This window comes from Homalodisca vitripennis, chromosome 7 (genome assembly GCF_021130785.1).
Source record: "Homalodisca vitripennis isolate AUS2020 chromosome 7, UT_GWSS_2.1, whole genome shotgun sequence".
Classification (NCBI taxonomy): Eukaryota; Metazoa; Arthropoda; class Insecta; order Hemiptera; family Cicadellidae; genus Homalodisca; species Homalodisca vitripennis.
In genome coordinates, this window is record NC_060213.1 from 104,095,922 (window position 1) to 104,168,010 (window position 72,089).

Genomic DNA, 72,089 nt, shown 5'->3' on the forward strand with positions numbered 1-72,089 from the left:
AGCATTCAAATTCTATGTTGCTTTATATAAATTTAGTATCATGAGAAGAAGTTTATATGTCGTTTAGTTCTTGAGATATAGTGCAGACAGACATAGAAGTAACTTTATCCAGCAACTTGGATTATAAGCATTGCTGTCACTCAACTAAGGATTAAATCCAATAACTCTTTGAAGAGTCGGTGTCCGCGCAGTCCAAGACGTAGGATCCTAGATGTTAGTTAAATCGTGTATGTCACCGTTGCACTTTGTATCCGTGCCATCAACTTTGTACCCTATTGAATATATTGCCTATTGTGTTACAATAGTGTCAAAATTGATGAATAAAGTTAACAATCATTTCGACTTATTTTTAAAAAAGAAAGTGTAAAATGATTGTGGAAGATTATAGGGTATTTAAATAAATAGTAATACAAGTAACTAGCGAGACAGAGTGGTTGTAGTTTAGATGGAACATAAATTAAGTATAACAGATTAAATACATCAGGTGTTGCACTAAAAGTATTGGTTCAATATTTTGTTCAAATTACAAAAACTTAATACAGGCATTAGCAGTAAGTCTTGGACAGGAACCGCTGAGTTTGCAGCAAATGGTCATTCATTAATATCCAGTTCGCATTGAAGATATATTCTCTAATAGCTCAAACCTGACTCACAAATCATGTAACTTCTAATCTTTTAGGTAATTTACCTGTAGCTTAGGTCAGATCTTCTATAACTATTTTCTCGAAGTTTATTTGATTTTTCTTCACTTATCTTCACATTATCTTCGTTACTCTTTTATAAATAAGAAAATTAATTTTACCACTTAAGGGTAGTATGCTCTCATAGTTCTTACTTTATTTTTAGTACTCTGGTTTTATTTTTAAACTTGATTTAGCTAGGATTCAGCACTGTAATGCGACATTAACATGTTTTCTTTTTTAATAATCCTTTTTAATAACACAATTTGCAAATGAAATCTTAGAGACACTGTATATAAGTAAGTTAAGTTTAAGAAAATGATAACTGTATTGTTATAATTACATGCCTTTTATTGCGTTCATACGCGTTATTACGTGTTTTAAAACAAGCAATGTGTAAGAGAATGGTTTGGTATGATTGCTATGCAGTATGCTAATTGATATTCATTTATGTCAAATAAATATTTTCAAATATGTACAATGTATATATAAATATGTATCATGCATCCAATTTTGTACAAAACTAGTAACAAAAATGATTCTTATTATTTTAAAATTATTAAAAATATACTTTAGATAACATCCTCTTTAGCAAACCTGACAATTATTATTACAGAACAGTGTTGTAAAACGACCACGAACATGCACCGATACTCGTAGGCAACAAAAGTCTGAATTAAAATGTGATTTTTAAAGGGAACGGAACAATAACTATCTAATCATTGTTTACTCACCATGTTAAGCTACTCCTGTCACCTCAGTATTGTTTTAACTTAACTGTGGGTTCTGATAAATTCAACTCAACCCAACTTCTCTATCCTATGAGTTACGTTGCAAAATCAATAAAACAATCCTTTATTATCTATTAACTAAGTGAAATAGTGTGTCGTTTAAGTGTTATTATGTAACCTAATAGTATGATAAGCCTTAGTAATGATAGGTAGTAATACAATAAACCACGTGTTGTGTAACAGGTTACGCTGATATTATATGCTATATTTCAAGTTTTAGGTCCATTTCGTCCTGATAGTGTGGCATCATTTGTTTCTATCTCACATGTCCTGATATTGCATGATTTAATCAGTATTTTAACATATAACTATTCATTAATGTTCTCATTTCCATCATAGTTACTTTCCAGGACTTTAGAACTAATACCCAGGATGTCTGCACGCATCATCCATATGAATGATTAGTCTCTTATGTAACAAATAAAAGTAAATATACAATTATAAGTACTGTATTTATTCAAAATGTTGAATATTGTGATGACTATTAACATAATTAAAATATTAGTTACCAGAAAGTTACCTTAGGAAATCTTTGAATATCTCACGTTTAGGTAAAGCAGTATAGTTAGCAAAATCTTCCTTTTTAACAGTTAGATACTTTGTTATTCCTAATTATAAGTTCCTAAAATAATTAATCAAAATCACGTGTTTTTAAATTTTAGCTAATATCCACCATTCTCCATAAAAGACTAATGAATAATATCCTGATATGTGAAATACAGAACTTTTATTGTTGTTATGAAGTGGAACTTTGTACTGTTCCAAACAAAAATATTCCACCTATAGTTGGATGACTCCATCTACATCATCTATTCGTTGGTTACATTTTTATAAAATGTTTACATTTATACGCGAATTAGGATAATTCCAAGATTAGGTTTTTAATATGTTTATAATTTTATTTGCGTTCTTAAATATATAATAGAATATGTCTTTACCATACTCACCCAGAAATAAACGTCAGAAGCAAATTAGTTATAGAGGTGACCTAGAACACTTTTTCTGTGAGTAGAAAAGTATAAAATAAATGTAGCCAAAAAAATGGGGATGGAGACTTTTAAGACAACCGGTTTTTTATTTATATCGGCAATAAATATTTTTTTATGAAATTACAATTGAAATTATTTTTTTATCAGGTTAGGAATACGGACGTGTAAAGGCTCAGGTAATTTCTTGGTGAAAGTGTTACGCTTTTAACACAGATTCTTTCCAGTTAATCGTATTAAATTGAAACCTAGTACTACGTTGCTCTCTTGAAAAGTATGGTACAATGACAGAACCCCCTATTACAGACAATTGAAAAATTACAACAATAAGTTTCATCGATTGTAATCTCTTATTTTCTTAATGATTTAGAGCCTTAATGCTGAAGGTTAAGTAATCTACGAAATTAATCTAAAACTAAGGACTAGCCTAAACCCAGCATGGATCACTTCTGGCTGGTTTATACCTTCTAGTTGAACCTACCGCTAGACGTAGCATAAACCGATGTGTCACTTAAATCTGGGCAACCTTATGGCTGTCCAGGAGTGGCACATCACTAACCGGAAATGTTGAGATTCTGGGATGCAAGGGTAGATCGATAGGTCTTGTCTACTGTGGGAGACGACTATTGGATTGGTGGGATTCGTTCCCTAAATATCAGAGGTTCTTGATAGCCTCAACAAGGGTGTGCCACCTCCCTGCCAGCTTTGACTAGCGGGAGCTAGTATCCCCTTCTTCTGAGGGGACATGACTTTGAGATTAGTGCCCTAATTCTTCCTCATGGATCTCGATAGGAAGCGAGGTCCCTAAGCCCTAACCTTACCCATCCTGAATATCCTGTCGATTTGTAAGCAGCTCTCAGGTCCTTATAGGTCTAAGTGCAATGCATAAGCTACTTGAACTAGGAGAACAAAACAATGGGTTAGTCAAGTAATGGTTAACAACAAAATAAGTTGTACGTCAAAATGAGGGCCCAGACTATTAAGGAAAAATCCAAACGTGTAACAGCACTGAATAAGCGTACTGAGCAACAAAAATGCATCCACAAAGTATAACAAAAAGCTAAATTAGTCTTGTTATAATCGAAACACTTTTTCTGTAACTCCTAATTAGTGTATAGTTCCGTAATATTGAAATATGTGATTTGTTTCAATGGATGATAAAACTAACATTATTATTGGTAAAATTGCACACATTATTATTATTGGTAAAAGTCTCAAACGGCATATTTTAAGGAAAGTACTCAATTTATTTGAGGTAAATCTCTGAAATTGTCAAAAATATTAATATTTGCTGTTATAATACAGAATCATGCAATGAATAGCTTATACAATGCGGATACATCCTATATATCAGCCCATACTAGAGTGAAGTCTTGTCAGTATATACCCCCGAGAGTGGTTACAGGTCCTTGGGCATGGCCTAAACCTTGTACACTTACCCCTAAGGCCGGTCACAACCACGCTGGATTGTATCAATATAGGTACAACACGGACAATCCTCACAACCAGATGTCTCCCTGGTACAAGCTCAATACGAAATAGTGATTTCTGTTGCTGCTGCCAGTGAATACCACCGCAGTGATATGCGGTTGCGTCTAACAAATTTAAATCCCTTTTACCTTGCTTATAAAGTTTGTGTGAACATGGAAAGGGGACTACTTATAATTGTAAGTTTAATTTCTTAATTCAAAGTTTGTTACTTACAATTATAGGTTTCATACAATAGTAACATTTCGGACATTTGCTATTGTTATATGTTAGGCTACAGAGTATATAATATGACGTTTATTTTAACTGCATTAGTTTAAACTGTAGTAGTGATTCATTTTTGATATGCAATGTAATACTAAACTAAAAAAACCACAGATTATTCAAAAAATGTAATGGTTGTATGAACCATTCAGAGGCATAGTGCTCAACAATAAAATTTAATAAAATTTAAAGAAAGAAATTAAATGGTTTATACCATCGGATGCTTAATCAATTATCATCTACTCCTGTACACTTAGGTATTTTAGATAATAATAACAAGGCAAATAAATGAATAATTCAATGTAAAATATATCAATGTTATGTTTAATGTACACTCGTATACAGTTCATTATTAGCATTAGGCTTAAAACCTTTACGATGCTGAAAATTAAAAGTGAAAACATAATGTGTAGTAAACAACATTGTATATAATATATGATCAAACTCAAGTTTGGAAGTATAGTTTAAATATGTATATTCATTCTGTAGTTTGCACCTTAGCCATAATTACTATAGTAAGTCTAAACAATATTAAAACAAGCAGATGAAATACATAAAACGATTTAGTTTCCTTCATCAAAGTAAAAAGGATAAAAATAAGGAGCATTATAAAAGGACGTTGTCTGAGACCTAAGAAAGTATACACAATAGAATATTTTTCTTCTGGAAATGTGAATTATCATGTAGATATTTTGCTGTTAAATCTAACAGAATCCGCTCAACTAATGTTATAATCTACGATCAACCTTGTCACTATACTCCCCCAGGGATTTTAGTGACATGTTATGGGACATGGCTCGAACTTTGTATAATATCCCAAATGGAACGACCATTTCAATGTATCCATTAAAGATAATACTGTCATTCGTTTCGATTGGTCCCTTATCTCAGCAAATTCCTTTTAAGAGTGTCAAAATCTTCTTGCCATTTTGCCACTTCTTGGAGCCTTATAATGGAGCATTATAATTAAATTTGTTGTAATGTTATGTGTGTATCAAAACAATCCTTATTTTTACACAATAAAGTTTTCAAAACATCGATTTGTTTTTGTCCACTTTCCTTCAGCCTACTCGCAATACTCTGAAAAATGTATTTATTTATCAACGGTTCCAACCATTTTTACATTAAAGTACTTATTTGCTATATATTAACATTTCAAGACAGCTTAAATATCTTACAAAAATTACATAAAACAATGCAACAGTAATAGTTAGATGACAATGAGTAGCACTTATTCAGTGAGTAAACTATCATAGCAACAGGTTGACCAAACAGCTATATAGGATACTTAGAGTCTGCAATAATAATCATATACAACTAGAAAACAACAATGAGAACAACAATAATTATAATAACAACAATAACAAAGCTAACGGATAACAAGATGACAGTTTAAGCGTAACAATGAGATAATGCAACAATAATTAGTGAGGATATCTACATTATATACAACCGAAAGAGAACAATCACATACAACTAGAATACAACAATGAGAACAATAATAATAATAATAATAATAACAACAATAACAAAGCTAACAGATAACAAGATGACAATTTAAGCGTAACAATGAGAAAATGCAACAAGTAATTAGTGAGGATAAAGAGTATAGAAACATGTCTGTATAAAATATTGCAAACTTAACAAAGCAACCATAACAAAGATTTTATAAGTAATAATTAACAACAAAAATAACAAAAATAAATAATTACAGTGAATTGAAAACATAAAGCTATGAGGATGTGCATTTGTTTAGTGCATGACACAGTTTTTAATTGTCACTGTTGTTCAGATCAGTTTTAGTGAAGACATATTTAATAACGGAAATATTTCTCTGTGAAGCAATACTTGTCTTAAAATTGGCGTTTATATTGTAATATGATACAAATCCATCGGGCAGGTATACACTGTTAATTTCTGTTAATGAGGTATAACTTATCTACTAGTAATTTTTACAATTTAATCTCGAAAATTTAACGGTGTCGGGATAACAGGTTTACTGACTAGTAAAAAGAGAATACGCTATAATTTGTGTTCCTGAAGTTTAGAAATTCAAATACTTTAGTACAAATTAGGTACTAATAATCTAATTGTGGAAATATCAACTTCAAATGCCTCAGAAACTGGGCCAGCAACATGCACTTAACGTTTGTATACATATCCTCCTAAGCTACTGGCATGTGCGATGATCTTCTTAAACATAATAATAAGAAAGTAAAATATAATGTAAAATATTTAAAGATTTGAGACAATTTATTGTTAGTAGTATATAATTGCACTTAGCGTTTGTATCCATATGCTCCTAAGCTACTGGCATGTGCGATGATCTTCTTAAACATAATAATAAGAAAAGCTGGTACAGTAGAAGGACGTAAATACTAGTAAAGAGTTCATGTTTAATTTTAACCTACGCCATTATAAAATCAGATCCAGAGTTCAAAGCCTTAAACAATGAAGCCACCATAACCCTATATATTTCCTATTTTTCAATATTCATGATCAAAAATCTGTTTAATATATTCCACCACGACGTTCTAAAAACAGGCCTAGGAATAATATTATATTGCAAGATTATATCCAAGTACTAGTAGTACATTTGAAGTGTTTGAAGTATTATTTAAAATGAAATATGTTATTATTGCAATGTACATACTGAATAAATATTACCATCATATTTGTATTAACATATAAGTGCATTTGTTACAATGAATTAACATGAGATACAAAAGTATAGGTTTATAAAGTAAAATATTTAAAGATTTGAGACAATTTCTTGTTAGTAGTATATAATTGCACTTTAGGTCATTAGCAATTTTTCGTTATCAGAAGATTTTGAAAGTACAAATTTCATCATAATTTACGTTAACTTTTACATTATCTTAATTTTTCAAAGGGTTCTTACAACTTCCTTGCGAAAAGATAGAAGACAAAATCACAAAGCAATAACAAAGGAGTATGAAAAAGTAACAATCCAGACAGTAAAAGTATCCCGACATTCACAGTAAATCCAAGGGCGCATAATATAACACGGTTTGTACAGAAAGGAGTTGTGAATTATCCCGGCTATCTCGCGGTCCACTTGGAATTCACCTGCAGTATTATCGTATGTCTCTGTAGCGCTGCTATATTGTTGGCCTACGTGTCGTTTTACGTTTTCACTATAATATTGTACAATAGCTGTAAATATAGCTTTGTTAGTTTGAGGTTATACACAAAACCTTTATATTTGTAAAATATTGGATATAGTTGATACTATTACTGCATTCTTATATATATGCCACAAGGTAAAATAGCTATATTATTTAAAACTCATGAAAAACATACTGTTGAGCTATCAAAAAGGAATGATTTAGAAATTAATTTGAAGTCAATCTAGGTTTGAAATGTACCTACCTATAACATCTGTATTGGATACAAAAACAATATACTTATTTTAAAATGCTGTATAGAAATAATTTATTTCGTAACTAGATATATTGAGGTGATACAAATCAAACATTGTATTTCAATTGTATTTTAATGTAAATCACTACTTTTTTATTTAAAAGTTGAAAATAAAAATAATCAATAAAAAATGACAACTATGCGAATGCTGAGTTATCCTCCAGCGCACCTTTTTATTTTGTGAAGAATCTGAAATCTGATGCTGTCGTTGGCTTGACTCCTGAAATATGGAATCATTTTCGTCTGAAGGGATCCAAACTAGTCGGCAACGAAGAACTAAAAAGCTCAAAAAGTACTCATTGCCCAAAGTGGAATCTATTGAATGCAATCATTGAACGAAGTGCAATCTAGACTAAGAAAACATTTTCATCGTCTCATTCAGTGCATTAATTGAGTGCACTGCGATTTAAACCGACACTATCCCAAAGCACGGTAGGGCAACCGAGTCTTCTTCACGTAACGCCGAGGTGGGAAGGGTCCAAGCCTGAAGCATCTTCATCAACTCCATTCTTCGTCGCCTCCTTTTTTTGGATTTCTTCAGAGATTTTTTTCTGATTTTAGAAGTCAAGTCTCCAACAGCACCAGATTTCAGTTGCTGCGCGCAAGAAAAAGGTCAGCAAGAGCCAAACTCAACGTTCACATTGAATCGATCCTTTTCACCATATCTGCATTATTTGTGTGACGAATATCTGTTAAAATGAGCAAAGAAAGTGTAATTGCCTATTAAATATTCAAAGAATTTGAACAAATAAAATAGCAATAAATTAATTGTTTTCACGCATAAGATAAAATTAAACAACTTATAGACTGAACACTTTTTGTTCACCTGAAAAAAAAAAAAAAAAAAAAAAAAAAAAACTATTATATAAAAGTCTCTATACTGAAGACACAAAACTACGTACATTTTAAAATTTACTCAAAACAAATGAAGATAATATTATTGAGATATAAATTATTTCACTTCAGAAAAGAATTTTTCAAATGTAACATACCTTGTAGTCTTCTTAAATTTCGTTAATAATATTTAATACCCATACGAAGAAACATATTGATATGAATTGAGTCTTTTAATTTTAGTAAAATAAGTTCCTTCTCTATGCCGCTTGTTAAATTTACTAGTATAAACTAACTGCAATAACGTTGCACAACAAAACCAGATCAGAAATAAAAGTGTACCTCTACAAGTTTTTGACGTTTAAAGTTTATTGTGCAGTGTAGCGTTTTTAAAGCTACATTGATTTTTTTTATTAAAACTTAAATTAAATTAAAATTTTGGGATCGAAATATTGGGACTTAATTTTAGATTAGATTGTGAAATAGTCAGGGTAAAAACGAACATGTAATCCTTTGGCAAGTTAGTACTGGTAGTTTTAAATTGTTAGGAAGGCAGGTTGACTGCCTTGAATTGATTAGAACTTGTCTTGTTGCGAGTATTGTTCTCCTTGTTTGATACAGCTGGACTAATGAGAGAACACCGCGGATGTCCTGAAAAGTTGGTTGGAAAGGGAAGTATTTAAGTGCCCGCTCATAATTTTCGCCCTTCTTTTGGTTATTTTAGTGAGTAAAGTTAATTACAGTGCACCGTGTTTCTTAAATTTTTTTTCCGCGAGGGACTTTGAGGTAAACACCAAATTTATTGTACGTTTTATTGAAATAGGCTACCTGATCTGATATTAAATTAATTTTGTTGTCTTTTTTATAGGAAAAAATTAAATTCATAGAAACTACAGAGCAATCTGAATAACTTATTCTCGAGGAACAATAGAGCATAATAGAATCATACAAGTTACATTTGGTTCATGCTTGCAAGAAAAGTGAATTAAAATTGAACTTTGTTAATAACTTTAATTGAGATTTGGAAAAGTAGTAATTTATTAATGTTTAACTGGAACTGTTTTATTGTGAATTATTAATTGGAAATTAATTGAACTTTAATAATTGTTAGAGAGAGTTGTAATCTGAATTGCAGAGACTTGAAAGTTAAGGTTCAACTAATGGACAGAGAAGTATAAATTTTTATTTTGAAATTTGAGTGAACTTATAAGTGAACATTGTTATTTTAGTTATTTCCCAGAGGTATTTGATTTTTATTTTAAAACCTTATTATTTTATTTTAGAAGAGAGCTCTGATTTTTAGTTTAATATATTTGATTAATATTTTTATTTCTTGCCAAAGGAATTTTTAAATTTACTAAAAGGTTTGTCAATTCTTTGTGGGAAATAGAGTGATAAAAATTCTGAAACGTTGAACTTATTAATTTGCCAGTTTAAAATAAATCCACTATTTTTATTTAGAACTGTGATTTTTATTTTAGACAAACCAGATAATATTTAATAGCTAACCAATTTAGTAATAAATTGTACTGAATATTCACTAGGAACTTACTAATCAAAAAATATTTTATATATCGTCTTGGATGTCTCATTGATAATTTAAATATTAACACTCTGGAATATTAATATCTACAATCCAAGTCGTTATAGGCAGGGATCGTAGTATAATACATATGGCACAATATGAGTTAAAATAGAGTGAAAAGCAAAGCATTTAACTGACATTTTCACTCATAATATACTAATTCCAAAGCTTTGACATTATTTTATATATAAAACAATAATTCTTCATGGGTTCAAAATAAATATAGTGTTGTCACCACTTATTGTATCCTATTAAAAATTGTCTACAATATTCCAAAACATTATCCGTCTCGTTAACTCAAGCAATCACCTCTAAGTGCAAACCGATACCTGAACCTCTAAATTTTCAAATCTAAATATAAATCTCTGATAAACAAATCTATAGAAACAAGGTTAAAGAAAATAACTTTAAAATTACCGTAAATAATCTTTTTATATATGTAAGTACTAATAACGAATAGTTTAAATTTTTTTTAATGAGCTCAGCATAATATTCTACCTCTCCTAAGCCTTAGATCGTGTGTATTATGAGTCACTGCTTTACCAGTTAGTAGACATTTGTGGTGTTAGAGATCTGTCAAACAAATGGCTCATATCTTATTTAGCAGATTTATGGCAGAGTTTCAAGTAAAAAGACCCTGTCGAGTAAATCCAAAATTACTTGTGTTGTATGGGAGAGCTCTACTTTTGGGGCTGTATAATAAATCAGGTAAGGTAAAAAACCTTTATTTATTAATTCATTTTTACAGATAGAGTGAAAATTTTATTTACAGACGACGCAAACCTCTACATCAAGTTAAAAAAAGCACTGATATGTTAGAGATCCTAATAAAAATTTTGCAGACATAAATTTTAATGCCAACCGTTCTTCATCCACCGCAATCAAACTTAGCTTTGGAGAATATAACTGTAAGTGAAACCCCGCTGTTATGACGGGCTTTATAGAAGGAAAAGAGTCCACAAAAATCATATAAATACAAGTACATCGAGGATTTATCTAGTATAACCAATTTCACAGCATCTCCTCTAAATTTGAAACATAGAAAAATTGTGATATTGAAAGGTTTTGATAGCCTTATAATTCGCTAATTGGCCCAGGGAAATATAGTATGGGGTAGTTGTGTCTCAAATAAAGTCAGATAGGTTTCACACTTTAAAAAATATTTGTTATGTCAATCTAAAATTAAATTTTGGAGATTATTGTTGAAATATCTTTAGGGGGCTTGGATTGCTGAGCCTGTCTTAAACCTACATTCTAGAGGTCATCATCTTGTCCTGCAAATCTAAGTGTAATTTGTATCAGGGCAGGGATAGTAACCATTATAGAAATATTTTTAGTGACTAACAGATTGCAGTGGCATTTATTGGCAGCTTCATAGGTCTTTGAGTCACAGATCGGTGTCAAGCTGTTTAATGGGATTAATGACACGAGTATTATTAAAAAAATTGAACCAATACTTGCGTTAACGGTCAAGAGACTTTACACTGTTAGAGAGTGTATAGATAGTCACTTGAATATTAAAGATTGACAAATTATAAGACTCGGTCTGATGGCTAAGTATGAAAACAGGAGTGAGTGTTCAAAAATAGTTGTACCAAAGAGCGTAAATTGGAAGGATAAATTAAAGTGCCCTATTTATACCTTAAACGCTTGCTATATCCAGATTTTTTACGAGATTGTTATTTTTCTTTATATTAAAATATTATTAAATATTTAAATTACAATATTTAGAAATTTGGCAGCATTACTCTTTATGAAGTGCACAATAGAAGCGCTATATAGGCTACATGATAACAAACATGAAAAAAAGCAATGGGCCTTATTATAATGTGTAACGGTAAGATTTAAGAAAGGATAGAGCAACAAATATTGATAACGGTGACGATGGGTTTAGCCAAGAACACGGATAAAAAATAAGCGCTAACTTACAATAAAATCTTTAGATGTGATTCAGGGACATGCAAACGTTCTCTTGGAAAACTTAGAGCGTTGAATATTTTATTCCAAATTCCCTTATGATTTTTCTGTGGTTTTTAGGAGAATTTCGCTATACCGACATGTTTTCCAAACTTATTCTAGGAGCAATATTGAAAAATTTAATGTGTTTTTTACATGTATAACAAGTATATAGGAATTTCATAGATATTAAAGTTAAATCAATGGATATAAGATACCCGCGGATATGAATGAAATTTCCTGACGTATAATAGGAATGCAATATACATATATTTTTAACTAGCATACCATATAGTAGAGACGAATATCAGGAAACAATACATGGCGACTAAAAAGTATTCCAACCTCTCCATTTCAAGGGCAGTGGTTCTAGAGTTTAAATTCAGATAGCGAAAAACATTTTATAAAATGTAACGTAATACTAAACCGAATTCCTCTGGATCCACGTAATACTTTGAATAGCTACAACGATTTAAGTAACCTACTACAGTCAAAAAAACTTTAACTCCTCTTCGGATGAAACGAAAAATACTAACTTCTGGCTGTACTTTACTATTATAGACCTACTTTACCTTTATGTCTCTTTATTTCAAACTGTTTTCGATAAAAAAAAAAAAAAACCTTTCGACATACAGATAAATACACAGAGAAATTAACTTTCTCGGTTTACTAATGATTTTGATGACTATTTCATTTATCATAATTCCCCAGGTAGTTGTTATCAGAACGTATTAATAACTATAAACCTGATACAGCAAAATAAATGTCCTATCTTAAAAATAATTACTCGCTATATGAACCTAAGTCCTTAGTTTAGATTTTAAATAAAATTAATTTATATACTCCCTTTCAGTATCAGATTCCGCATAAGTAGAACAAGGATGCAATGTTCCTTTTTTCAAAGTTCATTTTACATGGAGTAGGAAACATTTAGGATAAATTATATATTGTTTAACATAGATAGTGTTTTCTTGTTCTATTCATAAATTTTTATTTACACATTATTCCAGCACCAAGCATAAGTTCAATTAGTGTATTGTACTTAGTGTATTGCTCTGTAATTCTATTTGTACCATACACAATTGTTCATTTAATCATGCTAGTACACGATCACGAATTTGATCTTTCAGCAACTGTCAATATGCCACCACAAAACTAATTTCAAGTATCTTATATTTAATCGTTTTAATTATTTAAATTGTGTCATGCAGTTTTGTTCATTAAATTAAATCCAGAATAATCTAATTCATTTTAATTCGTCACTACCATCTTGTTAAATACCATTTTATTTATTACCATAAGCATCACAAAACAACACGTGGTATTTATTCATGCAAGTACTTACATGAAGTACTAATACACAGTGTAGTACATTGCGTTTTATTATTTTTTTCAGCGGTTTAAGATATTTCATACCAGGTAATATGTTTTCTAGAAATATTTTCTTTAAGTAATTAAATATACGTATACTTTATTCTTACATCACAGAAATAGTATTAATATGCAGCATAATTTAGCCTGAGAGTGTTAATCTCATTAAACCAGTCCTTTTTTTCAAAATCAATATTACTTTGTTATGTGGTTTCCTAAAAATAAAATATTATATTGATACTGTATAAATGACAATACGAACAAAGATTTGCTTGCCTCACGAGTTCTTATGATCTCAAGAAACACGAAAGTTGGTTAAGAAAAGTGCAGATAGCCCCCTATGATCTAGCCTAGTTTTAATGTTCAACCTGACCATATAATTCTGTTGTAGAATAATTATAAACATTTTTAATAATTTTACTTATTATTTATTTACTCATGATTGTTTTGTGTATCATTTAAGTTCCTTCAATTAATCAGTCTAAATGTCATTTAATAACACACGCTGGTTCATGGTGTCCGGTTTCCATCAATACATTTATGTACTCATAGATTTGATTGTTTTTTTTGAACAAGAACTTTCTTGGCTTTTTGACTTTATAATTGGTTTACTAGGATGTGTAGAATGATTTACAGCACAGAGTGGTTTATAAATATATCTCTTCCGACATTTCCAGCTGCCCATAGTTTATAACAGTGCCACGAAACTTTGACTATGTTGTATATTTATAAATTATAATATTGTTTCTTAAATAATGATTAGATACATCATTTACGAGTAGAATGATAGCAAAGATAATACAAGGAGCAAAGGAAAGATTAACAATCCAGCTATTAATAGATTTAAACGTCTAGTGAGATACTTCTTAACAGGATATTAGTTCTTAGTTACATTAGACTTTATTTAGTTACACAGAGATAAACTGCTAACTGGACAGTCCCGGATGTGATATATGTTCATCCCACACTCTCCTGACAATGGTACAGTGACAAATGTTACTCCTTACGTCTGTGGTTCGTCAATTTCCACATGAATCCAGAATCTTCACTCTGTACAGAAACATCTAATACTGCTAAATACATAGTATATCACAAAATGAGAGATTCAGTTAGAATAATAATAATACATTTAGGCGTGTATTACTGAGTTTAATGGAGTGATTATTATGATCCATTGAAGGATTCTTAGAGAAAATGGGAAGGTTAATATTTGGTTGGGAACTTAACTTGGTTCAATAACATTTGATATAATCTATTTTAACTAATAGCTCAATTCTGACCTTTACCGTTTACTTATTTATAAGAATCATTGATATGTTTCATGAAACTTATATGAATCTTTATTTTGTTATATTCTTGATAAATATTAAATTATTCATGTTCTCGTATATCAATAGTAAGCTGAATTATCGCGCATGAAAATACTTATTTATCTAGACAATTACTACTATTCCACTTTACAATGAAAATTGCGTCCCATTTCGAGAAGAGAAGCGTGAAATAAATAATATATTATTCACTTCATGCATTTTTGACTTGTTACAACACTAAATAAACAAATAGAAGAAATACTACAACAATATGAAATCAGTGTTTGAAACACAGGTTGTTTGGACACTTACCTGTTAAACCAGTTCATTTGCCATATAACCCAGTGCCAACCAGTAACCGGTTTTGGTAGGGTGGTACGGATTCCAAGGTAAAATATTTTACGAGAACTTTCACTATAATTTGATTAATATGTTAATTTATACCAAAGTATAACTAAGCAAATAACCCAGTGAAAATGTATTTAGGCACTACCTTCTAAAGAAGTACGCTAACATGTATGTGTCCTGGACTGTCTTTAATAGATAATTTACTCATGAATATTGATTTTGAGTCGTTTATTACTATGCTTTCTATAAGGCTCTCATTATGGTTAAATATTGCATCTGATTAATCTTAAATAATTAACTGAGTGTTAGCGAAGTCTATATCTTGAGACGCTGTTAAATTATATCTCTCCCTAAGAGAGCTGACATATACGATGATATTTTGGAACAATCTAAATTTTTATATAGGTATTATCGAGTTCGAAAATATGAAAATAGCAGTAAGTAATTTACATTTATTTTTACGTATACGGGTATAATATTGCATGTTTTGATGGTGAATGTAAATTTTTGGGATTTAGCTGATTATTATTAAAGGTTGTCACCTGGTAAAATGGCATAACTTGTCTTTTTTATCTACCAGGTGTAAGGGGGGCAAATTTCTTTTCTGTTTCGTTGAATGTGTATCCGCGGGACCCCTGAAGAATAAACGAATTAGAGATTTATAATTTTCTATGCAGAGTGACCGAAGAGTAGTTGTGTGGCGTAATCCCGTATTCTGATATATAAGTCATATTATAATTTATGAGCAATATATTTAAAATCTAACTAATTTAACGTTTCCTGAACGGGACAACCATTATGTTTGTGAATGTGAAAAAATATCACAGTAAAAACTTTCTGATTCCCATATTTAAGATGTACAAAGTATTGAAGAATATTCACAACCAATACGTACTTAACAGATTTAAAATGGAAAATAGTTACTGGAAGGTTTTGTTAACTTATATTATTACAACAAAAGTACAAATTTTATTTAGCTTTTCAATGGCACTACGGTTGATACTTTCACAGTCAGTTAAAAATATAATACAATCATTGCTGAGAACTACAATAGTTGGCAGCAATGATACGCAGTAAACAGGCTGTGATGACGAAGCGTAACGTTACGTCATGTACTTTATTTATCATTGCGATAACAAAACTTTATTAGCGTACAATATTATAAATAGTTTTACATATTAGTAGGACCAAAAAAAAACGACTTCACTCAAACAAAGAGAACAGATCGACGTGACTGATTACGTTTAATTGAAATGTATTAGTGAAAATAAGAAAATAAAATAAACACCAGGCCTAAATTGGATTTAGTTATATCTAAAAAGAAACTCATGACAAGCAGCGTAACCACACGAAATATGTGACCATACGATCACTAAGATATGTCTGTTAATGATGAATGTTTAAGTGGTTTAAAATTGCTTATAAAAATGACGGTCATGATTTCAATGTATCATTTGACCATAACAATCCAACAGTATATTTTTAGTGTTTTTCATGAACCCTTAAATTTCCCTACATTATATATATTATATTAAACTAATATTACGAAAGTTGACAACTGGTCTAATTGGAATATCCGGTTTATGAGTCTTTGGTTGACCTTTTAGTGTAGGAGCTTTTGGATTTGGTCATTTTGAGTTGGTATTGCACTGCTTTTGTTAAATTTTTGCATTTAGCTATTGTTGAATTTATAAGTTTTGTGTATTCTTGGGTTGGGTCCTTTTTTAATTTTTTAAGATTGTTGCTGTCAATGAATGTTTCAATCTTTTGTTGATATGTTTGGCTGTCGACAATTACTACTGTATTCCCTTTGTCGGCCTTTGATATTATACAGTTATTATCTTTTAGTTTTCTTGAGATGGACGATACTAACTTCATATCATTATTTTGATGTTTTAATTAATTTGGGAATTTGTACTTTTAAATTACTTTTGTTTAGTTCATGGACAAGATTATATCGGAAAGGTTCTTGGAGTTCTGAGTCTGTTTTCTTTATGGCTGTTTCTAAATTGATTAGGTCATCTTTGATTATTGGTATTTTATGATCCAGATTTATATTATATTTGAGGGATTTTATCTAACAGTGCCATCTTATCATCATTAAATTTGATAGACGATAAGTTTTTTATTCTTGGGCAGAAACCTTGATTATCATCCAATGTATAGTGTATTTTTGAATAAATTGTTTTCCTGTGAGTTAATCAATTTATTTAATCTTCTTAAGATGAACTTGTTTTTTCTTCATGATGATGGTTTTGATCCATTGCTGTGTATTAATATCAATTTCTTCAATGCTGTATTGGTGAAATGTTTAATTTAATTTCTGTTTTTATTTCTTCGATTGATTTGTTCATTATATTCATTTTTGCATATAAACTGTTAATTTCTTCTTTTATCCATATTATTTTCCCTCTTTGTAATGCTTTTTAGAGCAGCTCTTGATGTAGATTTTGTATTTAATTGAACGTAATTGGGAATAATATTTTCGTTCAGGCATATCTTATTGAACTGTATATATTCTTTTACCTTTGCTAACTTAAGTGAGAGGTATTTGTATTTGTGGACAATGGATTGGTTGTTAGTCATATCTGTTATGTTATGAACTCCACATTATAGGGTTATCTTTATGTTAGAATAATAAATCGTAAACTAAAACCCTTTTAAATTTCTTTTATTTCAGACACGTGTTTCGGTATAAAAACCATCTACAGTGTAAACATTAACCTCTAATTAAATAATAAACAAAACAAATAAATATACACCTGTCGACTATTTAATCAGATTGGTAACTTATATGACACAGTTGTAATTTTGATTAAGATTCTGTGTTTAATATTTTTTCAAAGATAGGATTTTGTTTTATTTTTTTAAATTGCTATTTAATATGTTGTGAGGATCTTTGTTATAAATTTAGATAAATATGTAATTCCTTCTTTCGTGTTTAAATTTTCTCCTTTCCTTTCGATATCCAAAATTTTCCATGTTATTTTCAATATTTTTGTAGTTATGTCCAGTTTCTAATAAATGTTCAGCGAAATTTGATTTTATTGTAGACATGTTATTTGTTTTCAAAGCTTGTATATATTCTTTAAACCTTTTATTAAAATTTCTGCCAGTTTGTCCAATATAATAGCTTTCACAGTCACTACAGTTAATTTTGTATACTCCACATTGTTTGTATAAATCTTGTTTGTCATCTTTTTGGCTTACTTTGTTTTCAATTAGTTTAAAACGTGTTATTTCTTGTTTTGTAAATGATGGAAAATTTTTAAATTTTTGAAAGGTTTTTTGAACAGCTTTGTTGATTTTTAGTATTGAAAGGTACACATATATATTTCTGAATTTCATTATTTATTAGGATTAGGCCGTATTCTGTTGGTTTTTATAGATTTTTCTTGTTTTCTTCTGAATCATTTTGTCTACAATATGGGGTTGATATCCATGTTTACAGCTAGATATTTTATGATTTTCATTTCTTTAGTTTTATTTTCATCACTCATTGGTATATTTAACATTCTGTTTATCATTGAGTGAAATGCTGCTAATTTGTGTTTCCATGGATGGTTAGAGGTTGATGGTATTAGAAGATCTGTTTGGGTTTGTTTTTCTATAAATTTTCAAATGAGTGGTTTCCATTAAGATTAGAAATGCTTATATCAAGAAAGTTAATTTTGACTTTTGGATTTCCTTTGAAAACTTAATTGTTGGGGATATAGAATTGAGGAATGTTAAAAACTGGTCTGCTTATTAAAAAAAATCAAAATTATTTTCAATACAAAAAGGACTTTTACAAACAAGAAAATGGGTTGGCAAATGGTATCTCCTCTTTCAGGCCTTCTTGCAAAATATATATATGCAACATTTAGAAAACAACAAATAATGAGTGTTACTAATCCATTTAAAGATAAAATAATTTTACTGGTTTAGATATGTTGATGATATCTTATGTCTTTTCAAAGGAGATGAGAAGCAAGCAGACCAGTTTTTAAACATTCCTCAATTCTATATCCCCAACAATTAAGTTTTCAAAAGAAATCCAAAAAGTCAAAATTAACTTTCTTGATATAAGCATTTCTAATCTTAATGGAAACCACTCATTTGAAATTTATAGAAAAACAACCCAAACAGATCTTCTAATACCATCAACCTCTAACCATCCATGGAAACACAAATTACCAGCATTTCACTCAATGATAAACAGAAAGTTAAATATACCAATGAGTGACGAAAATAAAACTAAAGATAATGAAAATCATAAAATATCTAGCTGTCAAAAATGGATATCAACCCCATATTGTAGACAAAATGATTCAGAAGAAAACAAGAAAAATCAATAAAACCAACTCAATACGGCCTAATCCTAATAATAATGAAATTCAGAAATATATATGTGTATCTTTCAATACTAAAATCAACAAAGCTGTTCGAAAAACCTTTCAAAATTCAAAATTTTCCATCAGTTACAAAACAAGAAATAACACGTTTAAAACTAATTTGAAAACAAAAGTAAGCCAAAAAGATGACAAACAAGATTTATACAAACAATGTGGAGTATACAAAATTAACTGTAGTGACTGTGAAAGCTATTATATTGGACAAACTGGCAGAAATTTTAATAAAAGGTTTAAAGAACATATACAAGCTTTGAAAACATATAACATGTCTACAATAAAAATCAAATTTCGCTGAACAATTATTAGAAACTGGACATAACTACAAAAAATATTGAAAATAACATGGAAATTTGGATATCGAAAGGAAAGGAAAAAAAATTAAACACGAAAGAAGAATTACATATTTATCTAAATTATAACAAAGATCCTCACAACATATTAAATAGCAATTTAAAAAATAAAACAAATCCTATCTTTGAAAAAATATTAAACACAGAATCTTAATCAAAATTACAACTGTTTCATATAAGTTTAACATCTGTTTTAAATAGTCGACAGGTGTATATTTATTTGTTTTGGTTATTACTTAATTAGAGGTTAATGTTCACACTGAAGATGGTTTAATACCGAAACACGTGTCTGAAATAAAAGAAATTTAAAAGGTTTTAGTTTACGATTTATTATTCTAACATAAAGATAACCCTATAATGTGGAGTTCATAACATATATATATATAAATATATATATAATTTAATTTCAATAAACATTGGATCACAAAAAGTACTTACTACTCCAACGGGACCTCGAACCCGGATCTCTCACTTGCCGGGTGAATGTGCTACCATTACACCACAGAAGCCCTTACTTTTTACGATTCCATTACTTTGTATTTGGCTTTTTTCTTTCACATATGTGTTTAAATAACCAAAGTAACATATGATCTGGAAGACCAAATACCTGTCAAATGACTTTTTTATTTATATTCATTAAATTTATTTAAGCGGCAATAGCCCTAATTTAATTTCAGTAAAAAATTGAATCACAAAGAAAACTTGCTCCGCCGGGACTTCGAATATTATATTCTATATATAAATACACACAAACCCACACACACACACACACACACACACACACATATATATATATATATATATATAATATTTATTAGTTATTTCATATTGATTTTTTTCTACATTTAATAAACATTCTGTGTTTATTACATGAATTAAGTAGGATACACAAACTTTAATGTCCATAAATACACAAAAACTATATATCAATAGTTTATATATAATTTTTATTATTATTTGAAGGAAAACATAGATGGCAGACATTAAAATGTCAATGAGCCCTTCTCTTGTAAACCAAATGTCCAAATATTTTATTAATCCTCACCCACCAAATTCAATCACGGCTACAGTGGATTAGAGTTAACAATACATTCATACATTGTGCACACTGTTACACATTATTGATTACAAGGGGATGATTATGTACCCGTATGTGACACTGCACACATAGATTCACCTACACTGTTGTGTTTACGTATTAACTTACAAATTTAGTTCGTAATTAATCTTGCTATTGATGTGAAAGTCTACTGCATTTATTGGAAATAACCAATATTGATCAAGTTGTCACTATTAGCTTTTCAAGTTATTACATAATGGGCAAGATAATGATTACTTTCTATGGTGTGAAAAAATACGATCTAATATTTAGTCTTCACTTATTAAACAATGTAAAGACTTCCTTACAACAGTGTGACACCTGATATCCTGCAAGTCCTGGATATCCTAGTATTTCAGTGTAATTGGTGGTGACACACTCACTATATTACCACATATATTGGACTATACCTCTTTGAAACCCAGTTTTGGACACACACATTACACTTATATACAAATAATTATTCTGGGAGAAAGGTTTACTTCTATTGGGTATATAGGTTTTCAGTTAACCGTTTACTGAGTACATAAAAGCCGATGTGTTAGTAACAATATAATGCTGACTGAGATATTGGGGTTAGAAGGATGGGTCAGTGCCAAGGAAGAGCGTCGTTTTAGTGTGGAGCTCTCATAGTTATTAAGGCTGTTGCAAACCCAGCAAGGCTTACTTTCGGCTGGTTTATACCTTCCAGTTGAACCCACCATTGGGCACACCAAAACACCAATGTTTCACTTAAATCGGGACAACCTTATAGATGTCCAAGAGCGTCCTATCACTAACCGCAAATGTCGAGATTCTGGGGTTCATGGGGAATTCGATAGGTCTAGTCTACTGTGGGAGATGACTGTTGGAGTTGGTGGGGTTTGATCCCTAACCTTAGAGGTTCTTTCTAGCTTCAACAAGGGTGTGCCACCCCTGCCTACTTTGACTGGAGAGGCTGGTTCAGAGCAGGCCTCCCCTTCTTCTGGGGAGACATGACTATGAGATGTAGCGCCCTAATTCTTCTTATGGATCTCGATAGGAGGCGGCCCCTACTCCCTAACCTTACCCATTCTGAATATCCTGCCACTCCGGATGTAGCGCAAAGGTTCCTACAGGACTAAGTGCAACTTATAAGCTCCTTGTCTTAAGACAAAAAAGGCTATTACCAGCCATATAAGAATATTCTGGCCCTCTCTTATTCTTCCAAGGATATATGACTTGTGTATAGTGTATTTCCTGTTATTTATCTATGTGGGATCTAGAAAGAAGGCCGCCCAACCTAGAGGGTGGCCATACACTTCCAGTAGCAAATGCAAAGAGATGTTTGGCCAAGTAATTAGAGATTTTTCGCCTCTTGCCTTAATTAAAAAAAATATTCCATCATATACTTCTGAAGTCATTAGAGACGTAAAAATATAAAAACATAACACCTTCAAATTCATCTTATATAAATAAAGTACAGGCCAATAACATCTAAAGTTGGAAAATACAGGGACGTTTTAGAATTCATGATTAAGATTTGTAATTTTTCACTAAGATAGAATTAGTTTTTGCTGAAACCCCTACAGTTAAATTCTATATTTATTATCATTCAATCTAGAATATAGATATCAGACCTAAATATTTTTATGGCAATTCCATACCAGTTCTTATCACCATCTTGCTAATCGCATCTGGATATAATTACATAAATTTTGCTTCTTTAAGAGCAACTCTTGTTATAATATTTTTACTATTATCAGATATATAATGGTAATAAATTAAAATTGCTAAACAATAAAGACATAAAATAAATTATTTTCAATAAAGCTAGTGAGTTAAATATTAATATTTTATTTTAAAATGTGAATGTGCAAATTTATTGTTTACTACCTTTTACAATGTTTTAGGAAACTAATATTACTACTTAATTGCCCGCAGGAATACCAAACCTATAGAAATTAATTGAACAAGTTATAATATGTTATAATGAGTTTGCTTTTACTTTGAAAATATCTGGTGCCTCCTGGGGTGCACAATAATAATAGTCTAACAATCACTAATAATCAGTACTATAGTATGGGTTTTTGTCAAAATATTTTGTAACCAAATTTATTTTATAAGAGCATAATAATATTATGTGTATATTTTATTCTAATCTGTTGGAAGTCTTAGTGAACTTTTGCTACTGATGATTGTATTATACTACCAGCCGAGAACTGGATAAAAAATTATTTTACCTTATTTAAAAGTAACAATCAACTAAATTGTTTAATTTAATTTCCTAATATCTGTGCATATACATAAATAATTACAGAGTGAGCTTAAATTACAACGGTAATAATTAACCGTGAAGTCACAACTCATTAATAGCTTAAATTTAGGCAAAATTTTCAACCTCCTTCATAAACAATACTCATTTACTTAAATGAGGTATGCCCATTATATTTCTATTTGAAATAAAAAATAATAAATTTAATATGATGCCAATGTTCAATATAGGTCAAATTAGAACTGACATGGTTTAGATTGGTTAAATAAACCACAGAATATATGTTGTGCTCTATTTATGTTAAAAACTCGATAATAATAAATTAACAATTTACATATATTATTTGCTATCCGTGTAATTGCTATGTTTTATAAAACAGTGTTTTTTTCATAGATAATTAATTTCAATGTTTGAAACTTCTTATAAGTAAGCCAGATAAGAAAAGAACAAAAATGTTGTATATTGAATGCGTTAAACAAGTAATTTATTTCTCACTATTAATAATTGGAGTTTGAAATTAAAGGGCAAGTTTTTAAAACGTAAGAAATAAAATATGTAGGACCAGGAAAATAAAAGTCTTTTATATCGTCTAGTAGCAAGGACCATTCCCCCTGTTCCTTTATACGATAAATAGTAGGCTGCTTCATTATTAAAAAAAATACAATACCCTAAATATAACAGTTTTATGTTACGATTATACAAATGAAAGCAAGATTACACACATATATATATATATATATATATATTAATAATGGATAATATCTTGTTAACGAAGTATCTCGTCGTTAATATATGGATAATCATAAATAAAATACTCTAAATCTTCACACACATTTATACTAATAATTTGGGAAAAACTATGTTTGGTTTAATCGTTGCCTATTTTGTTAATTTTAGCCTATTATACATAAGTATCAGTGCGCATAAATATTGTTGTGTAGAAACCGTACGAATTAACACAATACACAATATACACAAACAATTATTGGAAATATTTACCTTGTTTGCATTATCGTACTCACATCCACACTCCGGCTGTATATTATGAGTCGACAATAATATTTATGATGGAGCGTTATCAGTTGACACATATGGCCATTGGAGGATGTATGAAAATGTTTTCTACTGCGTATTTAACAACAGTGCATTTGTATTGAATATTTCTGTATTTCAAATACTACAGAATTTATACAATTTTGTGGAATTACCAATGCTACCTGTACAAGATAAACGTATTATATATCTCAATTTTTCGAATTAATTAACTAATATGCTAACTGATTGAAGATTCCTGGATTTAAAAAACTATTATAATTCTGGTCAAATGATTTTACCAGTGCCTTACAGAGATATTGTTAATTTGTTTTACCGTCTATTTTATCAATCAAATTACTGATATCTGGCGGTATAATTAAATGAATCAGTTGATTCAGTCTACTTACCAAACTATTGTTCACCATCCCTAAACTAATCAGCGAAGTTAGCCAATCAGTGTGTGTATCTATCCAGTTAGTAGCAAATGTAATTCCAACCTTATCACATCACTGACTAATTGGAAAGTCGTGAATGTAGGTACAACCTGATTGTATGCTCATTAAAATCCAAAGTACATTTTATATATTTCATAAATGTTTTATAGTCAAATTGAAGATTAAAATTTAATTATTTTACGTTATACATCATATTCAATACGAAACAATCTGAATATTTTAACAATACATACATGTATAGTTGTAACCTATGAAATATTTTATGTATTTTAAATAACGAATGACTAGCAGTATAAATGTATAATCCACAAAGAACAACCTCATTTATTTCCACATTACAAATATAATATTATTTATATTACCAATGCAACGTTGTAGTTTTAAATTTGTAATTAGTATAGAGTTTAAAATACAGTACTGGATATTAAATATCATTTAACTGTACAGGATATTTCATTCGATATCTTAGTCCTCTGAGTTTACAAATATATCTCTACAGTACGCTAATCCAATTTAATAAAACATAACTGTTCAATTTATGAACCTGTTCAAGCAATATGGTGGGTGAAAAGAATGGTTTTGATATGTATTTTTGTAAAGTAGTTTTCAATGTAATTTATTAAAAGTCTGAAGCCCATGCACCACCTCTAAAGATGAGAACAGTGTTATTATAAAACAGCACTTTATTCAGTAAAATACAAGTAAATATCACCGAAAGTTATGTTTTTATATAGCAGTATTTTGAAACAGCACTGGCTCGTTTTGTAATATACAGGTAAGGAAAATTAGGTAGACTTCAAGGTATGTTTTTACTCTCAGTATTGTGATACAGATCCTTCCCTTAGTGCCTAATACTTAAAGAGTGAAACTTGTATTTTCGTAATGTTTTACATAGTTTAAACTCATTAGTAAGTAATTATAATTAATACCTTACAATCTTACAATATATGTAGTATAATAAAATCTCTCCATATAAAAAGGAAAGTCGTCAGACTCATTAATAATTCTCAAAGATTGAAATTTTGGCACATATATGAATTGTTCCATTAAACAGAAAATCGAAAGCATTCTATATCTATAGTATCTTAGAAGAACTAGATTTTTTAACGTCCCAATGTCCAAAAACCATGATCACATGGCTATCGACAGACAAAGATCACTTTTCATTAAGACCAACTAATCCATATGGGCTTAAATAGGCCAATAAAATGTATTTGAAAACAAACAATCCGATAACATAGTTTTTTGTTTTGTGAGGCCTTTTGTGTTCAAGTAACACATTATAAAACCCGCACATCTGAAGTAAAAGTGGATTCAATAATAATATAACAAAATGTATACTTAAATAAAAACATATACCATTAAAAATAAAACGAGATGTATTTTATAACAGGGAAGAATGTCTACGTATATGTAAAAAACTGAGTTAGAATTTAATTCGGTGAAAAAAGTTTAATGGTAGATAAAAAAGGCCCAGGTTCTTATTTATTAAATTATTTAGGTTCTTCTTATTTTAGTTGTTTTTCAAAATATTCTACATAGAGAACTTTAAATTTGTATTTCTAGTATTATATATTATATATGTATCGGTGTTATATATAACTTATTAAGATGTCATGGAATAAAAGTATGCTGATAAATGCGTTAATAGCAATAAGAGCATTATTGCACTAACTGTCCTGTAATATTAATAATTACTCTAAAAAAGCTGTATTGTTAAAAACTGTACTAACGCTGATAATGCTGTTGTACTTACAACTAGAAGCTGAGAAACTCGTACTAGCCTTTAGTTATAAAAGTTCTTTTGCGTTTTTTTAGTGACAGGACTTTCAGGAAGAATAATTTTGTGGTACGTACAGCCACCTACATTGAGGGATAGCGAAATCTAAATCTCAGTCATGTAAAATTGGAAGAAAAGGGAACTTTATAATTTTACAAATTCGTCCAGATAAAGCGCATAGTGGAAGGTACTCCATTATGTTTAGGCTAGCAACATTGTTTGTACAATAAAAGAGCTCTACAATTCCAATTTTAATCCTCAGAGAAATGACACGTCGGTTTTTTTTTACTGAATATAAGCTCAACTGGAAGGTTTGAGCCAGATAGAAATTAACCTTTCTGGGGAGGAGAATGCCTTAGTACTCAATTAAGATCTGATCTGTATAGAGACAAACAGTTGAGGGCGGCGACTTTTTATTTTGGAATTTTTCGTATGCGTATTGATAAACATTTTTATATCTCTGATTTTGGAATGACATATTGAAATAAATCTTTATGTAAAATGTGAAGTTAGTAAATTACATGGACATAATAATATTCCAAGAGTACCATAGATTTTCGTGGAATTTTCTGAGACAACCAATACATTGTATTATATTTTTTATGTTTTCTTTTCTAAACTCTTTAATTGTTAAACAACAGCCATCTAAGATCTTCACCGTTTGAAATCACATGTATTTAAAAAAGAAAACTAAGGTTATATACATTAAGCGACAACAGTATACATAATCACTAATACAAATATACGTAGCTGTGAATGCACCCTTTATATGTAACTAAACCTTACAAAAAATTTACATTGAATGTTAAAAAATGAATCGAACCCTATTTTGTTAACTCTGCGCCGTTCAAAAAAGTCTAAAGTAAAAATAAACAAAAAGATGTCACATTAATTTAATACAGCACACAATTAAACAAACTTGTTTTATGTAATTATCGTAAACATACATTAATTATATTTTTATCGGTGTTTCCAAGTAAAGTCCTTACCATATTTATTCAGAAAATATTTAATAAAAGATTACTGCATGTCCCAAAATGTTGGGTTTAATATCTAACATATAAAACTAGGAAAAAGTGAATTCTAAGATTTATTTCACTCATAAAAAAAATATAATTATACAAATATTGTGTATATTTCCCAAGAATGTATTAACATATTTGTTTTAATACTTTTCGGATAATTTGTCTGTATATGTGTAACTATTTAAGAGAGTTCATAAAAAAATTATAATTACATATAAATATTTAGTAAAGTTTTTAAATGTTATATGAGACATCAAGCCTGTGACGTATAAACCCGTAATATTACCACATATAATTTCAGTTTTCTCAAAAATAAGAAGTATAAAACACTCTGGGATATTCTTTTTTTGGGTTAAGCCAACTCTCCGAGCTCATAAAATTCGAGGTATTTTGCAGTGTAACATTTGTGGTTTAAATATTTTTTTGTAATTAAAATTGTAAATAAAAATTTTATTTAGACTCAGAACAACGAACATTGTTTTATATTTATTGTACTATATCAACACACGTTTCGTAAAACACAATTTTATTTACTTTTTTTTAGAAAATTTTAACCAAACAAGAAAGTTTGGTTGAGTTCCACTGTTATTGGTACTGTAGCATTTCTTAGAATACTTTGAGAAGATACCTTGTTTTTTAGGGTCCAATGACAAACTGTTTTAAAGGATACAAACTGCTTCAAATCATGTAAGACGTCACCTCTAATTCAATTCAAGTGGTTAGTAAATATTTACGAATTTGTAAATCATCTGTTTTGGCCGTGATTAGTTAAGGATAGTTCAAGTTTACCCACTATACAATAAACAAAAAGTTCATTAAGTTTCTTATGAATTGTATTATAAGCCAAAGCAAGCTACTTTATCGAAGTCTGGGAATGCAAATTATAATCCGGTGTTGCGATGGAAACGTGCGGCCTAATTGCGATATTGGGTATGAAATGGAAGCGCTACCTTGCACACTCAACGTCAATCAACGGATCAGCCCTACAAGGCATTATCTAAAGCTGTTGGACGTCCTGCTGTAAACCTAATCTCGTCTAAAGTGGTTTCTATGACAACCAAGCCAAATCATCATTACCGGTTTTTTAAGCATGTTTCAGTTGCGATTGGGTCGAAAAGTGAATTGCTTGTGTCATTCCTACAAGTGATGATGGAGGACAACTATGAATTTACCGTTATAAGGGGTAGAGGGATAATCAAACTCTAGAGCTAGGAATAATTTTGAACTCTTGGTGCCTAAACTCTATATTTAGTTCATGAACAACCACTCCGTTTTGAATATTGTCGTACTATATATACCTTTCGAAGCTCTGGCAATATAATAAAATTCCATGCATTTAAATTGTACTATTAAAAGCGGCGGTACCAGAAACCAATGCTAATTTTTAAATACATCATTGATAATATTATATTTCCGTGTAAACAATGAATATGCAAATTATAAACCTTATCGTTTAGTAGAAAGGAAGAAAAATGTTTATCCCTATTTTGTATGTTTATGAAATTATTAATATAATATATACTGATGGAAATTTACATTATACTTTAAAATGAGCTACTTCGGTGGTTGACGCAAAATATTCTCAAAAAACGTTGGTTTCCTTTAAACTCGTTTTATTTTTTTGTAGAAATAAAACGTTTTTATCTATTTGAAGTAAGTATGCTACTTGGATAAATAAAAGTTAGTTGAAAAATAACGTTGGTTGTTGGATTAGTGAACGAGATACTATACCAGGTCTTACCGTACCGTAAAATAGAGAAAGAATGATATTAAACGATACATATACTAAATTTAATACTTATCCTACATAGATAAACACAAAACACAATAGAAATCAACTGCAAAACTGTGTGTATTGTTATAAATTAGCTTTAATTAGAATAATAAACATCTTTCTTTATATCATTGGACATTTTTCGTGTGACCAAGAATAAGACAATTAGGAAGACAAATTGTCACCGCGTTTGTCTTGTAGACAATAAATCTGTCTCATCCATCTCCGGTAGGTAAAGTTTTTCCTTCACAGCCATCTAAACGTCTAAGTCAATCAAGGAGAGTCGTTTCTATTATTACATTTGTAACGAAAACGATCAATTATACGTGTTTGTATTCTAAGTTAGAAAGCATATAGAGAATATATACATAAAAACTTCTGACATTTACAAAGTCAATTTACTAAAGTACAGAATGGATTTACCTGGAAACTTTATACACGACGGTTAAAATCAGTCTAACATGTTAAGTGCTTGCTAAGAAACGGGTTTTAAAATGCACAATTTTCGCGGAGGCCTAAGAAAATCACGATATAATTCTTAAAGATCTGTATCACAACGAGAATGTTTATAAAATTTAAAACTACAATTAAGTATCATTAAAGCTACCATTTAAAACTACATGAATCGTATAGGCAGTTTGAAATGAGGTTTTTATGGTTTTCATAACAATTCATGAGAACATGTGAAAACTGCGTAAAGTCACTTTAACTCAATTCTGTCTCATAAATGGTCCACTGTGTTCAGGTGCAAGAACGTCTTATACACTTTACATACCGACGCACAGTCACTACACTCACTTGTATTGCATTACTGTAGTATTAGGGAGTAGAACTTTTGACATATTAAAACGTGGGCGCTCTCGTTAGCCCCATTTATTTATTTATTTATTTTCCAACGGCAGCAGCCAATTTACAAATACAAACATAGATAGTAGATACAGCGGAAAATAAAATTAATACGAACAGATGAAAAATCTACATAAAGTAACAAAATAGGTATCATACAAAATTTGATAATAAATAATTAGTATTCAAAGATGTAAAAAGTTATAAATATCCAAAACATAACAAAAAATAAAAATAAAGATTAACAACAACAATAATTATTCAAGTATGGAGCGAACATAAATAAATTGTGCTAATAAATTAAAATATAATATATAACATTTAACAAATAACAGTGAAATTAAATAAATACAACATATAATACAATGAACATGCACTTAACACAGATTAAAGCTAACTACTGTAGGTCTTAATCACTAGTCCCTCACAGAAAGAAGAGAGAAGGCCTGCCCGGCGAACCTGGTGAAGTCCATCGAAGAACAGGTCACACCCAGACGCAACCTGATTTCCCAGGCGAATAAACCTTGCGAAAGGACTGTTAAAGTCGAAGTTGGTTGAGTAGTATCTTCGACCCAGCAGATCTCGAGATCTTGTGTTTGCCGGAACTCTGAGGTCGATTTCAGCTAAGAATAGTAATTTTATAGCGAAGACGGGTAAAAACCATTTCTCTCGTTTTAATATTTAGACTATAAAACGTATTGTTAATCTGTTCACGAACATAGTGTTGAGAACCAACAGGTGCATGTACAGAGTGTATCAAAGCTTTGTCAATAAATTTTCGTATACAAGTGTAAGAATATATAAATAAATAAATATGTATATATTTATGGATAAATAAATATTTATCTTTTTATATAGACATTATCACTCATAAACAAAAGATTGTAGAAGGTTACTTGCTCTAACTGTATTGTGCAGATCACATAATAGCTGATAACTCAGGTTGTCTCCTTTTAATACTTCGTCAAATCTGCGTTTACACTTGCCTCCAAAGTAACACTTATTATTTTATCATCTGCATAAACTAAAACAACAATAATTAAGAAAGCAAGGATTTGTATTACTTTCAGTGATGTTAGCGTATTCATAGTTTTTACCCGTCTTCGCTATAAATTACTATTCCATGCATTTAAATTGTACTATTAAAAACATTGGCACAGAAACCTATGCTGATTTTAAAGCGCAGCATGGATAATATTGTATTTCCGTGTAAATAAAGTTTATGCAAATTAAAAACCTTATCGTTTCAGTAGAAAAGAAGGAAAATATTGATCCCAAATTTGTACCTTTACGAAATTGTCAATAAAATATATACTGAGGCAAATTTACATTATACTCTTAAACGTACAAATTCAGTGGTTGACGTACACTATTCCCCAAACAAAATGTAGGTCCCCTTTAAATTCGTTTATTATTTTATGGAAATAAAAATGTTTTTATATTTTAATTACTACGCTCATTTTATAAATAAGTGCTAATCACATCATAAAGTTAGTGAATAGATTAGTAAACTAGATGACGTTATAACATGTGTTGTAAAATATTGGTCATATTGCAAGAAGAGGGGAAATTGAGATTTTAAACTAGAAGAGTATTAAAATCAACAAATTGTATGCTCTAAATATATAATCCTAATAGAAATCACAGCAAAACGATGTGTATCATAATAAAGCTTTGTTTGCTATAATAAACATGTTTCTTTATATCACTGGCGATTTCTTTTGTGTGGCCAAGAAGAAGACAAACAATAAATCTGTCTTATCCATCTCCGGTAGGTCAAGAGTTTTTTCCTTTACAGCTATCTACATGGTCTGAGTCAATCAAGGAGAGGCGTTTCTATTAGATTTGTAACGAAAACTATCCATTATATGTGCTTGTATTTTACTTAGGAAAGTATACAGAGAATATACGAATATACAAGAAAACTTGTGACATTTACAAATTCAATTTACGAAATTACAGAATGGATTTACCTGAAATACACTTTATAACAGACGGTTAAAATCGTCTAACATGTTAGGTGCTTGCTAAGAAACGGGCTTAAAACGCAAACATTCAAGGAGGTCCAGGAAAACCACGATATGTTTCGTGACGATTTATATCACAATGAGAATTTTTATAAATTCAAAACTACCATTAGGCTGGTACATGAGTCCAGCTCAAAATGAGGTTTTTATTGTTTATATAACAATTAGTGAGAAACTTTGCAAAACTGCGTAAAGTCACGTAACTCAATATAGTTGAACATTAAAATTTTTGTATATAAGTTTGACTGTAATATTGCACAATATTAATGCATATTTGAAAAGATTGAGATTAGAGGCCTGATGCAGTGGGAAGAGTTAGTGTTAATTATTCTAATGACTATCACGTATATTAGCAATGTTTGAGAACAGCGCTGTGTAACACCAAAGACGTAAAATGTTTTTCTATCTCTAGTTGGAACCGCAACTGGTGAAGCCACAGGTGACCTCTAGTTGAACATATTTCCACCTTTAAATATTTGTATGCAGCATAAACCATTATTTGTTTTTATAACTTCCTGCAGAACAAATACAATTTTATTTAGTAAATATTATAATAAACAAAACCAATTTAATCCGTTTCAATTAACTAATTTACCACCAAAATGAATAAGATTAGGGACTTAAAATAATTCATAATATAAAATGCTTATTTATATAACCGGAAGAAGCCTTGTGCATTAGTTCTCATCCTCTGAAAAACTTTCGGTACGCGATAATTGGGAAAGATGATAAAACCACATTGTCATTCATACTCTATGATCTCTACATTGAATCATGCACATTGTGCTTAGGCAGGAAAGTTTGATTTGTTTTAAATCTTTAACTATCGACGATTGCAATGATTTTAAATTTAAATTAGGATATGTTTTTAATTAAAGTGATATTCATCGGTGTTTTTAATGTCATGCTAAAGGAAATGTGTAATTCCAATGAATTCCAGAGTATAATGATTTGATGAGCTGGTAGTGTGCTAAGGTGAAGCAGGGAATTTAATGATGGCCAATCATTTGATTAATCATAAGCAACAGAGTTCAATCGATGTGATGATGAAATTAAGTTTAATAATAGGCTACATTATTACACTGTTCATATTATAGCAGGTTATTGATTACACAAGGGATTTTATCAGTAAAACCATGTTGGTTTTATGATGTACGTGTTTTACAACAATAAATGAAAATTAAATCCACTTTCGCGTGTTTTCCACGATAAGATATTGTACTTTCTTAGAGGTACTTAATAACAAAAATATCATACATACATTTTCGTACCTATGGATATACTGTTTTTTATTCTAATTACCTAATAACTAAAACATCTTTGCAATTATATTCATACTTATTGGATGACTATTACGTGTTCTTAGTACATTTTCTGTCGGATTTTGAATCTGTTTGAAGGTTAAATAGTTTAAACCAAAAATAATTTAAAGCAATAAACAAAAATATCATACACTTTCACTCCCTTGTTATTGTAGTGATTTTTTTTTTTTTTTTTTTTTTTTTTTAAAGCATCACAGTTTTAAAAGGTTCGGCGTTATCAAATTGTAAATAACGAAAGTACTGTTTTCACATGCATACATACGCTCTAAATTTCATTTTACAGTTGTATTTTTTAATTTGGCACGAGATATTTATGAATAAGCCTTATCAGCTCTCACGGACATGCAGGTATTATGGGACGGAGTTTCCGGTTGTCCATCTAATCGGAGCAGTTTGTTATTATTGTATTATCTACGTTGTAATCGATTCGAAACTAGATTTGTAGAACGATTATTAGTAAAAGTTTTAATAGAAAACATAAATAACTCTATAACGGTTTATGCACCAATTTTAAACTCGTTATTTTCCCTAATTATTTATATGCAGATAAACTTAGTTACGTTTTACTAAAAACTAGCTATTTTTCCACGGTAAAATGTACCCTCTACCTCATATTAAAAACATTTTCTTTACATAATAACATAGTTATGGCAATAGAGTTTCCTCTCGTTAAACGAAAATGTAACCCAAATCGTTGTACGTAAAATAATGTATTATATCTTGAAAGAGACAACAACAATAACGCAATCTCAAGACTTGGGTACGAGCCCAAGCGAAATTACTTCACATAACAATAATCAATGCACAATACGTGCGATACTCATAGGATCAGTTGCTACATGCGTATTACTTGGTATGTGGGTATTACATCTTTCTTATTCTTATAAATAATTTATCATTACTAACAATCATTCTGTAAAGAAATAACTGAGTAGTTTGATGCGTTCTAATATACGCTTAACCACATATCCAAATATTTACAATGTTTTACTGGTTGCCACCCCTCCTCGCGGGTTAGCAATATTGTCGGCCTCGCTCAGTGGAGAAGGGCGTGAGTATTGGTAGAGCGCCAGGACAACCAAGTTCTTGCGCAGTGACAGAGGACTACTAAGATTGACGGATACCCAGATGGTTACGGTTTGCTCGGTAATAAGGGCGCCACCTTGTTGATGGGGTGTGATAGTCGCAGGTCTCCAACAAGGAACAGTTTCCTGCCCTCAGGTATGCTCAATCGAGACCACTACCATGAACGCAAGAACTATTAGGTTTACGACACTAAGCCTTAGGTACTTAAATTAGCCACAGATTTCGGTTGATTATTTTCTAATAGTAAGTTGCAAGGTCTTTAATTAAATATCAGGCAATTAGAAATTAAAACCAATATTTCACATATTTCATTCTGTATTGCCTATTTCTCTCACAGTGCTAAGGTCTTAAACTAAATAAACAAATATTTATTTAACTTAACTTAAACTTAACTCGTTGGCCAATTGAAATAAAAATACTAAAAATTATTACGGTAGGAGCGCTCCGATTACTAATACAAAATTACAGTGGCCAAAATCATGATGACCATATTCCTGAACTACAAAATTACAAAACAATAATTCACATGAATACATAATGGCTAGACATTAAATTAGAGTTGAGTCCCATTTGTCAAAGTCGGAACTGGATCCACCCTGATGCAGTTATTCAGGCCTAGTCCGATAGGTAGAGGCTCCACAATGACATTGACGGAGTTAGTCCGACCTCCCAGGGGAGCACGATGGAATAAGTAGTGTAAAGTCTACTCACCAACTGGGCGGACCCAAAACACACACACACGAGCCATCGATTGTATCGTCCGTGCAATCCAATATTGAAACTTTAATTTCATAAAGTCAGTTTTATTCATTTTCTGCGGCTCATTGAAATCAGTAAACACTACTTATAATCAATCATGAAAACAATGTCAAACTTAACTTAAAAGAAACCAGCTGACTAAAACAGCAACATCTGTGACTATTGTTGGTGTGTCTAACATACTCGTATTTAGCTTACAGCGGCCAGTAAAATGTAAAGAAACGTTTAATGTATAAACATAAGTACATTAAAAAAGCGCAGAATCTGCCAATTACAATGATATACAATATTGGTCTTAAACACAAAGCATAATTATTCTGACACAGAAAAAATTAATTACGTTTGTTCTTACTTAAACTAATTAATTACAATAATTATAGTAAAGTGTATTGAAGTATTAACATAATGCATTAATGTATGCACTTTCACGGCAATGGTAGGTATAAATTTAGCTAATCAGTGACCGTTCTGTTATTGCAGCAACAATGAATGCGCGCTTCTTCATTTGGATGTAAAATTTCGTTATGTAGAGTGATCAGTTCTACATAACAATTGCTCAGGTAAAACCGAAAAGTACACGTCACATGGTAGGATATGTAATTAAGGACTAGGACAATCAAATTGTACTCCCAGCGGTCTAATCACATAAATCGGTTCATTTAGTCTAATTGCCTGATCATTGTTCACCATCGCTAAGCTAATCAGAGAAGTTATCCAATCAGTTCGCCGAAATAGTGATATGCCAATGTTATACTTACTGCTCTATTAATTTATTGTTATTGCACTAAATTTTGTTATACTCAAATTTAAACTCTTTCAGTTGATAACTAAAATAGATCGAAAATATGTGTTTTAAATGTAAATTACAAATGCTAAGTACTTGATTTAATATTTCGTGAAAAAAACAAGATAATGAATTTTTATCTTTAATAGTGTAGCCAATTTTTAAGGAAAAGAACCGAAACAAATGAGTGAGTGACTCAATAAGGGAGTGTGTTTGACAAAAATATAGCAGTTTTGCAAAATTATAAACTTAAAATCTCTTGTGGAATTATGACATAACCACTGGTATTTCAATGTTAGCGTACCTTTTTCAAGAAATGTTTCAGCAGTTTGTGTCATCAATAGATATTAAACGAAAATTTTACAAAACTCCTCAGGATATGTTGTATAGAATTATAAACTTCCAACATTTTAAAAGTTTGGTAACCTCGCTATTATGTCATAACATAAAAAACCGTATGTTTTTACTTTATGTAGAGAAATTAGAATAGTACAAAAGAAAAAATATACTTTAACTTTTATTGTTTATTTTATTTACAGTTTAATTTGATTGCTGTTTAGATCAAGTAAGAAAAAATTCACAAATATTTAATTGGATTATTTGGTTAAAAAACTTGACTAAATTTCTAGTAAATACTTACCCTGTTGCATATATAAAACAATTTGATATGGGTATAAAGAGCTTTTGGTTTCCGTTCACCATGGTAACAATTATTGTTAGAGTTAGCCGTTTTAAATCCTTTTAAGTGATATTACGCACCTGAACTTAGTCAGGTTGAAATATTACCGTTCTTTACTGTTAAAATGGGTAACGAATTTGTCGAAACAAAGTTTTTCCAGGGTTTTATCTGTTTTCAAATTTAGTTAAAAACCGTAAGTTACTCTTACTGCAGAACCTAGATAGTGAACCATGTATGTCATTTCTTATTTTGTTTATCAGCACCTCGAATCTATCATCTGAGCTTTAGGATAATTCTTATGCTGTAGCAGCTGAATAAGTTTTACATGAAAACACAAAATGTGTAATGGTGTAAAGGTGTTTCTTGAAATTGATTGAGGATTTTTCCTCGTAAAGAAAGCAATATTCAGCAACGCTGGTTTTGGTTTTGTCGATTCCACGATATAGAAAGGGTGAAATTAAAAAAAATGATCGCATTTTTATTAGCTTGATAGAACTATACCAAATTGTCAAATACATAAATAATAGTTATATTGCAGTGAGGTAATAAGGCAAAGAGACAAAGTTGCCACTTTAACAGTTTCTATACAGTTAGATGACGATTATCATATATTATTTAATCTTCTGACAGTTGGTTTTTAATTCGTCAAGCAAAGAAAAATATGATCAGGAATTGCTAATAATATCTAAATACTTTTGATATCCCTGCATTTCGGCCACCACCTAAACGATTGTAGCTGCAGGTCTATTTCTGACGTAGCAGTTATCACGCTATTGATTTTAAGATCAGGTAGTGTGGGACCTTTTGGAATTTAGTGCGGTGTAAAGAATTATACTGTAACTGGATATGGGCGTAGAGTTTCTCTGAATAAAATAATAATTTGAATCTGTATTTTTTTTTTCTTAATTGTTTCGAAAGAAACATATTTTACATGAAAATGATAAACTAGCATAAATAAAATATTAAGTAATAAAAAAAGTCAAAAATGTAGTTTGAGACTTTTTAGAAATTAATAAATTTGTTGAAGCTTGGTAACACAATTTATTTGGTTTACAGCTTAATATTCTAAAAAACTTAAAATTTTTATTTTATTAAAATATCAAAATATAAAAAGCCTTAATGATCATAATGTTTTACGAACATGCTGGGAAAATAGAAAGAGCAAGTAATTTACGCGATTTAATATATTACGAAAATAAATTCACTTCTTTAAAAAAATTTTATAAATGTATATTTACCTCCTAAACAATATTATTACTATAAGTAACATTTCGGAAAATTTAAAATTTTTTGCGAATATATAACAGCAGACATAACAGGGCGGATTATGTAAGAAACAATGCAATTCACCAGCTGTTGCTTTCTAAACCAATCGAATGCTTTCTAATAGAGGATAATGCTACTAACAGAACAATAGAGGTAAAATTATGTAATACACGACATAAAATTATTTGTTATTACGTAAATTTACAGGAAAAGAATTCTTCGGAAAATTTGGTGTTCCTTTATATTATGGGATATTCACTGGAATTGTTAAATAAAATTAGTTTGTATATATTGTAGGCTCTTTACTGCCGACAATACAACGGGCCAACAGTTCTGGAAGGATTAAAAATTAACCCTTAAGCGCTGAATACAAATTCCTATATTTTCCTCTGGCGTGTAAATTTTTATTTGTTTAAAGTTCTATTTTATTTCATATTTCTAAAGTTATTATAGAAAGAGAAAACACCAATCAGCTGTATACCTACAAGCTATTCAATGACACAATATATTCGGTTCATTCACAAAAACACTATTGATAATTTGATAAGTTATTTATTACTTATTATAAGTTATATTGTAAATGTAATTACTAAGAATGAGGTATAGAAATAAACGTCAGAGAAAACTAATATGCGTATATAATACATTATGTGTAACAAATCCAACAATATGTACTATTAATGATGAATCATGTTTGGAATAACTATAATAATCTGTTGACTTCCTAATATTTTATTAATTTATTTTAATTACCATAATGTCGACAAGATTTCATATATATTATAGATCCCGTTAGTTAGACATTTTTGTTATGCATGTATTAAATATGCTCATACTAATACTAAAATGTAATTATTTGCTTAATAAAGATATAATTTACTATTATAACTTTATTTTACGAAGTAAATTTGCATATTTAATTTAGCGATAACATTGTACTAAACAATAACTTTTAGCAGAATGTGTAAAAAATCAACATATACCATGAAACATTCTGTAGTTGTCTGTTTATTAGTTTATTTAAGCTAAATTGGCTCACTAGAGCAAAACCTCATGATATATAAAGGGACCTAAAATAAATATAACGCAAGACCAGTCTTCAAACCCTAGAGGGTGGAGGAAGAAAGCTCAAAGTATATACAACATTTTAAACCCAATGAGCAGTATATTAAACTACTTTTTAAAATTATACTACGGAAGCTCAGAACGATTTTAATCGTATAATCATGCAATATAATGTCCTAGGAAATTATATAAAAATATGTTCCTGTAAAATAATAATCGTTACATGTGCAAGTTTCGGTGGATAAGGAAAAGGGACTTTAGTGAATTTTTTAAAGATGTAAAACAATATCACATTTGTCTTGTCTTCATACAGAGACAACAAAGTTTTTATGACCTCTCGGTTGAGGGTAATATACATAACTTTCTATCAGAAAATTTGTTATAAGTAAATGAATTTACCATTTAAAAACCATTACGATTTATACCTCAAACAAAACAAGCGGGGCTGAATATTAATTTACTTCTTATAAGACATGTCTCTAGGGACTTAAAAAAACAGGTGATGCGCACATTTCATCTCAGTTTTATTATATCCTTAACTATTTAAATATGGAAACGTTTAGTTTCAAATTAACTTGATCTAGAGATATGCAGAGCTTTGTGGTTTGTTACCACAAGAATTTAATTCTCAAATGTTTTATATGCTTCATTACATAAGGTTCATACTGTGTCATTCTATATTAATTATACTATATGTTCAGATCTGTTATCATAAAATCAATGTTTTTCAAGCGTTCTAGAATCCGTCTTCTTATTGGAATTAGTTATAAATTTAAAACAAACACTCCAAAAATATACTTTACTATTATTTCTCTGATGCCTTTCGCACATTAAAATGCCTTTGTTTTAAATTAACAAATAATTTTCATGGGACAAATTATAAGAAACTCATGAACTTCACTTTGCAATTGATATGGAATTTTAAACTTATTACATTAGGAACTTTTGTCAATAACAGGCAGAAACTCCTCAAAGTAATATCATGCTTCATTTACTTAATACCCTTGGAGAAATTGGATCTCCAGTTTATTTCCAATCTCCTCTAGATGTTAGAAGCGCTATAAAATATCTTGTAAGAAATTAGTTTTATATATAGAGAAATATCCCAATTGGAAGCACACTTGATTGAATTTGTTGGATCAGTGGGGTAATTTTTATTACATAAATAAAGAGAGTTTGAACACTTTTAAATTATGTTATGATGTTTAATTCTCATCCTCTGGGATGAAAACATTTGAAATTAATGAAGTTATTGAAGAGCATTAACACATAATTCGGTTCTGATATAGATAAATAAAGACAGAATGACATATTTATGCTATGTGTTTTAGGACATAATGTGTTTATGAAAAATAGCCCTAATAATTTATGATGGTTTTCTTTTAAAGTTTCAATTTAAGTTGTAAATTAAATTCCATTTATGACGCATGCAATGCAATTGTAACTATTTTTGATGCAATAAAGAGTATTACTATTATTATTACTCAACTGGTAAACGATCAATATGTTGCAACAACAACTTGACCACTCATAATATCACTTAGTGGAAAATGTCAAGTAAGGTACTGTTCACAGCACATGGTATGGAATATTACTTTTACATAAGCTTAGTAATTTTGTAACAATGAAACGTACAAATATAGTTTCACAAATGTGAAAATAATTCTGCAGTTTGTTTAGTAAAGAATAACACTTTGAGTGGAGCTTAATAATGCTTAAAATTACTAACAATATTACATTATACCTAACATTCAGGAACATGGTAATTATTAACAAGTGCTAATATATGCTTCATTTACATATTAAATTGAATCAAATATTATTTTATGATCTTTTACTGGTTACATTTCTGATAAATGATAGGATTTATAAGTACAGATACAACTTTCACGAGACAACAGACAAACACTTAGTAATTAATGAGTTAACGTACAAACAAACAACACTCCATTGCTCATAATTGGAGTTTACGGGTCCCCAAACCGATTTGAAGAAGATTGTTTTTCTAAATTTGAAGACGCACTGACAGACGTGGCGAGGAAAGAACTAAATTGCATTGTAATGGGCGATTTCGATATCGAAATTTTAGATGTGGTCCCTATGACAAAAACTTCGCTGACTTTTTCGGATCTTTTGATCTCGTCCGGTCAATAGAGGAGCCGACAAGAGTAACCGCCACTTCGGCTACAGCTATCGATAACATCGTCACCAACATAACTGACTGTAACATGTTAGTGATCAACACAGCTATTTCGGACCATTCCGGTCAACAGGCCATAATCAAAGGTGATGAGTTAACACGGGATTCAAACAAGAAAAAGACAATAAGAAACTTGAGGAGCACAATCATAGCGCTTCTAAAATCCTCGCTATCACGAGACAGTTGGAAGTTTTTAAATTTTGATGATACCGTAAAACAGCAGTTTGAATCTTTTGAAGAAATGTTTAATTTTCACCTGAATGTGAGCTGTCCCTTAAAAATTACACAACAAAAGCCGGGTACACCACAGTGAGTATGGATTACCAAAGGTATATTAATGTCGCGAGAGAAATTATTGTTCCTCTCAGAAACTTCCATGTACTCAGCAAGCCCAGAATTTATTTATTTTTTTCAAAGTTACAATCGAATTTACAGAAAAGTGATCAGAGCTGCTGAGACATATGACATTACCAAAGCATTGCTCACGTCCAAAAATGTTTCAAAAACCACTTGGGTATAATTAACAATAAAAATAAAAATCCCGACAAATGAATTAAAATACGGATTAGAAATGAACGAGTCAGTGATTCCACCACGGTCTCTTATGGATTCAACAAATTATTTGCTTCGTTTGGAGGTGACGAGGAGGAGGTGACTCGAGGACTCAGTTCGCGTCATAGCCAGTCGTTCTTCCCATTAGTACGGAGCCCATCGTTTTGTCTCCGACCACAGAGGGGGAAAATACCACAGTAATAAGAGATTTTCCATCCAAAATGATTTGAATTATGTGTCAACATGGCTTTTAAAACAGTGTTTAATCCATTTGCTGAAGCCACTGGAACACCGAACTAATCAGTCTTTTCGATGTGGAACTTTTCCCTCCTTTCTCATAACGGCCAAAGTCACCCCTATTTGTAAAACAGGCGAATCGTGTTTCTTTCTAAATTACCGCCTAATTTTGATCTTGCCGTCTTTCAGCAAAGGCTTTTACAAAGGCCTTCTTAATTCGGATCTTGAATTTTTTGGAGAGTCACAAACTGCTATCAATAAACCAATTCGGATTCCGAATTAGGAAGGCATCATTAGACGCAGTCGTGCATGTTGTTGACTTCATAGTAGATGGACTTGAAAGTCAAAGAGACACACCAACTGTGTTATAGACTTATCGAAAGCTTTTGATTGCTTTGATCATTACACCTTTATTAAAAAAGATGGAATATTACGGGATACTGGGAGTGACTCTCCAATGGCTCAAATACTATCTTAGTTGTGGCGTTTGCCACTTTATTTTGTTGGTCTTTGGACGGACCGGGAGCTGTTTCCTTACAGCTGGTCGAGCCATCTGTTTTACCAGATGGTTGTTCTCTTTCTAGATGTTTCTGTGGCTTTCTGGCTTTTTGATTGGTTCTAGTATTTTCAGGTTTTCTAGATATCTGGAATTAGGTTTCTTGTCGCTCTTCTCTTCTGACTTCGAAAGGGCAAGGGACATCTTGGAGTTTTCTGTGGTCGGAGTTACAAAATCAAAGCTGGCTGCCCGCTCCCTCTACGAACCGGCACGGTGTTTTGGTGTTAATATCGTATGCCTACCTTTCCAATCAACGTTTCACGACCTCGTTTATTATTTAGGACCCAGTCTTTCCAAATTCAGTTTTCGAATATCGTCGCATATTGGTAGCCGACCGTGGTTTGAAATGGAAGGCTAGGCTTGCCGGTGGGAGCGGAGGAATTCTACACAGCTATGAGAGCTAAGTCCTAGTTTTAAGTTTTTTTAAAGGGGTAGACGTTTTTCTAAATTTTTTTTAGTTTCCTAAATTTTCCTTACACTGCCTTTTTTACTCAAAATGTTAAAACTTTTTCGAAGTAGCTGTTTTTAATGTGCAAGTCTGAGCCAAGCAGTTCTTGCAACCAACTGCTACCTAAGCCTAGTTGTGTGTAATAATTGAACATGTGAGTGGCAGTATTTCTTAAACTTTAGTAACTTATTCTCACTAATTTATTTAGGCATAGGTATTTGGTTGATTTTTTCTAGCTTAAAATTTTACTTTAAACCAATTTTAATAAATTTTTTCTCTCACCAAGGTTAACTCTTAACCTAACTTTTACTTTCACCTACAGTGTAGCCTGTTGCCTTAAACATACCTGGTACTTAATTACTTGTGCTTTCTAAACTTTAATTAGCACCTTTTAGTATTTTAATTTAAACTTTGGCTCAGATCTGTGCAAGTAAAGTCGAAGGATTTCATAGATGCTGTTGGTGGGGACTGCGTATTGTACTGCCGCCTTATGTATAGCCTACCTTTTTGTTTTTAAAGTTCTTAGCTTTCTGGTTAATATTTGAAACCCCCTTTCAGTTTCACCAGATTATTTACTTTGGGTTGGCTTATAATTAAAAGTGTTCTTTTTTATATAACTTGCTTTCCTTCTGATATTTCATCTCTACATCTGATTTAATTAAAATTTTTAACCTTTCCACACCTACCCTTAGTTCCAAATGCAATTAATTGTTGTTATTCTAGGATTTAATTAATTATTTAGTTATTTATTTATTCTTCCAGCGGATTTACTCCACTTGTACATGTTTTAAGTTGATAAGAGTTTAAATTTTTAATAGCTCTAATTTGATGATTTTGTCTACTGCGTTGAATTTATTCGAGTCTTACACAATTTTGTTAATTAATCTTAGTCTATACACAAGGTAAGTGAAGTGTTACTGTTAAATTTATCTGATATTTTTTCTACTTAGAAACATGTCAAACTTTTATGTAGGCCTATGCTATTTGATTGTTCGGGGCAGTTCAAGCTTAAGGGGTTGATTTAGTCTAACAGTTTGCAATTTTTTTCTAAAACCTTCTTCAAAACTTTAATGTTATTGTATAAATAATAATTCTTTCATAGTCTATTATTAAAAGCCCTTTGATTCTTTTGACTAGTGCCTGTTTAATTTAAAACAGTTAAAGTTAATATGGAGTACACCTTTAGTTTCAACTAGTATTGAAAGTAACATAGGCCTAGGCTTGTTTTGTAATTTTTATGAAGTTGCAGCTTGGGGTTGGATTTGACGTGCTGACATACATATAAGTGATTTAATTACTTACAAACTAAACTTTCTTTCCAAAATGTTGAAACATCCTTTCTTTTACAAACTTTTAAAACTATAGTTTGCCACCTTGAGGGTTCACTATTTTATAATATACCAAACCCTAGTGGACTCTTTGGATTGATTGATATGTCAGCTTGCTTGATTCAGCTTCGGGTGTTTTAACTTACCTAAATTTCAGTTTAGCCTAATTTAAGCCTTAAGTGGTTTAAATAATTTTTTTTTTCCTTTGGTCTTTAATTTCTTATATTTTTAATTTTTCACTGGGGTTTTTTTTTTTGGATTCTTGGCCTCAAAAGAGATTTTTTTTTGGGGGTGTTCTAAATTATTTACAGTTTTAAGGAGAGTTTACTATTTAGGCTTGTGTCTTATTCACTTGGGCCTTGTTGAACTTTATGTAGTAGTTACCGGTAGCGCTACTTTACGACTCGCTCCACATTTATATTTTTTTTTTGCTCTTCTACGGTTACAGTTGCTCTTGCTTTTGATTAATTCTTTTGTTTACTTTGTTTCCCTCTCTTATTCTTTTAGGTTTTGAAAGGTGTTGTTAGTTTTTTTTGAATACTTTTGAACTTTCTCAACCTTTTGAGAGGAAACAAATTGAGTCTACCCCCGACTGATGGCAGCCGACATTTTTTGCTCTGAAAGCCAAACTTTTGATTTTTTTTTTTGCCTACACCTGTTAGTGATACTAGAAGTTGGTTTCATGGTAATAATAAGGCAATGTTACTTTATGCTTTTATTTATTTGTAATACTATAAATTTATAATAGTTTTTTTTACAACTTGTACTTTTTCACACACCACAGTAAAATTGCCCTAATGTTTTTTCTGAATTTTTTTTACTGCTCTCTAGTTTTGTGTGGAATATCTGTCCACGCTCTCATGTGTCTTTGATTAATTTATTGTTTAACTTGTTTGTTTGTGATTTGTGTTTATTTATTGTTGATTATTGAACCTTTTACGAGATGAAGTTCTTCGATTTAAATAATGTTCCAAAGACTGTGTCTTGGATTAAAAAGTTGACTATTGAGGAAGCCGCGAACAATGCAAGCTATGGGGAGTTAAAACCCAAGGATAAGCTTGATGCCATGCGTGTGCAGCTAAGTGAATTTGTGGCTCGGTCTAGCGAAGGGGTCGTGAGTGACTTGGAGGAATCTGCGGATGAACCAAGGGTACCCGTAACGGATGATTTAGTGGATAATCCCAGTTTAAAACAGGACGAAGTAGGAACTTGTACTGTGCTGCCCCTGTAGTGCCGGTGGATCTTGGTGGTTTAGTGAAGAGTCTGCATACAATGACCTTAAATGCTATTGAAGCGACTGCTAAGACGGTTAGCCAAGAAATTGCAACCCAAAATAGGCCATATAAACAGGGACGATGTCTCATTCCCTAACATTTTGCGGGATATGCTTAGAGAGGTACCCATTACTTCTGGTTACAGATTTATTTCAGCTAACAGAATTTCTCGTAAAAATCCAAAAAATAGTAGAGTTTAAATTTAGTTCAGATAAAACTATTCTATTAAACGCTGTGGCACGCACTGAAGGCAGACTTCGTGATGTGTGGATGGGTCTCGTGAGTGCTGACTCTACTGGCCGAATGCTTTGCAGACAATTAGGTTTACCTTTTTCTCATCTAGGGCCATTAGAGACATTCAGTCTAAAACTCATGTATAGACAACAACGACTGTCAGAACCTTATGCTGATTATCTTACTGACATTGTTAGCATTTTCCAAATTCTTGGACCAGAATAAGTGATGGCGAGATTTTTACAACTATTTTTACCGGTCTCAACCCTCATACCTAGGGCAGCTTTTGCAGGTCTTCAACCCCCTACCACAGTACAACAACTGAAAAACATGGTTTCCATGATTGAGAGTTTGACGGTCAACACTGTTCAAGCTCCGTTAGGGTATGGCAATTCTGAATCTCAGGAAGCTGCAATAGATTCTAATAAAAATGTCACTTATGATAATACTAATTTACAATACGCTGGACATCTTTTTCCAAAATAATCGTTATAATAACAGAACATTTTTACCGTGGTTCGGGTACAAACTTCGACCGAGACGCCGCTAAGAGAAACCCCCTATAGCACCATTTTATCCAAACCATTCATTTGGAGGTAACCAAAGGCAAGGGAAGCGGGCCTTACAATAATAGTAGACCTTACCAGAACTTTCATTCTCAACCCAATAATTCTAGGCAGGGCCAAGTAAGGGCAAATGGCTATGATAATGCTTTCAATCAGCGGCTGAAAACCCCCAAGTTTGTAATTCTAATCAATTGCAAGATAATATGCTACCAGGGAACAATAGTAGGCCAAACCAGGAACGGAGGTTTTTCCTATAATAGGAATAATCAAAACCATAATTATAGTTCCGCTAATCCTGCGGTTAATTTAAACTCCAAAAGGGGAATTCGCTGAAAGGGCCGGCATTCCCCAAGAAGACTAGGCCCATTAATCCTTTAGCTCCGGCTTTGCCCAAGGTCAAAACCCCTAGAAATTCCTATTGCTTTTTCTAACATTAAGTCTTCTGCTGTGATTGATTACTGGTTCTACCAGATCTATCGTAGCTAAAAGCGTATTTGATACTCTCTCTAAACTCAAGGGTGTCGTGAAGAAAGTTGAAGAAACTTCATTGACGGCTACAGCTGCAAATGGTTCAGATGTCTCCTTTCAATTTTTGGCCATATTCATTTCAAATTAGCTTGTTTCTCTTGGGACTTTCCCATTTCTTGTTTACTAACAACTTACCGGTTCCTGTTTTGATTGGACTCGACTTCATTCAGGCCGCGGAAATGAGCATTAATGCGGCTCAACGCCAGGTGTCTTTTCCCTTTGACACTTCACTAATTATAGCCGAAAACCAAGAGGATGAACAGGCAGAGGATGTTAGTTTGGGACCTATCTTTGGAGAGAGGCTTGATAATTCCCAAGTTCAGACATTTAAAAATATTCTGCGGTGTGTTTTCCCGAAAAACTGTGACCAAACAGCTGGGTAAAACTAACCTTTTGACTTATTCTATCACTGTCAAGTCAGACAAGCCGTTCAGGTGCCGTCCGTATCATTATGCTCCCCCTAAAAATGGCTTTAATTCGTGAGCATATCGAAGGCCTTCTGGAGAAAGGCGTTATTAGACCTTCAACTTCCCCTTACTCCAGTCCTGCATTTTTAGTACCTAAAAAGGGAGGTTCTTCACGCCTGGTGATTGACTTCCGCGCCTTAAACAATGTCTTGGAGCTCGATTCAACTCCGATGCCTACGGTAGAGTCTTCTTTTCAATTTCTAGGCAAGGCTAAGATCTTTTTCTATGTTAGACTTGGTGTCCGCTTACAACCAGATACCACTTGATGAGGCTTCCAAGAAGTACACTTCATTTGTCACAAGCACTGGCCAATGGGAATACAATTACCTCCCTTTTGGTCTAGCTAGTGGTAGCATGATACTGACTCAGTTGATAAATAAAATCTTTGGTGATGTGAAATTTGATTTCTTGTTTTGCTATTTCGACGACCTTGTTATTTTTTCTGAAAATCTGGAAGATCACCAAAGACATCTCGATTTGGTCCTTGACCGGACTTAGTAGGGCAGGGTTAACAGTTAACCCAGAAAAAATGGTCATTGCCTCTCATAAAATAGAATTTCTAGGCCACGTCTTCGAAGATGGGAAAGTTACCATCAACCCAAATAGAACTCGCCCTATCGACAACTACCCTCAACCCAAAAATACTAAGCAGGTTAGCAGGTTTCTTGGAATGTGTGCCTTTTATTCTAAATTTATTCCCAATTTCGCGTCAATCTGTGAGCCGTTGAATAGGTTAAAGAGAAAGGATGTAAATTTCATATGGGGTGAGGAGCAACAGAATGCTTTTCACAAACTTAAACGGTCTTTAGTCTCTGCTCCGGTCCTACGCTTACCAAATTTTGATGCCCCGTTTATTCTGTCAACTGATGCTTCAGGTACTGCTGTAGGTGCAGTGCTGTCTCAGGAAATCCAGGGCCAAATATACCCTATAGCTTTTGCGAGCCGTCCTTTAAATGTACACGAGAGGAACTATTCAACTTTCCATTTAGAAGCCTTGGCAGTAGTCTATGCCTTTACAAAATTTAGACAATATTTAGAGCATCGTTCCTTCACGCTTGAGACTGACAATTCCTCTCTCTCATGGTTACTTAACAATCCTCGCCAGGTAGGAAAAATAGCACGTTGGACCACTCTCATCAATGCCTTTCAATTTACTGTCAAGCATGTTAGGGGCAAAGACAATGTTGTGGCCGACTGCCTCTCGCGTTTATTTGAGCCCCAAACGAATCATCACAGAGTTCTACTATTCAAAATAAAACCGACCACACACAGGCTTTTATTCTTTTTTCTGTACCGGAAGCCTTTCAAAGACATCAAAGGCCACCAAGAGCAAGATGCTCAAATTCGCAATATTGTGAAATCTTTGAAGGGTACTAATCCCAATCAAAATTATTCTGTAATTCAAGGCATTTTAGTTCACCAATTGGCCTAATCAAATCCAAACCTAGAGTAGTGGTACCTAGCAAACTCTACGACCTATTGTTTAAAGTTTACCATGAGTCCACCTCTCGGAGCTCATCTGGGATTCAAGAAAACTTGGGATCGGATTAGTCAAATTTTTCTTTTCTACCGACCTGAAGCAGGCTATCCAAGAGAGGGTAAAGGCTTGTCCTTTCTGTCAGAGATGCAAACAGGCTCAAAATACTAAGGTAGGCCCTTTGGCTTCTCAATTAGCAACCAGGCCTTTTCAACGGGTGTTTGTTGATTACGTGGGACCCTCTTCCTAGAACAAAAAAAGGCCACAAATGGCTTCTTACAATCGTTGACGCCTTTTCAAAATATACAGTGATTTTGCCTGCTAAAAATTGCTACCGCTCCTACTACGGTGAATCTTTTGCATAAGGGCTTGTTCGCGTATTTTGGGCTTCCCCTCACAACTCGTCACCGACCGTGGTGGTTGTTTCAAATCCAGACAGTTCGATAACATGTGTCTGGAACTTGGTATCAAACACGTTATGACCTCGCCATATTATCCGAAGCCGTCAATTGCTGAAAGAGTTAATAAAAAACCTCGGCGTTGCCTTGAGAATTTTCCATTCTCAAAATCATACTGACTGGGACACTAATCTCCATTTATTCCAAGTCGCTTTTAATTCGGCTAAGCATGAGTCAATTGGCACCTCTCCTGCTGAAATTTTCCTTGGCTACAAAATTACTTCTCCCCTGGAAAACAATTGGAATTTGGATGATCTCCTCCAAACACCAAGATTCCAGAGACATGCAGAGGAGATGGTCTCAGGCCTTGGATCGGTTGGAGGTTGCACACCGAAAAGTTGCTCGGCAGTACAACCAAGGTCGTTTACCAGTTTAATTTTCGTATCGGTGATTTGGCAATGTTTCGACGAGTAAATTTGAGTAATGCGGCTAATCAAATTTCAGCCAAACTGCAACCTCTGTGGGTCACGCCCTCTGGTTATTCATGATTTTACCTCTCCAGTCACCGTGACATTGAGGTGTCCCAAGTCAGGGAAACTTATTAGGTCGGCCCATGTTTCCCACCTAAAGAAATATTTTGGGCCTATCTAAGACCAAAGCACCGCTGCCGGGACGTTTATAGGGATGGTTTAGGGCATAGTGATGTTAGTTTAGTTTTTCCCTCCTCCTTCTTCTTCTTCTTCTCTTCCTTACACCACATTAACACTCTGATACTTTTACTCCTCTTCTTTTACAGTACTTATACACGGGGGGGATCAGGATTAGCATTGGCTGTTTAGAGAATTTTTTTTGCTTCGGCAATTTTTCTAGGCTGTACATTGGGAGCGAATTTTATGTTTATTTATTTTTAACATTCCCTAATGCAGTCGCGCAGCCTGCTATTCCTTGGTTCGGCCAACCCATTACATTTTACAACACAAGCTTACATTTTCTTTCCCTTTTCTTTTCTTGTCTTTCTCTTGCTTTAGTAGGGTCAGTCTTTTGGCAGTAGGTGGAATTCTTTGTTATTCAGCTAAGTTAGCAGCGATGGATAGGTTTAGTTTTTATTGTTGAAAATATTGTTGAAGATTGTAGTTTGTCTATATATTTTTTGTAGTTAATTGTTGTTGTTATCTCTTTGTGTTTTTAAGACTTTATAATTTTGTCTCTGAAGCTGCTAAATGTTCCAGCAGCTATCTTATTTATTTGCTGTTTTAGTGTTTATATTGGAAGTGTTTTTTTTTTACTGTTGTTACTGTTTATCCTTTGAAGGCTTTTTTTATTGTTATTGTTTTAGAGGTTTATTGATTGTTAACCTAATTTTGTTGGGTTTTGGCCCAGTTAGTTTTTTTTGGGTCTCTTTTCCGTAGGTTTCAGGGTTTTTTTTTGCCTTTCCTGGCCAACATTAGAAAACTAGTTGTTTTTTTGTTTTTAAAGTTCCTAATTAAACCACTTTACCACGACCAAATGATTTCCTTACTCCGTTAAGCTCTTCCGTAGCTCTACAGTTTTTCTTTCACGCCTTTTAAGAGCCTGAATTTATTTGCTCCAAGTCTCTAAATTTAAAAAAAACTAGTATGGAAAAATAAAACTTTATTTTGTCTTTTCCCACTGGCCACCAATTTTTTTTCTCAGCCGTCCGTAGGGGGAGGAGAGTACTGGCCCACTTTTGCTAAATTTTGCCAGTACCAGGTTTTTACCTAATTAGCCTTTACAACACGAACTTGGGTCTGTTGATATTATGATGGGTGTAATTTTCTCATATTTTGAATTTTCGCTTTGGAATGGTCTCTTCATCCCTTCTGTTCCTACCATCTTTGAGGAGGAAAAAAAAAAATACAGACCTTATGTCTGGAGTTATACTCTCCCGGTGGTCCAAGGAGTTCCGCCAGCCGTTCGGGGTTTCCATTCGGGTGCTTAAGTGGCCCTTGGGTTCCGGGGTGGAGATACCCGGATGGTGGAGACTTTAGGAAGTGCTTTGGCTAATAAGCTTTGGCTAATAAGTGTACACTTATTTAATTTCCTTCCCAACCTTACTGGAACACCCTCTTGTAGCCTTTTGACCACCAAGCGTATTAGTGATGTAGAAACAAACGAAAAAAACCCATCCTTGTGTCAACACTTCAGACCTTTATTTATTGGTAGCTACCACAGAAAGTAGTTAATTTTGTTCAAGTTTTTTTTTACTACTACTAGGCTTTTCCTCAAGCCTCTTTAAACTAAAAAGATTTAATCTTGAGTAGTGTGGTCAGTCGGAATGGATTCTAGCCGTTACGCTTTTGGAGCGCCTCGCGAGCGTGCAGGATATCCATACTAGAGCTATTTCTAGCTGTTTGCTAACGACAGCAGTACCAGTTGTAGTCTCTAATCTTTCCGTCCTTGTCCTCCTACCTTATCCTTTTGAGTTTTTTTCTTTTCTCTCCGGGGTAGAGGGGGAGGATGTGGCGTTTGCCACTTTAATTTTGTTGGTCTTTGGACGGACCGGGAGCTGTTTCCTTACAGCTGGTCGAGCCATCTGTTTTTACCAGATGGTTGTTCTCTTTCTAGATGTTTCTGTGGCTTTCTGGCTTTTTGATTGGTTCTAGTATTTTTCAGGTTTTCTAGATATCTGGAATTAGGTTTCTTGTCGCTCTTCTCTTCTGACTTCGAAAGGGCAAGGACATCTTGGAGTTTTCTGTGGTCGGAGTTACAAAATCAAAGCTGGCTGCCGCTCCCTCTACGAACCGGCACGGTGTTTTGGTGTTAATATCGTATGCTACCTTCCAATCAACGTTTCACGACCTCGTTTATTATTTAGGACCCAGTCCTTTCCAAATTCAGTTTTCGAATATCGTCGCATAGTAATAGAAAACAATTCGTCAAAATTTCAAAAATATAACCGGGAGAGGAGTGGCTGAGCTTTAGAGTCCTTCAAGGTTCCATACTTAGTCCGATTCTCCTCATATTGTGTGTCAACGACGCTGACCCATCACTTAATCAAGGGCGAATTGCCCAATACGCAGATGAGACGTCTCTCTGTTTCAGCTCAAAATAAATCCCAAACTGGAAATTCACAGAACTCAACAATGACAATACAGGACTTAAACGAGCTCAATCTCAAAACAAACCCATCAAAGTAAACTTGTGTCAAATTTTGTTAGCAAAATAGATACTAAAATTGGAATCCAACAGTCATGTTGCATGAAAACTGAAGTGGACCACGTCCCTCGCCAAAATTTCTTGTAATATACCTCGATAGAAGGCTAACCTGGAATTCTCATGTCGACAATGTCTGTTCAAAACTGTCTTCAGCCTATTATGTTTTGAGGCAGCTTTCAAAATACTGTCCAGTTCAGGTAATGATGACTACGCATTATGGAATAATCTACCTACATCTCTCGTACGGAATGATCTGGTGGGGAGGTTGTGCAAACATACATTTTCATAGAATGTTCACCCTGCAAAAGAAATCAGTTAGAATAGTTGCTAAACTTCAACAGAGAGAGTCGTTCAGACCAGTTTAAAAAAAATCTTAAACTATTGACGCTTCCTTGCCTCTATATTCTGGAAAAATCTCTTTTTCCAAATCGAATTGCGAGGTCATAATAGGTAGTGACATACACTCTTATGACTACTAGAGGCAGGAATAACTAGCGTCCTAGAAGACACAGGACGGTGGCTTATGAACGATTGCCTTCGCACTCAGGAGTTCAGTTCGTCAACAAATTGCCAAATTAGATAAAAAATGCCACAATGCTTCAAGCATTTAAAACTCGTCTGAAAACCTTGCTGATCTCAAAAGCTTTTTATAGTACAGACGAGTTCATAGCAAACGATTGGGGGACTACCTAATTAGCTGATCATATGATTAGACCATTAATTTTACCTTTTAAATGTCATGACGATTGCGATGCAATTTATATTGTCTTTTATGCAATAAAACCTTGAATATAATTGGATCAAAGTTATATTTCTGTAGCAATATAACTACTCGTGGAACGTGGAGTTAGTACGGGGAGTGCTGAACTAATGAGGTAATATATTTACTTCTACAGAAATGTAACTTTAGGCCACGTAACTACTTTGATCCCAGAGTAGCTTTTTCAGCTAACAAGTCGGATCTGAAAACCATCAGGGTTACGTTCTGTAATATGAATATAGCATTAAATTCACTTCTACTCCACAAAACAGGATTCAGTACAAGTAGGGCTGAACTACTGAGATAACATAATCGCTACTACTGTAGGATAACTGTCAGCCGCTTAACAACAGTGATCCCAGACCGGAATTTTAGCTGACAAGTCAGATCTAGACACCGTCTGGTATTTGCTTGAGGAGATTTAAACTGTTATCTATGACCACACAATTAATTCAGATTGGATAGGTCACCTTACTCTTACAAAATATACTTATATATATATATATATATATATATATATATATATATATATATATATATAAGTATATATATATATAAGTATATATATATATATATATATATACTCATATATTTCAATAAACATTCAACATTTTGTGATATAATATTAATTAAAATTAAATTCGGCTATTGCCATTTATAAAAATTTATTATTTATATATAAAATTATTATTATCATTACAAAGAAAACGTACAGAAACCACATACGTCGATGTGTATCACTTATTACGATGAATATACCAAAATCAAATAACATATTTATATATTCCGTCGTTGATGATAAATATTTCCTAAATGTAATACGTATGTATCATGAAATTAACATATGCCACATCCTCCCTTTTTTCATTCCATCCTCGATCAATCAGTTTGAATTAAAACAGTAGTAATTGGCTTTTTGAGGGGGTTTCTTCAATGTTAACATTTATCAGAAATGCAACCAATAAAGATCTTAAAATAATTTTGAGACAAATTTTACAGTTATTTCATATTTATATGAAACATATCTTAGCCCTTGTTTCAAATAATTATTATGTTCCTAAATGTTATGCCATTTCATGTTTGTAGTATTTTTAAGTATTATTAAATTCCACTCAAAGTGTTATAATTTACTAAAGACAAACTGCAGATTTTTTTCACATTTTAAAAACTTAATTTAACTATGGTTTATTGTTATAAATTTACTAAGCATGTGTAATACTAATATTCAATACCGTGTGCTGTGTACAGTACCTTACTAGACATTCTCCATTAAGTGATATTACTAGTGGTTGGTCAAGTTGGTGCTGCAACATATTGATTGTTTACCACTCGAGTAGGTACCGAATGACCAGTGATCAGTTAATTACACTAGACGAATCACATGTAAATTATTACGTTGTGCACATGTGTAATTAAATATAATTTAACACAAGAAGTTACGAAATATTCCACTATATCCCGAACTGCAACGCTAAAAGAGATTTGTAGATAAAAATATTGTTTTCGATAAAAATGCACTGAATATTTTAAAAACTTATTCAAGTCTGTGAATTAAAGGATATCGTTTAGAAATACTGAGAGATTTATATACACAATATCTTGAGTCATTCTTACTTATTACAAATTATGGATCTACTAGCTACTTGGAGCTTTGGTCTTTGCATAATCAGATCGTGATGGGTATGCAACAAGGTATACACCAGGGACATTCCAGTCGCCGGGCAGCCCCGCTGTGCTCTTCCCGTAGCCATTGGAGACTACCTTTGCATTAGTTTATGAACTCATAGAGTTTTATTTCAACGCTCTATCAGAATCCATAATCTGGTGCTCTTCACAGGAAACGCCCATAAACTTAAGAACTATACTAATTAAAGAACATAAATGTATTAACAAGAACTTAACCAGACATTATACTACTAAAACTAATCTTGCGTTATTGTTCGTCCCACAGATATTTGTATTTTATCTATTTTTATCCATCTAAATTAGGAACCTCAAAATAAAAATTTCCTTCATTTTGTAAAAATGTAAGGAAACACATACTTATGCGATTCCGAGTATTTTCCGAATACAACACTCCACTTCCAACTGTTTCTTTAAATTATCTATTGTATCATTGTCTCTTTTCTCGAAAACCCGGTCGTCAATTCATGGGCGTGAAATAACAATGTCATAAATGGATATTTTTGGTAAATCTATTTATCTTATAAATCGCTTATCTATATAAGCGGTAAAAGCAATAGTATATTTATAATATGCTACCACTGATACATCCCATGATGAAAAGTGGTGAAAAAACAACATCATAACACAGTTTAAAAGTGTTAAAACTCACTTTATTTATGTAATAAAAATGACTACACTGATCCAAAAAATTCAATAAAGTGTGCTTCCAATCATAGTTCTCTGTATCTAAAACTCGTTTGTTACAAGATATTTTATCATCCTTCTAACATCTAGAGGGGATTGGAAATACACTGGAGATCCAATTTCTCTAAGGGTATTAAGTAAATGAAGCATGATATTACTTTGAGGAGTTTCTTCCTGTTATTGATAAAATTTCCTATGTTATTAATAAAAATGTATTAAGTATAAAATTCAATATTAATTAAAATTTTAAGTTCATTAATTTCTTATAATTGTAATCTAGAAGATCATTTATTTTATAATAACATATATCACTATATAGTATTATTAATATAGGATGATACAGGATGAACCTGATGTAATGGGGCATACGAAACATTTGTATTAAATTACTGTGGTAACATACCACAAAGTTTTGTATGTCTTTAGATCAAGTTAATTTGAAACTATACGCTTCATTATTTAAATAGATAAGGATATCATAAAACTCAGAGCAAATGTGCGGATAAGCTTTTTTAGCCTAAAGAGACATGTATTATAAGAAATAAATTATAATTTAGCCGCAATTGTTTTGATTAAAAATAAAAATTGCAATAGTTTTTTTTATATTAAAGTTTTAAACAAAGTTAAAAACATTTTCAGACACAAAGGTATGTATATTAACCTCATACGAGAGGTCATGAATGGTTTGATAGTTGCCGGATGGTCTGTTATAGATATATGACGCTAGTTTAACATTTATATACATGTCTTAATTTTTGTTGACCAAGTATTAAGATAAGTAAAATGTGATAGTATTTTACATGTTTAACACTTTTAATAACGTCCCATTTCGATATGCACCAAAACCAGCATATATAACAGTTATTTTGTTTTTAGGAAGATATATTTCTATAGATTCTAAGAAACATTAGACTGCCTGGTTATACGATGTAAAATCGTTCTAGGCTTCAGGAGTATTACTTGACGCGTAGAACCACTTCTTTATTATAATGCTCTTCGGCTTGAAAATATTGTTTACAGTGTTAGTTTTTCCCTCCACCCTCTTTGTTTTCACAATACATCATATATCGTCTCTGGACTGTTACTTATAACAGTAGAGAAGCAAATGTTTCATTTTGATTAAGTTCAGCCACCACCTTTGATCCGCTATGTTAATATTAGATAAAGTAATAAAATTGTATAGGTAAAGTTGTCGTGCATGATGTAAATATACGTGGTATATATTTTTTTGGTCCTGAAAACTATGCCACAAACTTTTTATAAATATAAATAAATAAAAATGCCTTTTATTGTAGCGTTTCTCAGTTACATTACTGTTTTTACAGAATTACTCAAGTCACTACATAAACATTTTAAAGACTAAACTTAACAGAGCTAATCATATAATAGGAATATTTCATATATAGTTTTATTTGGAATTGCAGGCTGAATATAGTCTGTCTGAATGCAGGTAGTGTGTGTGTGTGTGTGTGTGTGTGTGTGTGTGTGTGTGTGTGTGTGTGTGTGTGTGTGTGTGTGTGTGTGTGTGTGTGTGTGTGTGTGTGTGTGTTTATATACTTAGGATTTACCTGAGTTTGATGAATAAAAATTCATTGCAATAATTGTTATAATTCAACTGTTTTGCAATGGGCGTCTATGGGCTGCCATCTCCGATAATAAACACCTTAATCATTTACAAAATGCATTTTACATAAGCATTATTATCAAATACATGTTCGTCAATTCAATTCAGTGATTTATTACATTATAAACAACATAGTTCATTATGTTTGTTTGATATAATTTAATAATAAAATAACTAGTATAGAAAGTATTGTGACACGATGTATGAGGTCTGCAACCAAAAAATAACAGCTTTAAAATTTTGGCTTTGATATAAGGTAAATAATTGTTTTTACAATCAACTAAATAGATTCTTATGAACAATATGAAATGTTTTATAAAGGCTCTGAACACACCAACAAGAAATAAACTATGCACAAGCCTATGCGGCCCATATGGTGTACGTAAATTGTACTATGCATGTTTGTAAGATTATGTCTCTAAATATTTAAGTAAAAAATATTTTTTCTTTTTTTATTATCTTTTTAATTAATTTCAATAACTTCGATAGTATAATTTTCACTACAGCCTTATGCTTCCGAATGAATTATTTAATTTTTGTCTTCACTAAAAAAATTCTGCGTTTATAACAACTGAAATAAGAAAACACAATTCTTCAATAAAATCTCCCTAAATACCTTGTAAACACAGCATGTATTGGTTTTTTCATATCTCGTTGTACATACGTTTTTATCATACGATATTGATAAAATAAATTTTTTTATAGAAGTAAATTAATGGTTTTTACGTTTCTTCAGAAAAATATTAATAAAATATATTTTTGCGCAATTTATGTTTAAGTTAATATAAGGTAAGGCCAAATATAATTAAACTAAAGATTATAGTTTATAATAAACAGATTGATTAATTTTCTTTTAGGATTAAATTGCATTCCGGTATTGTTAGGATTGGATATATATCAGTTTAATTGTAATCCTTTTTATAAATCTCGTCAACACCAACCTCTCATTAGTACGCCTCGATAGGCACTGAAAGGAGCAATGGCCTGCCTGAAATCAAAATAGCCGCGATAGTTCCGCCCCTAGCGGCTACAGGCTGAGGGCATTGTGACGCTTCGTGCAAATTACGCACCCATAGCTCGCCCAAAGAATTAGTCAATTCAAAACCCCTGAACTGTCTTTAAATTTTGTTCACATCGTTTCTCTGAAATTTGTTCATTAATTAAAACCCAACTACACTTCGGCAATGCTTGATTTATTAATTCTTCTACACTTTACACCCTGAATGAAGGATAATAACTCATAAATTCAACTGGTCAAGTTTCTTTATCATATTAATATATGGATTACTACTCTATCGTTATATATAAAAAACGATAGGTATTTATGTTTAGCAAGAACATGTTTGAGATTTAGCAAAATTCAGACAAAAATTGCGGTCTCTTGGGCTGTAAGACAGGTGTTGCGTTATATTTATTTTAGGTCCCTTTCTGTATAATGAGATTCTGCTCCATTCTGCTTGAGACAAGTTAACCTGAATAAACTAATAAACAGACAGGTAGTGAAATGTTTAAGCTATATGTTGATTATTTACACACTCTGCCAACAATATATTATTGTTAGTAAAATATTATCGCTATATTAAATATTCAATTTTACTTCGTAATATAAAGTTAGTTAGAGTAGTAAATGATATGAATGTTGAACAAATAATTACATTTTATTCTTAGTAATCGCATATTAAATATATTGACTTCAAAAAATCTAACTAAAGGGATATATAAGTTATATGAGATCTTTCCGACATTATCTTTACTTAAGTAAATAACCAACAGCTTAAGAATTCAACAGAAGATCATAATTATTACAATGATGATTATTGGAAGAATTGTTATTAACATGTTAAATGATTCATCAATAATAGTACATATTGCTTAATTTGTTACACTTATAATGCAATATTCATACATGTTACTTTATTATAGTTCTCTATCTCATTCTTAGAAATTATATTTACAACATAACTTATAATAGGAGATAAATAACTTATCAAACTACTAATAGTTTCTGTGGATGAACTGTTTCCATTATTTCATTGAATATCTTGTAAGTATTGAGATGATTAGTGAACTTATTATCAATAATGCAAAGCTTTACATTCCTTACAAAGTGAAAAATAACCATATTAGTCAAATGAATTTAAATTTTCTGAGACGCTCTGCAAAATTCCATGGTTGGACATGCGCGCTTATAAAACACATACTCGTTTATATATAAATGATGTTTTATGCAAAATTGGATGGAATTCTTTCAATATATCTTTCACATCATACATTCCCATTATGCTCATTGCGATCCTTTCAAAAGCATTGTTTGAATATTAACAGTTTTGATAATTTATAGGATTTACTACAGTGCAAGAGTTTGCTGGAATAAAATCTTTGTGAGACTTTTAAAAATCATTTCTTCTATATTACTGTTTTCTTTTTTATCTATGAATACAAAAAGCATTTGTCTTGCATGATTATAATCATTTTGTGCAATATTTTGTTTCTATTTTCTACTATTTTAATTTTGCTATGGCCCATACAACGAATGTAAATGTATTTAATAACGATTATTTAGATCCTATGAAGTTATGTGCATCATTATTTCGCTCTGTCTGTTATATATTCACAAAAGATTTTTACAAAATCTTAATTATACGTTATAATAATGTTTTGCGTGTAAATCTACACGTACAAATTTTTTTTTAAGAAATGATGTTTTCATAAGATATTAAATCGTGTAAATCACTTTATATTTTCCCAGCATGTGCGTAAAGTAAAACATTATGATAATTAATTTTTTTGTAAAAATACTAAAATAAAAGTGGTTTTGTTTTTATAAAAGTGATGTTAAATATTTAGTTATAAACCAAATGAATTGTGTTTCCAATTTTGCAATAATTTATTAATTTGTTTAAAGTCTGTAACTAAATTCTAAACTTTTTTTAATAGTGAACGTGTTATTTAAGCTAGTTTCTCATTTTCATGTAAAGTATGTTTATTTTAAACATTTTATAAATATAATTCTTTACACTACATGCATTATTCGGAATAGTGTAAAATACACTGCGTGATTGCTCTTGAAATCGATAATGTGATATCACCTAAATCAGAAATAGATTTTCAGCTACAGTTGTTTTGGTGGTGATCGAAATGCAAGGATATCGAAAGGATTTTGATATTAATACCAATTCCTGATCATATTTTTCTTTAGTTAACACATTAAAAACCAAATGTCAGAAGAATAAATATATGATAAGCGTCATCTAATTATATGGAAACTGTTAAAGTGCAACTTTGTCTCTTTACCTAATCACCCCACTGCAACATAACTATTATTTATGTGTTTGACAATTTGGTTTAGTTGTATCAAGCTAAGAAAAATGTGATAATTTAATTTCTTTTTACCCCTTTTATGTCGTAAAATCAATACCACCAAAACCACATACTAGTGGTAACGTTATAAAGAAAAATGCTCAATCAATTGTAAGAAACACTATTACAGAATGTGTGTTTCAGTGTAATATTTATTCAGCTACTACAGTATAAGATTTACCCTGAATCTTAAATGATCATTGCGAGGTGCTAGTGAACGTAATCAAAAATAACTTACAATGTTCACTAACTAATTTCTGCAGTGGAACCCGCTTACGATTTTTAACTAAATTTGAAATCCAGTACACCTCTGGAAAGGTGTGTATGGGCCAATTCCTTACCCATTTCAACAATAAATAACAGTACTATTTAGACCAGATTAAGTTAAGGTACATTATATCACTTAAAAGGATTTGAAACTGCTAACAAAAACAATAATTAATGTTCCCTTGGTGAACTTAACCGAAGAACTCTTTACAGCCTTATAAAAATTTCTAAAGATGCGCAAGGGTAATTATTTACTAGAAATTTTATCAAGTATTTTTAATCAAATAATATCATTTAAATATTTGTGAAGTTTCTTATTTAATCTAAACAGCATTAAAATTAACTTTCAAACTAATTGAGTATTGAGTATCCTAGATCTATTGTAAATAAAATTAAACACTCAAAATTAAAGAATATTTTCTATTCATCTGTTACATTATTTTAATTAGATAACACACATTGTAACATATTCTTTTCATATTATGTTGTGTTATAAAATATTACAAAGTACCTAAACTAAAAAAAATTAGTTTTTTTATTTTATCCATTAGATCCTGAGGAGATTTTTGAAATTGTCGTTTGACATCTATTGATGACAAAAACTGCTGAAACACCAATTGAAAAAGGTACGCTAACATTCCAATACCAGTGTTTCTTTCATAGATCCACAAGAGATGTTTATAATTTTGCACACACTACTATTTTTATTTCCAATACACGCCCTTATTGAGTCTATCAATTGTTTCGGTTCATTCTTTAAAACAGCCTTCATTATTAAAGACAAAAAAATTCTTTAACTTAGCTTATTTTCCATGAATCGTTCAATCTCTTACTGAGCAACTGTAATTTAAATTTAGAAACCATGTTTTTAAATCTTTTTTTATTATGAACTGAAACAGTTTAAATTTGATTAAAACAAAATCTAGTGTAATAACAATAAATTATAAAACAGTAAGAATAACATTTACATATCGCTAACTATTTCGGAAAATATATTGGCAAACTTCACAGATTTGCTTAGCGATGGTCAACAATGATCAGGCAATTAGATTAAATTAACCGATTTATGTAATTAGACCACTGGGAGTACAATTTGATTGGCATATCCTTAATTACATAGCCTACTAGTACAACATTGTATATAATTGGATACATTTTAAGCTTATATTCAAACGCATCAAACTAGTATGGTTCTTTCTTTACAGATTGCTAGTTATGATGAATTAGTTAAAGGATAAGACAGTTCTAATATCTACATACCAAGTAATACGCATGTAACACCTTCTCTGATGAGTATCGCAACTACTGTGCAGTCATTATTTTTATGTGCAGTACTTTCGCTTGGGCTTTGTTGTTTTTGTTGTCTATGTGAGGATACACTACATTATTTTACGTGCAAAATGTTGGGTTACATTTCAGTTTAGACAGGTAAATTCATTGTCATAACTATATAGCTTGAATTTTTTTTACTAATTAAAGATATCACATACATAGAATATATTTGTAATACACTGAGGTGCAAAAAAGTAGGACACTCAATTTTCGTTTAATATCTTTTTTATTTTCTTAGTTTAAACCAACTTGAACACAATATTACTCTCAAGAAATAACCTAAAACACAAAAAATCAAATCAGTTACTTAAAATGTATTATGTTTTAATAAAAAAAAAAAGAAAAATAATGTTTTCATACCCAAAAAAAATCCACACAATTGAGTAATAGTGTTCTTTTCAAGGGGTTCTTTTAAGAGGAGCGGGAATGCCCTATACCGACCATGTTAAATTCTACAAATTTAGGTACACTTTTCTCAGGAAACCATTAACCCTTTGAGGAGTAATGACGTTCTGGAACGTCACCTACATCATTTGTTCATAGGAGTAAGGATGTGAAAACATAATACACTCCCAAAAATAGTAAGAAAAATTTTGTTTAATTTTTTAATAAAAATCAGATATTATTACTATAAAAAGCTAACATTTACTTTTGTTGAGAAAATACAAAGGCTAAAATTTGTTTTTTGTGTGAAAGTGCTCGAAACATGGATATAATACACAGTGGCACACCACACTCTTTACATTCAAACGTTGTATCCTTCCTCTTCTTTTCTCTTGCTTGGGGAATGAGAACAGACGTAGCATCTCTTTTGTGTCTTCCGTGTCTGACCTTCTGGCGTCGGCAGTGGGCGGGGGGGAAAGTGTCTGCCGGTCAGGCGGAGCGGATGTTGGTCTCTGGTAGCGGCTGGCGGCGGTCACGACTCTCGGCGCCGCGGCTACCCAGCCTTCCTTCTCTTGGAGTGTGTGATGTGTTTCCAATATTTGTCGGATGAGGTTTAGTCTAAAGTCACAAAACCCACTTTTCTTGTTTTGTTTGATGACAAACATGTTGTATGTATTCCAAACAACCATATCAATCAAGTGGACAAATAATTTACGGTACCACTTCTTTGATTTCCTTGCACTGTCATTGAAAGATATCATCATGTCAGAGCGGTCGACTGCTCCCATATCCCTATTAATATTCTATGACAGAGCTTGGTTTGTTTACAGTCTTTCCCATAGCTTAGTCACAGGAATCATTTCATGCTTGTGGATTGTTGTTAGCATTGTTACATTACGGCGGTCACACCATTTTACACAAAGCATGTGTTTTTTTGGCTCCTAATTTCACAATCTCCCTTATTCATTTTTTTGGGTAAGCAAGGAGACCTTTCCGGTTTTGTCTTACAGTTCCACAAGCTGCTGTTTCATTTTCAAGAAGCCAGTTGAACAAGCCGGGACTGCTGTACCAGTTATCAACGTACAACACATGGTTACGTCCTAAGTAGGGTTGCATTAGTGTTCTGATAACCTTTGCTGACACTCCGACGTCTTCGTTTTCATTCAACAAGTCAGTGGTCTTGCCAGTATAAACAATAAAGTCAAGGACGATGCCTGAACTGCTTGTCACACAATACATAAAGTTTTATTCCGAACCGCTTGCGTTTAGACGGAATGTACTGTTTGAAACCCAGAGGGGACCCTTCCATACATGAGGCTCTCATCAATGACCAGGTTCTTATTAGGAGAGTAGGCTACAAACAATTTTCTCCGTAGGGTTTCGATAACCGTTCTGATTTTGTATAATTTATCTCCCCCCGCCTCTAGTGAATTGTCGTCAAGATGTAATACTCGAAGCAACAATAGGAGTCTATTCTGACTGAACACCTGAGGGAATATGGGAGTGTTGAGGAGTGGATCTGTACTCCAGTAGGAGTTTTAGTGAATTTTTTCTTGCAATGGGGCATTAGAAGCAAAATCGCAAAAAAACAATACGTCTCATCAGGGTTTGTTTCTGTCCAGCGTCTGAGTTTTGGAGAATTCGTTTATTCCTGCCTCATTTTTCATTTGCTGCTGGGCATACTTATTAGTCTCAGAAGCAATGTGCGAAACTAAATCGTAATCGAACAGTTTATGAAATAAATCTATTTCCTTTTCAATATTATCCCCAAAGTCAACTTTTAGGCCAGAATTAGAATCATCAAATATAAAGTCTTTTGGTTCAAAACAGTCAACATGTTTCCATTTGCAAATTGGACAAATATCAGACTCACTTACTGGTCATGCAAGTTCTTGTATCTCCACGTCAAGTTCATTGTCGAAGTAAGAAGCAGCGAGGATATCTCTTCTGCGGTTTCATCTTGTTCATCCCCACTATCACCAAACACATTCTCATCGTCGGAGCCTAAAACGTCATTGTTATTGTCTGAGATTTTGATCTCCTTCACTCCACTCGTATATCTCCCTTCTTATGTCGTCACTACGTAAGTTACGTTCTGGATCCATTTCACAACACAAAAGGAAAACTGACTTGAGAACAATAAACTACACTATTTCATCATTGTAGAAGAAAACTGCACAAAGTGAATGTTTACAGCGCAGCAACAGAATGCGACTGTAGAAGTTGTTAGCGCCAATTGCTGGTGACAGTAGAAATCGCGGGAATTCCGTGTGCGGGGAGAAAACCTTTACAGCCGCCCTGTAGTTGAAAGCAGCTGACAGTATTTACGCGGGAAACTGCGCTCAGTTATTTAAGGTTAGGAACAGTGGGCGGATTTTCTTCCCATAGAGGAAAAACATAAGCGCTAGTACTTGTAATATAAGTCATAATTCATTGACGTTCTAGAACGTCCTTACTATTTTCACATGATTTTTAATATGACGTTCTGGAACGTCAATACTATTTTGTAACAAACACCTATACTCGTTAAAGGGTTAAATCTATAGGCCTAAAATTGTGTGTGTGTATTGTTATGATATGTATCTAACTACAGAAGCACAATGGTAAAAATTAAAAATAAATTAGTAGATAATTTAGATTTTTTTTAAAGTTATTTAAAATGTCTAGTGTGTCTAATGTCAGATTTTTTTTGAAGCTAGTGTGTTGTGCTACACTATCTATTCTGCTTCCATGGTTAGGTAATTAGGTTTTTTATAAGTGGAAAAAAATTGGTTGCCATACCTCCATTGGTTTTTGAGAAAAATGTAAATTTGTTTTAAAAAACACAGTTTTCGGGAAACGACGATTATATTTAAAACTAGGTACTGTACTTACTTTAGCTAGCTTAGAATATCCCAGCACCATAGGCAGGGCCATCAGCATGCTCCTGATCCTCCTCTAGAACCAGTCTTCTCTTTTTTCTAGCTGTTCTGGCTTCCTTGGTCATTAGTTGTGCAGCTTTGTCGGCTTTCTTGAGTCGCAAAACATCAAAACCACGAAGCGCGAGCACTGAGTTTTTACTCAAAGTTAGGCCTAATTCATTGTAGATATCCAACTTACTGGCAAATCCATAATTGAAACTTAGCACTGCATCCAGCACACCTAACTTCAAAGTGTTCAGTCTCACAAACACATTTTTGGGGACTTTAGTCCACACTACGTTATTAAAACTTTCGTTAGGATTTTGAGTTTTTTGGTGAAGGCACTTTTTTAGAAGTTCGGGGTTTGCTAAATCCTTATAAATTTCTTTAATTGTGGCCATTATGTCACTTGGTAAAAAGTGCTTATGTTTGTAGGGTTGATTTAGAGCTAACCCTTTGTTATAACCGCACCAAGAATCGGCACCTTTTGGTGGAGTAAAATTTCATGCCAAAAGCGCCGGTAGTTACTTCGTAAATAATTTTTTTGCGTACTTAGGATAATCTTGCAACAAAAAGTGTGATATATTTTCTGAAACTGTACAAGTCTGAGTAACAAAAAATAAAAAAAAAAACAGAAAACTAAAAAGAATTCAATTTTTTGCCTTCCCGCTCCTCTTAAAACACTTGGTGGGTTTTATGTTTTCCATTTCAGAAAGTTCAGTACCTCGTATTTCCTTCCCGAGATCTGATGACAGCTTCCAGCCGCCTAGGCATGCTGTCAATCAAGTTATGTATGTTCTGTTGACCAATATTGTTCCATTCTGCCTGTACAGCCTGTCGACGTTGATCCAAAGTTAGCAGCTCGCCACGTTGACTTCTAATTGCTCTCCCAATCTGGTCCCAGATATTTTCTATTGGATTTAGATCTGGGCTACGTGGTGGCCACTCCATCGTACTAATGTGCACATCCTGAAGGTAGTCTTGCACCACTCTAGCGGTATGGGGTCGAGCATTGTCATGCATGAAAACAAAATCTGGCCCAACAAATCCTGCATAAACTGTAACATGTTCTGCTAGAACCTCTTCGAAATACCTCTGACCATTTAAAGTTCCTCTATCAAAAACAACTAAGTCCGTTCGAACTTCCCTTGATATTCCGCCCCACACCATGATAGAGCCACCATTGAAACTGTCCCTGAGTGATATGTTACATTGCGCATATCGCTCACCTCGCCTTCTCCACACCCTTTGCCGACCATCAGGTGATCTGAGAGAGAATCTGGTTTCGTCAGAGAATAATACTCGACTCCACTGGTCAATAGTCCAGTTTAACTGGTTTTTTGCAAATCGCAAACGAGCTTGCCGATGACGTGCGGTCAGTCTTGGGCCAGTGGCAGGCCGACAAGCATTTAATTGTCTTTCCTGTAACCTTCTTCTTACAGTCCATCTGCTAATATTCACTTCCCGAACCCTCCGAAGTTCATTTGCTAGTTCAACAGAAGTTGAAAACCGATTTCGTAGACTCAATAAAACAATAAACCGATCATCCCTAGCACTAGTTGCTCGGCTACGACCGGATCCGGGCCTTCTACCATAACTACCAGTTAACCTGAATCGAATAAAAGCTCTATTTATGCTTGAACGTAAAAATCCTGTTATCTCAGCCACCTGACGCACGCTATTGCCATTTTCAACTAATGCCACCACTCTAGCCGCATTCACTGGTTAAAGAGGCATTTTAAAAGTAAAAAATTAACTACAACTTAACAAATACAACTGTATTAGTTACAATCAGAAACAGAAATGGGATTTGGTGGCCAAAAGTATTGTGAAAAGGTCAAGATTTGGCTTGATAAGAATATACAAGTACATTATTACAATAACAGACATGCAGAATGAGACTAATGAACAGGTTTGTCAAATTTTTATAGGGCAATTAGCGGTTTTCACTTAGAACTGGAACTCATACACTATATTTATTTACGTAAACACGATTCATGCCCAACAAGTTGATTTAAGCTAAAGGCATTTAAGTAAAACAGTGCGTCCCACTTTTTTCACCGCAGTGTAGTTTTATACCTGTTTATTAGCAAGCACTTAATAGGTTAGACCTATTTTAACCGTCGTGTATAACGTGTATTCCAGGTAAATAAATTCTGAACTTTTGTGAGTTTCATATGTACATGTCAGAAAGTTTTCGTGTACATACTCTCTATATACTCCCTATTTAAAACACAAGCACGTACAATTTATAGTTTTCCTTCAAATCTAATGGAAACTCCTCTCCTTGATTGACTCAGAGCTGTAGATGGCTGTGAAGGAGAAACTCTTGACCTACAGGAGATGGATGAGACAGATTTACTGTCTACAAGACAAACGCGGTGACAATTTGTCTTCCTCTTTGTCTTCTTCTTGTTCCCACGAAAAAATCTCCAATAATATAGAGAAACATGTGTATTATGGCAAAAAAGCTAATTTTTAACGATACACATCGATTTGCTGTTGATTTATATTCTGTATATCTATGTAGAGGATAAGACGTGTTGATTTTATTACATTTATAGTTTAGTATAATTCTTTCTTCATTGTAGGCAAAATAAATATTTGCAACACCCCGTATAGTATCTCGTTTACTAATCCATTAACCAACGTTATTTTGTAAGTAACTTTTATTTATCCAAGTAGCGTAGTTGTTTCAAAGGGTAAAAAAATCATTTCCACAAAACAATAAACGATTTTAAAGAGGGCCAACAATTTGTTTGGATAATATTTTGCGACAATCACCGAATTAGCACGTTTTTAAGTATAATGTACATTTCTATCAATATATTATATTTATAATTATTATAATTTCATAAAAGTACAAATTTGAGATAAATATTTTTCTTCCTTGCTACTGACAAGATAAGGTTTTAATTTGCATAAATAGTTTTTACACGGAAATACAATATTATCCATGCCGTGTTGAAAAGTGATCTTAGTAAACTAATGACATTAAATTTAGAAGACGTTTCTAATATTAGGTAGAGGGTTGATTTTACCCTAGTAACATAATTTTATTGTAAAACGTAACCACAATTAACTGCTAATAAACATTAGGTAAAATAACACGTTTATAAGTTAAAAAATCAAGTACAAACCGTTAAAGAGTTATTTATGATTTCTATTAAAACTTTTACTAATAATCGTTCTACAAATCTAGTTTCGAATCAATGACAACGTAGATAATACAATGATAACAAACTTCTATTAGATGGACAACCGGAAACTCCGTCCCATAATACCTGCATGTCCGTGAGAGCTGATAAGGCTTATTCATACATATCTCGTGCCAAATTAAAAAATACAACTGCCGAATGAAATTTAGAGCGTATGTATACATGTGACAACAGTAATTTCTTAAAATTTGATAATGCCTAACTTTTTATAACTGTGATGCTTTTAACCAAAAAATAACATCACCACAATCACAAAGGATGAAAGTGTACAATAGCTTTTATTTATTACTTTAAATTAATTTGGTTTTAAACCATTTAACCTTCAAAAAGATTCAAAATCTGATAGCAACTGTACTCAAAATGGGTAATAGCGATCCAATAGGTATAAATATAAATGTAAAGATATTTTAGTTATTAAGTAAATTAAAGAAAGTCCAACATATCCATAGGTATAAAAATATATGTACAGATGTTTTAGTTATTAAGTAATTCTAAGAAAGTACAACTTCCCCTTATCGTGCACAACATGTGAGAGTGGATTTAATGTTCATTTATTACTGTAATCACAAAACCAACATTAAAATATAGATAAAAATCCCATGTGTAATCAATAACGTGCCGTAATATGCACAATGTAATAATGTAGCCTAGTAATAAACTTCATTTCATCATCACATCGATTGAACTTGATTGCTTATGATTAATAAAATAATTAGGCATCATTAAATTCCCTGCTTCACCTTCGCACACTAGCAGCTCCTCATCCAATTATTATCCTCTGGAATTCATAGGATCGACACATTCACTTTACCATGAATATTAAAACACTGGTGAATGCCACTTTAATAAAAAAAAAAACTATCCTCATTTAAAATTTAAAACATTGCAAAAGATTTAAACCAATGGACTTGGCTGCCTAAGGGTAATGTGCTAAATTCACTATACATAAAGCATAGAGTTTTTAATGAAATAGTGGTTTTTATCTTCATTCCCAAATATAATTTACCGAAAATGTTGCATAGGATGAGAACTGATAAACAAAGATTTTCTGGTTATGTAAAATAATCATTTTATATTATAAATCACCGTCAATACCTAATCTTTGTCATATTTTGGTAAAGTATTAAATTGAAACTGATTAAATAAGTTTTACTTCATAAAATTACTTACTAATTTAAATGGATGTGTATTGCTGGATGTTATAAAAAAACAAATAATGCATTACGCCGCATACAAATAAGCAAATGTGGAAATATTTTAATTTAGAGGCCATTTAAGGCTTCACTAGATGCGGTTCCAAATAAAGATAAACAAATATTTTAACAAAGATAAACAACATAATTTTATGTTTTAGTGAAGCAAACCGCTGTTTCCAAACATTACTATTTCAGGTGATCGTGTACATACTGTCTGTTTACTTTCCTACGCAAAATACAAGCACGTATATTTGATCGTTTTCGTAACAAAATGTAATGGAAACGTCTCTTCTTGATTGACTCAGAGTTGGAGATTTCTGTGAAGGAAAAACTCTTTACCTACTGGAGATGGATGAGACAGATTTATTGTCTACAAGACAAACGCGGTGACAATTTGTCTTCCTCTTTGTCTTCTTCTTGGTCACACACCAAAAAATCTCCAATCATATAAAGAAACATGTTTATTAAGGCAAAAAAAAAACTAATTTATCACGATACCTATCATTTTTCTGTTAATTTTTATTCTGTTAATCTACGTAGGGGATAAAAAAGGCTATGTTAATTTTATTACATTTATAGTTTAATATTATTCGTTCTCTATTTTCAGCAAAAAAATATTTGAGAATCCTGGTATAGTATCTCGTTTACTAAATCATTAACCAACGTTATTTGTTAACTATCTCTTATTTATCCAAGTAGCATGGCTACTTAATGTGGATAAAAATTTGTTTTCACAAAACAATAAACCAATTTAAAGAGGACCAACATTTTTTGAGATTATTTTACATCAGCCACCGAATAAGTAAGTTTTTGAGTATAGCATAAATTTCCTTCAGTATACGTTATATTGATAATTTCATAAACGTACGATATTGGGATAAATATTTTCCTTTCTTGCTACTGAAAGGATAAGGTTTATAACTTGTATAAGCTTTGTTTACACGGAAATACAATATTATCCATGCCTTGTTAAAAAATTAGCATAGGTTTCTTCTGTGCCACTGTTTTTAATAGTACAATTTAAATGCATGGAATTGTAGTATATTTAGCAGAGGGGTGAAACTATGCATACGTTAACATCACTGAAAGTAATACAAATCCTTGCTTTAACCCATTTTCTGATTATTGCTGTTTTAGTTTATCCAGATAATACAATTAGAGCTACAGTATTACTTTGCAAGAAATGTTTAAACACAGATTTGACGAAATATAAATGTATAAAACCTGAGTTATCAGTTATTATTTTTTATCTTCATTACGGACAGTGCCAGTGACCTGTTGGTACTAATCTTGTGTGTGTTGATTTGGTTTGAACGAATTGTACAAAAATTTACTGTGAATAACTATTTTATATTTAACATGAATTTTATAGACAACGTACCAATATTTATTTTATGTATTCACAATAACTAAAGAAATAAATATTTTTGGTTACTCAATTAAACTTATTTTCATAACGTACTCGTATGTATGGGTATTAAGGGTTTGCTGCTATAAGGCACTGAATCCTTTGTTATTTTTTTAATAGAGCTTTGGTTTGGAAAACATAGAATACAATTTGTATTAATTGAGACATGTGTTATAAAAGTATTTGAATGTATAGTTACTGAGTATGACAGACAAAATGAACATTCTAATGGATGAGCTTTCAAATTTTATATCATTCTGAAATGTTGGTTCTGAACGATCATTTTAGTAACCTAATACTAATGCATAACCGACAAATTACTTAGGTACGTAAAATAATGTTACATCATCTATCCATCTTACAAATAAAGATTAATTACATTATTTGAATAGAAGATCAACACTTTAGGAAATCACCAAGACCACACGTTAAAATACCTGATATTAATGATTCAAACTGGTCAACTCATAAAATGATATATGCATATTTGGCAGTGTCTTCCAAGACAGATTGCCTTCTTCACAAGCCGACATGGTTTGTTGATCCGTTTCTCCGTTCCTCTGTTCCGTTTCATTTTCACTGTCTACTTTTCACGTTGGCATAGACATTATGCGTTACTAACAAATGTTTATTTTACACCTTTGATAATACACAGCTTGTTTAGTAAGAGCCTCTAAAATAGTTACTATTTCCAAACACTACAACACATGCCCATATGATTTGATAACTATGTTTTATCACTGATTATCTCTTTGATAACATATGCAGTATATTTTGACAAGTTCTGACAGA